General features: G+C 40.1%; 2 protein-coding genes across 2 annotated transcripts; one reads left to right on the forward strand and one right to left on the reverse strand.

The window, feature by feature from the left end:
- Positions 1-1857: 1857 nt before the first annotated feature.
- LOC130850163 (ras-related protein M-Ras-like) lies at positions 1858-3826 on the forward strand. Its single transcript, XM_057729552.1, has one exon. The coding sequence runs from the start codon at positions 2051-2053 to the stop codon at positions 2675-2677; it is 627 nt and encodes a 208-aa protein (XP_057585535.1). The 5' UTR covers positions 1858-2050; the 3' UTR covers positions 2678-3826.
- A 3889-nt stretch (positions 3827-7715) lies between these two features.
- Positions 7716-8408, reverse strand: LOC130850164 (non-histone chromosomal protein HMG-14-like). Its single transcript, XM_057729553.1, has one exon. It carries the CDS (start codon positions 8303-8305, stop codon positions 8000-8002), a length of 306 nt encoding a protein of 101 aa, XP_057585536.1. The 5' UTR covers positions 8306-8408; the 3' UTR covers positions 7716-7999.
- Positions 8409-72089: the final 63681 nt, after the last annotated feature.

Here is a 72089-nt window from a genome sequence, read left to right on the forward strand (position 1 = left end):
GGAAGATTTAGCCACAGCAATCAGAGAAGAAAAAGAAATCAAAGGAATCCAAATTGGAAAAGAAGAAGTAAAATTGTCACTCTTTGCAGATGACATGATATTATACATAGAAAACCCGAAAGACTCTACCAGAAAACTGCTAGCACTCATTGATGAGTTTAGTAAAGTAGCAGGATACAAAATTAATGCACAGAAATCTCTTGCATTCCTATACACTAACAACAGAAGAGCAGAAAGAGAAATTAAGGAAACTCTCCCATTTACCACAGCAACAAAAAGAATAAAATACCTAGGAATAAACCTGCCTAAGGAGGGAAAGTATCTGTATGCAGAAAACTATAAGATGCTGATGAAAGAAATCAAAGACGACACAAACAGATGGAGGGACATACCATGTTCCTGAATTGGAAGTATCAACATAGTGAAAATGACTGTACTACCCAAAGCAATTTACAGATTCAATGCAATCCCGATCAAATTACCAATGGCATTTTTCACAGAACTAGAGCAAGAAATCTTACGATTTGTATGGAAACGCAAAAGATCCCGAATAGCCAAAGCAATCTTGAGAAGGAAAGATGGAGTTGGTGGAATCAGGCTTCCTGACTTCAAACTATACTACAAGGCCATAGTGATCAAGAAAGTATGGTACTGGCACAAAAACAGAAAGGAAGATCAATGGAACAGAATAGAGAACTCAGAGGTAAGCCCAAAGACATATGGGCAGCTTATCTTTGACAAAGGAGGCATGAGTATACAATGGAAAAAAGCCCCTTCAATAAGTGGTGCTGGGAAAATTGGACAGCTACATGTAAAAGAATGAAATTAGAACCCTTCCTAATACCATACACACACAAAAAAAAACTCCAAATGGATTAAAGACCTACATGTAAGGCCAGACACTATAAAACTCCTAGAGGAAAACATAGGCAGAACACTCTATGACATCCATCAAAGCAAGATCCTTTTTGACCCACCTCCTAGAATAATGGAAATAAAATCAAGAATAAACAAATAGGACCTCATGAAACTTAAAAGCTTTTGCACAGCAAAAGAAACCATAAACAAGACTAGAAGGCAGCCCTCAGAATGGGAAAAAAATAGTTGCCTATGAAACAATGGACAAAGGATTAACCTCCAAAATATACAAGCAGCTCATGAAGCTTAATACCAAAAAAGCAAATAACCCAATCCACAAATGGGCAGAAGACCTAAATAGACATTTCTCCAAAGAAGACATACAGATGGCCAACACACACATGAAAAGATGCTCAACATCACTCATCAGCAGAGAAATGCAAGTCAAAGCCACAATGAGGTATCACCTCACACCTATCAGAATGGCCATCATCACAAAATCTGGAAACAACAAATGTTGGAGAGGGTGTGGAGAAAAGGGAACTCTCCTGCACTGTTGGTGGGACTGTAAGTTGGTACAGCCACTATGGAAAACAGTTGGGAGGTTCCTTCAAAAACTACAAATAGAACTACCATATGATCCAGTAATCCTACTACTGGGCATATACCCAAAGAAAACCATAATCCCAAAAGAAACATGTACCATAATGTTTATTGCAGCACTATTTACAATAGCCAGGACATGGAAGCAACCTAAATGCCCACCAACAAATGAATGGATAAAGAAGATGTGGCATATATATACAAAGGAATATTACTCAGCTATAAAAAGGAATGAGATGGAGCTATATGTAATGAGCTGGATAGTCCTAGAGTCTGTCATACAGAGTGAAGTAAGTCAGAAAGAGAAAGACAAATATTGTATGCTAACTCATATATACGGAAACTAAAAATGGTACTGATGGGGGCGTGCGCGGGCTGCGGTGTCGCTTTAAGGAGGCGCCTGGGGCGGGGACGGGCCGGAGCGGCCGGCAGGCCGCGGGCCGGGAGCCGCCAGTCCGGGAGCCGCCAGTCTGGCTGCCGCTGGGCCCGGCGGGCGCGGCGCTGCCTTTTCGCCGGCGCGGGCATGGAGGAGGCGGCCTGAGGCCAGAGCTGAGCCAGGCTGCAGCGCGCGGTCTGACCTACCAGCAACATGGCGACCAGTGCAGTCCCCAGCGACAACCTCCCCACGTACAAGCTGGTGGTGGTGGGAGATGGGGGTGTGGGCAAGAGTGCCCTCACCATCCAGTTTTTCCAGAAGATCTTTGTGCCTGACTATGACCCCACCATCGAAGATTCCTACCTGAAACATACAGAGATCGACAATCAATGGGCCATCTTGGATGTTCTGGACACGGCCGAGCAGGAGGAGTTCAGTGCCATGCGGGAGCAGTACATGCGCACGGGGGACGGCTTCCTCATCGTCTTCTCGGTCACAGACAAGGCCAGCTTCGAGCACGTGGCCCGCTTCCACCAGCTCATCCTGCGCGTCAAGGACAGGGAGTCATTCCCGATGATCCTCGTGGCCAACAAGGTCGATCTGATGCATTTGAGGAAAATCACCAGGGAGCAAGGAAAGGAAATGGCGACCAAACACAATATCCCGTACATAGAAACCAGTGCCAAGGACCCACCTCTCAACGTCGACAAAGCCTTCCACGACCTGGTTAGAGTCATTAGGCAACAGATTCCGGAAAAAAGCCAGAAGAAGAAGAAGAAAACCAAGTGGCGGGGAGACCGGGCCACTGGCACCCACAAACTGCAGTGCGTGATATTGTGATGGCCCGAGGCCTTGGGCACAGTGACCAGGAACTGGCCAGCCCTCGGGACCCCTCCACTGCCTAACCGCACTGAAGACCATTCTAACCATGACCCTTGGCCCAAGGACTTGGCACAGGAAGGGAGAGAGGGAGGGTGGGCAGGGAGGAGATAGAGTCTGGCTTTGCTGGAAGGGCATAGGCTGCCCCATGTCTCACCAAGGACGAGGAGGTGTCAGTAAACAGAGCAGCATCCAAGCCCCTGTGTTGATGCAGCCTGGTCCCTGCCCTCTCTTGGTGGCTGTGTTGTTTCTTTGAACTACATGGTGTGGGTTTGGTGTGGAAGTGTTTCTCCACGTACAAAAGCAAGCCATGATCAAGCTCCCCCCACCCCCGCCCCCCGTCCAGTGTCTGAGCTTGGGTGTCTTTTGTAGACTTTTAAATTATTTTAGGGATTATTATTTTTATTAAAGGGGTCTGTGCCCACTGCCTGGTGAAGTTTCAAGTCTTCAGCAGCCCTCTCCGATAACATGTCTAGCATATTGTTGTTTTCTAACTGAATTTCCCCAGCCGTGCCAAAACTCAGCTCAGTATGAAAATAGAGTGACTGAGAGCCCAGAAGGTCACGGGGACTGTGGTTGGAGGCCTCGGGAGAAACAGACCCTTACTCACAGCCTATATGCTGCAGAGAAGAGAAAGATGTGTACCCAGAAGGCTTTACTGTAGTTGAGGATGCAGATATTACGGAACAAAATTTTATTTTGCTGAGGGGAAATGCTGGCACATCAGTTTCAAAAGGGCTTCTCATTACCCTGGAAATGTATAAATTTTCAGTAAGCTGATTGGTGTCACAAAAGTGTTCGTATATTTTTCAGACAGTGTGGGTTAAGTTCTGTGTTCTTTGCAGCCATGTGAGAGGGCTTTCTCCCATCACCTGTGCTGTCTGGTGCCTCTGATACAAACACACTGAACAGGCGTGTGGTGGTGGTCTGATGGTCTATACGTCGAAGTCTAATGTGGACGCCATCTGGAAAACTCTAGTTTGTGCTAAATCTTAACCAAAAATAATCCAATACTGTTTTTACTAAAACAGCACCAAGACCTGAAGCCATTTTCCCTTTGAGTCAACTGACTCACTTCTTAAGCCCAATAAATGAGCAAAACCCCTTGAAGTATTTTCAAACTTAGTATTACAGGTTGCCTTTCTGGCACGAACTTTTGTTAACCTCTTGGATCTTAACTATACTGTATAATCAGAGGAGAAAGTAAGGGTGGGGTGATGACATGGCTCCCATACACCTGTTTCTACAAGGAGCCCACCCCCAGCTCCCTGATGATGCCCACCTGCTTCTCAGGTGCTGCTGGTGTGAGCCAGATGGGGGCAGGGTGGAGGGGCGGCAGGAACCACAGTGCACCCTCGAGAGAAAGTCAAAAGATGAGGCGGCCAGTTCGTGACCTTAGTTTCCATCTGTTACAAATCAGGCCACCAAGCAAACTAGAATATCTCTAGTGGGTGGCCCGGCCATCATTTGGAGAAGGAAACCCGGGGAAAGTGAGCACCCAACTGGACATCGAGACACCTGGATTCTTCTCTAGTTCTGAAAATGTGCTGAGTTCCTAACTCAGCAAGATCACCAGCAACGTGGGGGGAGGGGGGGGAGCAGCCAAAAAATGAGTCTGCTGCTGAAAGAAACAGTTAGGACTTTTGTTTGTTGGAAAACTAAACTTCTTTATTTGTCTAAGTGGCCCTTTTTTTCCTGACCCTAAAAGGAAGGATAACAAAGAGCCTTCCAGATCAGGCACTTCAGAGCTTCCCAAGACCCTGTAATGCTATGGGCCTTCTAAACACTAACAGGACAAGGCTCTTTCCGACCCATATGCTCCTCTGCACCACATCCCAGCAGCCCGGATGCAGTTGGGTGGCAGCTGCAAACTGGAGACAAGGAAGAGGCAAGAGAGCGGGAAGAAGGAAGGATGGAGATGCAGTGATGGAGGGAGTGGTGGAGTGGGACAGGAAGCCCTGCACGCAGGGCAGCGACCGCTGCCGAAAGCTCCCGGGCGTGGACCACCACCAGCAACCCTGCCCACTGCGGAGCCTGCAGCTCCCTGACAGCACTGAGCAGGGAGTCTTATTGGAAACAGATCCGTTGACCTAGAATGAAACCCTTAGCTGTGAAGGTAACTAGACAAAGGGGATTCCATCTGCTTCCAGGCCCTCCCCTCAAAGGGGCAGTGCATCTATCTGCCCCACCCTTGGCCCCATCTTCCAGGGCATCTCTCCTGCACTCCGCCCACAGCTTCAGCCCACAATGCCCAAGGGAGAAACCGAGTAAGGGATGGCCTTCTGAAGCCGCCCTGTTGAGCTAATGGTCAGCCTTCATCTCCCATGACCTCATTTTTCCCATAGGTGAGATGGGTAAATAACACTTTTAAAAGCTTTTTGCGTTTTAGAGAACTATGGACCCTTGTTGCAGTGGCAGCTTCTGCATAGACTGGAGTGGCGTATACCCAAGGGCATCCCCAGTACATGCTCACCTGACAGGGTCGGTCTGGAAAACCAGTTGGCCGTGCTACTTCCAGACCATGGAGCCCAGTGGGTCTTGTGTCTTTGGTGGCATTCTGGTGTTCCCACTGGTTTTCCATCTGAATTGTGCTACCTTCACACCTCCCTGGAGTACACCCGTCCTGAAATCCCCTCACCCCATGCCTTTGCCACTGTGTGCTATCAGATTTTCTTCTAACGTTCTGCTACCCCTCCTCAACTTAGAGGGCTCCTTTTCTCCCCAGCAAGTAATCCTAGCCATCCTCCTCACCCCCACACCTGGGGCGATGGCCACTGACTTCCCCTCACGGGGTACTTTGCCTCGCGGGGGACACTTGGATGGCTTATGTTAGGACTTTGCCCCCCCCCCCCGCTTGTGGAGAGTGCCTGTGAGCCTAGTGTGGCCTGTCTCATGTTCCCAGGAAGACGTGACCCACTAACATGTGGCAGCTCTAACCCAAAGGCCCCTTGGACGTCAGCAAATCCAGAGCCAGAGGCAGGTTCCCTCCACTTGCAGCCCATTGGATTAGGAACTCCATGTCGGGTTTACTTAGAATGAGAGATACTTGAATTACTGAGCGCCCATGAGCGCCCAGCTTCTGTTACACAGTGTTAGCCATTGTCTACACAGGTGGCCATTGTCTTGAAACGAGAGCAATGCCTGAAGATCTCCATGATGCTTGAGCCTTTTATGTAACTTTTGTTAAGTCTTTGTGTATCTCAACTCATTAATAAAGTGAAGAAGAGGGAAAAAAAAATGGTACTGATGAACTCAGTGACAAGACAAGAACAAGGATGCAGATGCAGAGAATGGACTGGAGAACTCGAGGTTTGGGGGGGCGGGGGGGATAAGGGGAAGCTGAGACGAAGTGAGAGAGTAGCATAGACATATATATACTACCAACTGTAAAATAGATAGCCAGTGGGAAGTTGCTGTATAACAAAGGGAGTTCAACTCGAGGATGGATGATGCCTTAGAGGACTGGGACGGGGAGGGTGGAGGGGAGTCGAGGGAGGGAGGGAATATGGGGATATGTGTATAAAAACAGATGATTGAACTTGGTGTACCCCCCTAAAAAATAATAAAGTAAAAAAAAAATGGTTTAAAGACTTAAATATTACACATGACACCATAAAACTCCTAGAAGAGAACATAGGCAAAACATTATCTGACATAAATCATAGCAATGTTTTCTTAGGTCAATCTGCCAAGGCAATAGAAATAAAAGCAAAAATAAACAAATGTGATCTAAATTCATAAGTTTTTGCACAGCAAGGGAAACCATAAGCAAAACAAAAAGACAACCTACAGACTAGGAAAAAATATTTGCAAACAATATGACCCACAAAGGTCACTTAATTTCCAAAATATACAAACAGTTTATACACAATAACCAAAAAACAAACAACCCAATCAAAAAATGGGCAAAAGACCTAAATAGGCATTTCTCCAAAGAAGACATACAGATAGACAGATAGACAGAAAGACAGATAGATACACACACACACAATGGAATATTTCTCAACCACAAAAAAAAGAATGAATTAATGCCATTTGTAGCAACATGGATGGACCTTGAGATTATCATACTAAGTAAAGTAAGTCAGACAGAGAATACAAATATCATATAACATCACTTAAATGTGGAATCTAAAAAAATGATACAAATGAACTTATTTTCAAAACAGAAATAGACTCACAGACATAGAAAATAAACTCCTGGCTACCAAAGGGGAAACCAGGGAGAGAGATAAATTAGGAGTTTGGGATTAGCAGATACAAACTACAATATATAAAATAGATAAACAACAAGGTGCTACTGTATAGCACAGGGAAGTATATTCAATCTCTTGTAATAAACCATAGTGGAAAAGAATATAAAAAAGAATATATATGTATATAGGTATATATACATACATATATAACTAAATAAATTTGATGTACACCAGAAACTAACACAACATTGTAAATCAACTATACTTCAATAAAAAATTTTTTTTCTTTCATAACTGAGATTTTATTGGTTGTTTTGAGGATCAGTACACAGATATTTCAACTTGTACACAATTCTTAACATACGTACCAAAAATCTAAAAAATCATGTAGTTGTGATTCTTTTCTGAAGTTATTCCAGTGACTTTCCAGCTTAAAATTTGGAGGCAAATTTTCCTTAACAGGATATCAAGTACCAATAGCTTCAAATATTGATATGCTGTTACATCTGAAGTCCCACTAATTCACAATTTAATATCATATACACTACACACTCCAATTGTCAATCGTTCACAGCACATTAACAAAGTTACTGGAAGAACTGGACTACCACAACGAAAGATGTTACAGGGTGCACAAAATTCTGACCAGGAGAGCCGAGATCAAGGAGTGAGTAATTTGCTTTAGGATACAATTCTACCAAAAACAGAGGAGCAATTTAAAGTGTTGAAGACATTAAATGCACAACTGACTCCAAACTGCCATTTAGTATGCTTTGTATTATAGGATATAAAAGCTACCCCCCATCTATGGAATGTTAAGCTGACACCCAAGACAATCAAAGCCTCCCATATTCAATATCCCACTATCTTCTGGTTGTACCAAAAAATAAACAACCAGCAAATGATTTCACCTCTTAAAAAAAAGCATTTACACTTAAAAAATGGGATGAGGTGGGATTCCCTCCTTATTTTTAAAAATGTTTCTAGAGCTACTAAAAAACTTGCATTTACAAAATAGTTGATAAAAATATTCCTCTGGATTGTACAAGAAGGGAGACAGGGACCACTGAGGACCAGGTGTGTGATATTAATCCGACTTGGCTTCTTTCTCTCCTGCTTCATCAGAGGCTGGGCTCTCCTCGTTTTTAGTTTCTCCGTTTTCTGCAGGTAAGTCTTCTTTAGCCTTTTGGTTAGCCACTTCGGCCTGTTTTCCCTTTGCTCCCCTTTTCCCTTTTGTTTGCACTTTTTTGTCTGAAGATTTATCCTTTCCCGCCGCCTGTTTTGGCTTCGTCTCCACTTTTGCGGGAGCCGGTTTAGCTGACAACCTCGCCGATCTCCTCTTGGGCTCCTCCTTCGCCGCCCCCTCGGCGGAGCTGACCTTGCTCTTGGGCATCGTGGCGGCGGGGCGGGCGCGTGCCGGGTGCCTGCGGGCCGCGGCGCGCCGAGAGCCTTCGTGGAGCTGGGCTGTCTGGCCGCTGCCGCTCCTCCCGCCGCCCGAGCTGTGACCCGCCCCATAAAAATTTTTTAATAAAAATTTTAAAAATAACATTCTGTTTAAGAATATTTTATCTCTACCCTTCTAAAGTAAAACATAATACTTGATTGTATTAGAACAGTTTTCTAAAATGCATTAAGTATACACTAAGAAGCTGGCATTCAAAGCATTACGGGATCTAGACTTTATCATCAAAGACCTTTTTCTCTACTATATCTCATAAGAGCCTTCCACTTCTCCTAGGCACTTTACTTCTGAAACGTGTTATGACTATTCATCTCCAATCCTGGATTGCAATTTACTATGTCTGTGTTCTTGGGAATATCATTTAACCAGTCTGAGATTTAGTTTCTTCCTTTTGAAAAGAGGTAACATTATAAACCTCCCAGTTTCTTGAAATAAGTAAATAATGGAAAACGGCACATGTGAAATGCCTAGACATAATAAACACTCAATGAGTGTTCACTTCTACCCTTCTTTCTCTATCTCAGGCCATAATAATTGTTCCTATCCCTGAATTCCTATCATACTTGTTTATATTACTTTTCTGTTACCTAGCATATATGATCTTCTATCATTATTTATCTTTTCATGCAATATCTTATCTCCGCATCATGATTATAAGCAGCGAGAGAGGCATGCCATATTCTTCGGGTCCCCATTCCTTTGCACAGTGCCTTATGGTGTAGCCCTCAGTAAATGTTTGCAATGATGCCAATTAAACTGAGCATGTCAGTGGAAGGGAGAAAGCAAAACAAGAGAAAAATCCATCCCAGTTATTCAATTTTAGGAAAAAAACTTGAAAAATCTGTAGAGATTAGTTAGGGGGATATTGAATGATAGCATTTAAAAATTCAATAACCCACAGGAAGCTGGAAAGCATTTGTGAACACCTCATTGAAAACCCAAGATAAATGTATGTCAGATCTTAAAATGCCAAGCTCTGTGTGTGTGTGTGTGTGTGTGTGTGTGTGTGTGTGTGTGTGTGTGTGCGCGCGCACGTACATGTGTCTGTCTCTAGACAAGGTTAAAGGATTGTGGAAGCAAATTTTTCCATTTAATAGGGCTATCTGAGAAAGAATTATTTTAAAAGAAAGACTGAAGGAAGGGAAGTAGGGAGGGAGGGAAGGATAGGGAGAGAGGAAAGAGAAAAGAAAGGAATCTTCCAAAGACAAGAAAAGTGGTTCATTATTTACAAAACAGACTCACAGATATAGAAAACAAACTTACGGTTACCAAATGGGAAAGGTAGGGGGAGGGATAAATTGGGAATTTGGGATTGACATATACACACTATATATTTAAAATAGGTAGCCAACAAAGACCTACTGCATAGCACTGGGAACTCTGCTCAATATTCTGTAATAAGCTAAATGCAAAAAGAATTTGAAAAAGAATAGATTATGTATATGTATAATTGATTCACTTTGCTGTACACCTGAAACTAACCCAACATTATAAATCAATTGTAGTCCAAATTAAATAAAAATATTTTTAAAAAGTGGTTCAGCTAAAGAGAACAGGGAAGCTCAGGAAGGATGCCAGGCCAGGTAGAAACCGGAAATGAGACAGATCAAAAGAGAATTATGTGGAAGTTTGGAAGAATGTCCAAAACCATCAGCAGAACTGAAAACAAATTGAAGACTGGCAAAACAAGGCTCTGGTTCCACAGGAACAAAGAACTGGTACTGAGTAGCTTCAGCTGCTCTAGACAGAAATACATCCTGTTTCCATTCAGTCTCTATCCTGCCCGATTTACCTGTAATATTATCTGACAGGCCCATTCAAGATGGAAGTTTGTCCCCCTGCAAGCATGTCTATTCTTCTTCCTTCTTCTTGTGTGGGATTTCTTCCTTTCTTCACTCTAGATATTTATTTCCTTCTTACATTTCCATAAACTGTAAATTTAGTAAGCGTTTAATATTACCTGAAAAAATGGAAACTGTTAGTCTTCTTTTTATTTCCTACCACCCCCATACCAAATAATATGCTTTTAAATTAGTCCTTGAGTAAGATAAAAATATCTTTTGCATATATTCGAAAATAATAAAGGCATTTCACTCTTGCTTTATCGCTGTTTCAAAGCCAGTACAAGTGACAAGCTTTGACAGTGTTCTAACAATGAAAAGAGCATAAATATTTTAATATATGTAAACTTCTCTTTGACAACCATGAACACAGAGGTGTTGTTTATTTGCTTTTTTAAATAGTAATTGTTAGCCTTTGTTTCTGTTTAGTGTTCTTATATTCACTGTGAACACTAATGTAGGCTTCCTAAATGTGTTAATGAGGAGCCTCCCAGTGATCCCTCTGGCTAGGTGTTTCATCACAGTCAGTTCCTGGTCTGCTCAGCCTCACCTGCATTGGCATCCTACCTCCCCTGCCGTTGAACCAGGGCTTCATTGCTAACAGATTCCTCATTTACATATTATTTGCATATTTTAAATTTCTTCACATAATTCTGATAATCATGCATCCTTCTAGGCATATGTAACATAACAATCCTGCCATGCTTCTGAAGATGTCAGGTGAGATTCATTGCTAGAATTTTATTAATTTAGTTAACGAATATTAGTGGAGGGCCTGCTTGGTGCCAGGTATTGCTCTAGGTGCTGAGGATGCAACATGGAATATGATATGGTCTTCCACATTTCAAGAGCTTATAGTGAAATAAAGGGGAGCAGGCATGAAAAGAGGCAATTGAAATACAGTGGACAGGATGTCTAATAAATGGCCTTTCTTTATTGCTTCTATAGCATAAGGTGGTTAAGCAAACCCTCTTGCACATAGTAATTATAAAAACTGGACAGAATATTTAAAAAACAACTATTTGCAGATGCTAAAAACAAAAAGGTTGCAGAAACCAATGGAGATGTTACCATAATGGATAAGGATTAAATTTGTGGCTTTTTTGACTTAGGTTGGTCTTCATCCCTCCAGCAAACTTCTAAAGAACCCATTGGTCATAAGAGAAATTAGAAAACATTTTTAATTGAATGATAATAAAAATTTAACACATCAAAATGTGTGGGATGGTTCTAAAGCAGTGTTTAGAGACAAATTTATAAATTTAAATACCTATATTAGAAAAAAAGAGAAAGGCAAGCTCAATGATTTAAGATTCCATTTTAAGAAGCTAGAAAAAAAGAGAAAATTAAATCCCAATTAAGCATAAGGAATAAAATAATAAAGATAAGAACAGAAATAAATGAAATATAAATTAGACAAGCAAGAGATAAACCAATAAAGCCTAAAGATCAATAAACTTCTACCCAAAATGTTCAAGGGGAAAAAAGTGGAAGACACAAATTACCAAATTTAATACCTGTTTCACAGTTATTACAGACCATAAAAACTGAAAGTATTAGTTTCCTTAGGTTGCTGAAAAAAACTGTTACAAATTTTATAGCTTAAAACAACAGAAATGTATTATCTCACTGTTCTGGAGGCAAGAAATCTGAAATCAAGGTGTCAGCAGGGCCTTATCCCCTCCAGAGGCTCTAGGAGAGAATCCCTTCCTTGTTTCTTTCAGATTCTGGTGACTGTCAGCATTCCCTGGTGTTCCTTGTCCTGTGGGTCCATTACTCCCTATTCTGCCTCCATCCTCACATCAGTGTCTCCTCTAGGTAACTCCTTAATCTGCCTCTCACGTATAAGGACACTTATATGGCATTTAGGACCTACCTGGATAATCCCAGATGATCTCCCCATCTAAAAATCCTTAATTTAATTACATCTTAATTTATTCCAAAGTAACATTTATATGTTCCAGGGTGCCAAAAAAATTAACAATGAAACAAAATAGACAAATTTCTTGAAAGATACAAATTACAAATAAGACACAAGAAAAAATAGATGACATAAATGTCGTGTATCAACAAAAGAAATTGTATTTTTAATTAAAGATCTTTCCACAAAGAACATTTAAGATCCAGATTGCCTCACTGATAAATTACAGTCAACATCTGATAAGAAATAAGGCCAATCTTACACAAATTCTTTCAGAGTATATAGACTACAAACATACATCCTGTTCAGGAAAGGGCTAATGCAGCAGGCTTGGATTTTTCAAATCCTGCACATTCTCAACAGTGTCCTTCCTCTGGTACTGCCCTTGGCCAGCTCCTGGGATGTGATCTCTAAGCCCTTGGGATATTCTGAAGCCTTGGGCCACATGATACCAGTTTGATCAAATAGTTTATGTGAATGTGATTTATGATGAACACCTGTTTTTGCTCTGAAGATCTGCAGTCTCAGTACTCAGGTAATCACCCCTAGTTGGTAACAAACATGTTGTCGCACAACATTGGGAGGAAAATAAAGGACATCATGTGACTTCACTAAGAAGGCTATGTGGAAGCTTAAGCTTGGTTTCTCCTGGGCTTCAACCCATGTACCTTTTCCTTTGCTGAATTTAATGTGTATCCTTTCACTGTAATAAACTGTAATCATGAGTATAATAGTTTTCTGAGTTCTGGGAGCCTTCTAGTGAGTCATCAAGCCTGAAGGTGGTCTTGGGGATGCCCAGTACACTTCCCAACTCATTTAATATTATGAGGTCAGTATTATCTTTATGCCAAAAGCAAAGGAATCACAAGAAAATTATAGACCTGTTTTCTCATGAATATAGAGGCAAAATTTCTTTTAAAATATTAACAAAAAGAACCAAGCAATAGAGAAAAAGGATAATACATCATGAGCATGTGGGTTTTATTTTAGAAATACAAGGTTGATTTAATATTTATAGATCCATGTAATTCTCCACATTAACATAATAAAGGAGAAAAGCCACATGAATCATCTCAATAGATGCAGAAAAAGCATTTGACAAAAATTTACCAACCATTTGTGATGAGTTCTTAACAAATTAAGAATTAAAGGAAACTTCATTAACCTGATAAAGGACATCAGTGAAAAATTTATAGCTAAAAATCTCACTTAATGGTAAAAACTGAATGCTTTCCCTCAAACTTTGAAGATAAAGATGTTCAGTATCACTTCTTTCAACATTGTACTGGATTTCCTAGCCAGTGCAATAAGATGAAAATAAATTAGAAAAGAGATAATGACTAAAAGAAACAAGTAAAACTGTGTTTACTCATAGGTGACATGGTAGTCTACATAGAAAATTCTAAGAAATCTGAAAGAAAACAGAACTAATAAGTATCTTTAGCCAGATGGAAGAATAAACAATCAACATGAAAAATTAATTTCAGTATAGTAGGAACAATCAGAAAATAAAAACAATTTAATTTACAACAGCATCCAAAAACATAAAATACTTAGATATAAATTTGAAAAATACATGCAAGACCTTAATACTGGAAACTATAAAACATTGCTGAGAGAAATTAATGAATGTCTGAAACGGATAGACACTCTGTATTTATGGATCAGAGGGCCCAATATTGTTAAGAGTTCAATTTTCTACAGACTTGTCAAAGGATTCTGTGTAGTAACAGTCAAATCATTTGAGAAGACATTTTTGGCAAACAAACTCTAAAATTTACATCAAAAGACTAAGACCTAGTATAGCCCCCAAAAAGGCTTACACTCTCTGATTTCAGGCCAGATTTTAAAGCTGTCATAAGCAAGAACTTGTACTGGTGTAAGACTAGACATACACATCATTAGAATAAGACAAAGCCCAGAAACACACATACATATGGTCAAGCAATTCTCTACAGGAATCCAAATCTAATTCAAGGGGCACGAAGTACCCCTTTGCATAAATAGTGCTGGAACAATTAAATATCCATATTCATATGGACAAAAATGTCTCATCTCTTGCCTCATACCACAAGGAAATTTTCCCAAAATAGTTCATAGCTTTAAATGTAATAGCAAAAAATATAAAACATCTAGAAGAAAACACAGGGGTAAATCATTGTGACCTTGTAGCAGGCAGAAATTTCTTAGATAGGTCCCAAAGATACAAATCAAAAAAGAAAATAATTGATAAATTAGACTTCATTGAAATTTAAAACTTTTGCTTTTTAAAAAACATTTTTAGAAAAGTAGAAAGCAAGCTACATACTGGAGAAAATATTGGCAAAACATGTATCTGATAAAAGACTCATGTCCAGAATACATATGGAACTCACATTAACTGAATAAGAGGACAACTAACAACCCAACATAAATATGTCTACTAACACATTACCAAAGAAAATACATAAATGGCAAAGAAGCACTTGAAAAGATGGTCAATATTATTAATTATCAGTAAAATGCAAATTAGAACCACAATGAGATACCACTACATCTCCATTAAAATGACTGACATTTAAAAACCTGACAACACTAAGTGCTGATAACTGCAAATGACAATGAAGTAGCTTTTGGGGGTGATGAAAATGTTGTGTGTCTTGGCTGTGGAGGTGGTGAATATATGCATTTATCAAAACACAGTGGACTGTACTTTAAATGGGCACAGTTTATTATATGCAAATTATACCACAATAAAGTCTATTTATTTGTAAAAATACAGCAAACACTAAATAAAAGTGTTCATACTACAATTAATGAAATGAACATGCCTAAGGTGCTCATTCTATTTAAATAAATGTACTTACACCATATTCTTCTAAGTTCCTTTCTAAGGCATTTAGAACTTTCTCCATAAATCCTGCACTTACATTCCAGCATCCATTGAAAAACATGTGCTTATTCTCATTTTTTTATAGACAAGGAACAAAAGATAACTAGAGGTTTCCCTCAATATCCCTAATATCCAAAAGAGCTAATGCAATAGCATGTCCAAATTTCATAGTGTGTATTTATATAATTCTGCTTTCCCAAGATGCCTATTTTAATTTTTTTTTCCCTTTGAGGGCCTTGGTTTATTTTTCCTTCCTCTGTTTTCACTCATACAGCTCATCCAGATATCTGTCTTTCCCTAAACTCAGGGATGATTTCATGCTCAAACCAGAAAAAGAAAACAATTGTGTTGTTTATCTGCTCACACATTACCTTCTTGTGGCACAGAGCTTCTCTATATGTTAATGAACTTGGGCATTTGTGCAAGTCAGGTCTCATTCTTATATTTAAATTTTTTCCTTTTTTAAAAAAATACCTATTTACTTTTTTTTCCCCTCATCTCTCCACAAACTGGGGTAAAAGATTTCCAAGCAAAGTATTGCAAAATAGACTCCACAGGAAATTGACAGTACTTTACAGGCACTCTGACATTCCTGCTTGTTTAAGTAGGTATTTTAAACAAATTTGGCACACCTTCACTTGCAATAGTCCCTATTTTTTTTAAGCTCTTTATTGGAATATAATTGCTTCACACTCTTGTACCAGCTTTTGAGGTACACTGAAGTGAATCAGCTGTATTTATACAAATATCCCCTCCCTCCCGTGACTCCCTCCCACTCTCCCTGTCCTGGCCTTCTAAGGCATCACCCATCATCCAGGTGATCTCCCTTTGTTATACAGCAACTTCCCACTAGCTATCTATTTGACAGTTGGTAGTGTATATGTCTAGCTCTCTCACTTCATCCCAGCTTTCCCTTCGCCCTCCCCCCACCCCCAACCCTGTGTCCTCCAGTCCATTCTCTGCATCTGCATCCTTATTCTTGCCCTGTCACTGGGTTCATCAGTACCATTTTTTTTTTCTTTTTTAGATTCCGTATATATGAGTTAGCATACAGTATTTGTTTTTCTCTTTCTGGCTTACTTCACTCTGTATGACAGACTCTAGGTCTATCCACCTCATTACATATAGCTCCATTTCATTCCTTTTTGTGGCAACCTAAATGCCCATCAACAGATGAATGGATAAAGAAGATATGGCACATATATACAATGGAATATTACTCAACAACAGTCCCTATTTTTGTTTAAAAAAAAAGTTTTATTTCTGTCACGTTTTTTCAGTCATAACACTTTTTAAAATTCTTACATTTTTAATACTTTGGAGGTTGTTTTTTGTCATATTCATGATTATTCTTTGAATAAGTATTTTTCATATTTTAAATCTGAGGCCCAGGCAGGATATCTTTTTTTTTTTTTTTTACTTTTTTAAAAAAGGTTTAATCCTAAGCAAAAAATACTAGGGCTAGCAGAGAGCCACAGAGATTTTAAAAGTTCACAAACAATCCAGGCAGGATATCTTTAAAGTCTATTGCTAACTGATAATTCTTCTGCTTTGGGCTCTTGGAAAGGTCTTCGATGTCTGAATTTCAATCACTAACAAAACTTGTCATGTTACCATTTTTCTTACAGTTGTAGAGTAAGATCCCTTTTAAACCCCTTTTTATCCACTACCTATTCCGATTGACACTAATTACATTGACACTAATTACCTTGGTCAACTGTAGTCAGTAAAGAAACTTCCTTTGTTTTAAGCTAGTGATACTTTATTTTCTAAAGCTTAGATAAAACATCCCCTCCTCCTGCCCAGGTTTTGACTATGCTACTTGTTCTGATTCCATGTACAGAAATTACAGTCCAGCTAAGACTCCAGTTTTTCACTTTCCTTGGTATCTGGGGAAGGAGGGCACCCAGAGAGCGTGATAAGTGTCCCAGTTACAACAGGTGAGATCACATTCTGGCTTATCTACCTACATCAGGGGAATTGATGCAACATGAGTCAGCAATGGAGCAGCTTATTATCTCTGAATATACTGAAAAATTCCTATTTCTAGAACTGTTAGGTCAAGGATTAGTCCCTGGCAGTAGTGAAATGCTGAGAAATCCTGTCTCTAACCAGCCAGCACTGCCACAAGCACCCTGCACCGTCAGTACTAAGTACGTACCAAGCACCACACGAAACTCTATGGTGCGTACAATATGCAGCTCTGCAGGGCTTTCAATCAACTTGCATCGCTTCCCTCCAGGTCTGTGCTGAAGGGGATTACAGAAGGGGACATGTTGTGACATAATTCAAGTAGAAAAGAGAGACTCCTTTAGCTGAATGACAGTAGCGCTTACAGGCACTACCAACAACCAATCACTTTTGGCAGGGTCAGACTTGATTTGTATTATATGTGTTTTCACCACAAGGCTGGAGTGATGAGGGCAATTTCCCTTCCTTCACATACATGGGTTAGAAGCACACCCAGGCAGCCTCACCCAAAAAAAGGCTGAACAGAATTATTTACTACATAAGATCCAAGTCAGGGATGAGGAAGACCCCATAATGAGAAGAGCCTCCCAAGCAACAAGGAAATTGTCAATTTGGGGAACAGACGACCACCTGGGTCTGACCGCACAGCCACTCCTATTTCTCTCCCCTCTTGGTGGGGGAGGGGGATAAAAAGTCTCTCCCCCAACTTTCCCGGTGGAGTCAGCAAACAGTGAGAGCTTCTGCCTCTCACAGGATGGGACTGGGATGTCTCACCCCACCTGTCTGATGTATGCCACATAATAAAGGGTTTTAAACAGACCAAGAAACGAAAAAAAGACCTACTCTCAGGAAGCGAACACTGTCAAGCCACCTGTGCCAAGTTGTATACTGTCATATGTATTTTTTAAATGTATTTAAGACATACTATCCGTTCAACAATGGCTTTACTAGGTGTGTGTGTGTGTTTTCAGTTGCAAGACACATCCTTAGTTCAGAAATATTCCCTGGAGAGATGGTTAAATGGAATAGTAACAGTGGAAGTGCAAATGTTATTGCTGATGTTGATGGTGCAAATTAAACCTGTCTAATTTCTACCATTTGTAAAAATGTAATAAGTGACTAAATGACAAACAATACGTACAGGACAAAAACACAAGATAAATCTTTTCTTGACCAAGCTAGTTCTTTTAAAAGAATTTCTCAGTGGGGAAAAAAAGGACTGAAAAAGAAGAATATTTGAGCTGGGGCCCAACTTTGGGGTGTGATGTAATTAGCAGCACCTTCTGGCAAATATCTGGTATTCATGATAAAATGTCAGAGCAATTTTCTGACGGATGATAATGAAATTCAAACTCCTTTTAGAAATTAGAGTAACATCACTGAGCTTACAGTCATCTTGCAATAAGCCTAATGATCTTTAAGTAGACATGCTTTTTTAAAGAAACCTAATTTAGCAATGATTACTTAACCACTTATTTCCCCCAAAAGATGTCTCTACCAAGAGTAATCTTTGGATTGCCTTTCTTAGGAACATTCTCCTAATGGCAGGTTTGATATAAAACTTTGACACATGCTTACAATCTGAGAAGTCGTCACACAGGTATTAAATCAAAAGTCATAGTGATAAATTAGATATGCCTCTGCTGTTCTCAAGGAAGACTATGGGCTCTGACAGGTAATAGTGTGAGTGAAGGAAAGCCCAGGGCAAAACAAAACAGAAAACAACAAGGAAAGAAAGAAGGAAAGAAAGAAAGAAAGAAAGAAAGAAAGAAAGAAAGAAAGAAAGAAAGAAAGAAAGAAAGAAAGAAAGAAAGAAAGAAAGACAGAAAGAGAAAGAAAGGAAGGAAGGAAGGAAGAGAAAGAGAAAGAAAGGAAGGAAGGAAGGAAGGAAGGAAGGAAGGAAGGAAGAAAGAGAGAGGAAGAAAGAAAAGAAAGAAGAAGAAGGAGGGAGAGAAGAAGGGAGGTGGAGTGAGGGAGGAAGGGAGGAAGGGAGGAAGAGAGAAAGGGAGAAAGAAAAAGTTTTGATTCAGTGAAAGCTGGAAGCCAAAGGATGGATTCTTCTTTGAGGAAGAAAGAAGCTTAGGTTGAGATGAAGAAAGTTTGAAACTCAAGAAACGTAGACTTCTTCATGCAAAAGTTCAGCTTTGCCACTTCTTAGAGAAGAATACATATTGGGGGCAGGGGGGTGGGAATCTAAACAAAGTATTCAAACAGGTAGAAAAATGAATGAAACTGTTTAAAACCACTACACGTTCCTTCCTGCTTTGTCCTCCCCATCTGAGGCAAGGTCTTCTTGGTCAAATTCCTAGAAAACTGCTCTCAGAAAGTCATATTCTGAAGCAAAGGGATGATACAGGAGATAAAGAGTGGGACTGAACCACTGACCATAATATAGCCTAATCCCACAGTGGCAGTGTCAGAGGGAGAAGATTGCTGTAAAATTTGGCTTAATTTTAGCAGATTTATTGACGAAGGTGTGTCTTATGGAAAAAAGGAAGGGTAGGGACACAGTGTCTTAGTAACCAAATAGCTGTAGGTCTGCCTGAGGTGGTAGAAAGGGTAAAGTCTGCTTTTTCCCATAGTGTGGTGACACCTCAGTTTTTCTATTTGCCAAGTAACAAATGTAGATTTAAGCAGGGATCTTCTGAAAATAGTACTATGGTAAGGGGATAGAATTTCAGATGCATGGCAAGATTTTTAAGGCCTCTCTAATCAATTAGTAGACTTCTGTCTAATCTATCAGCTTCTTCCTCTGTGACCCAACCAGGGAACAGATGATACCTGGGAAAGAAAAAAAGGACACGATTCCTATGATCTCCAACTTACTCTTCTACTTCTGCAATTCACTCAATAAATGTTTGCTGAGAGCATGCCAGATTTGAGAAATTGTCCTAGAGCCTATAAAGTATTTTTTTAATGAATAATGAATGAGATGGAGTCCCTGTATCAAAAAAATTAGTCTTTTTTTCCCAAATAAATGTATAACATCCAAAGACAAAAAATTACATAAAAGTTTAAAAGTTAGAAATTCCATGAGAGGGAGTCCAGAAACAGTTTCATGAGTATTTGTAAATTTAATTATGAAAAAGATTACATTTGAAATGCCTATAGAAGAAAGGACTACTCTACTTTTTTCAAAAAGATAGCTATTGACTATTATCTAGGAAAATATAAAGACAGACTTAATCTGAATATAAATACACATATGAACACAACAGATGAATTTAAGAACCATAAAACAAAACTACACAAGTATTAACAAAAATTCTACTAGAACATTCTTATAATCTTTGGTTCTAGAGAAGGTCTTTCTAAGCATAAAGAGAAAGATGCTGAAATTTGATATTCTAAAAATAAGATCTTCTAAATAAAAATATCACCATAACCAAAATTTTAAAATAATAATTAAAAAAATAAACAGGACTTCTCTGGTGGAACAGTGGTTAAGACTCCATGCTTCCACTACAGGGGGCATGGGTTCAATCCCTTGTTGGGGAACTAAGACCCCATATGCCATGTGGTGTGGCCAAAACAAAAACAAAACAAAAAAACAAATAAGAAACAAACAAGAAGCAAAGTTAAGAACAAGCAACAGATTAGAAAAAATATTTGCAGCATATATAACATACAATGATCATTATTGAGACTGTATAAAAGTTCTCAAAAAGCATAAGAAGGCAAATAGCCCAGAATAAAAATGGGCAAAAGAGATGAGCTGACAAACTACAAAAGAGATACAAGTGAATAATACATTTATTCTTCCTGCATTCATTGTCTTCCTCTATGACAGCCACTGCCCTAGCAGGTGGACACAGAGCAGTAAACAAAAGATGCAAAAAAGGAAATGAAGACATAATTCAATGTAATGCTTACTTGATTGGCAAAAATTTGCAGAGATTGATAATATCAAGTGCTGGTGGGGATATGGAAAAATGGGCATGCTCATTAAGTTTGGAAGTGTAAATTAGCAGAGAATTTTTGAGGTGCAAATTAGCAGGGTCAGGCAGAATTGTTCAAGTACTTTTATAAGCAATTGCATTTCAAAGAGTCACACTGGTGGTATAGTGGTGTGCATAGCTGCTTTCCACTTCATAGAGCCTGTCCTACAGAAATATTCATACCTGGCTCAACGGTCTGCAAGGATGGTCATTGTAGCATCATTTTTAATTGAGACATATAGCTAAACCAATGATCTCCTAATTGGAGAGCCTAAGTAAGTGGAATTAAATATTTACTGCTCCTATAAATTGACTTTTACATTTTGTTTTTTTTTTTTTTTTTTTACTTTGGCAGCTTAGACATATTTATAAAGTGTTCTAAAGAGTCTCTTAGTAACTAAAGCAGATACTAAACTTCCATGGAAAGAATTATCATCTAGGGAAATATATATATTTTCCAGATGATTGCTATTATTTTGAAGTTATGTATAAACTTTCACAAAATGTGTTTTAGCATCTGTTTCTTTCTAACAACAATTATTCTTTAAGGAAGTGATTGGTGTTACACAACCATGCCAAATCAGAAGGACCACCCAGGCAGTTTATTAAAAATACAGGTTCCCAGGACCCTCCTTTGGAGAGTCTGATTCAGTTGTTCTAGAATGTGGCAAAGGAATCTGCAGTTTTAAAAAGTATCCTAGGCAATTCTAATGACTACACAAGTTTGGGAAACCCTAAGCTTGATTATCTGTGTCATAATCTATGACTCAGTTTCACAGGAAGCAGCTGATCCATGAGCTGAAACGTTCCTGTGTCCTAGAGCAAGTATTGACAAATTGTGTTCCTACTCTTCTGCACAGCCAAACTTTTCAAAAGGGTTGCCTACAAATGTTATCACTATTTCTTCACTCATCGGTCTTTTTTTCTCGTTAAGAAACAAAATATATTAATACATGCACTGTAAACTTTTTTTCTTTATCCTGTACCTCAATTTATATTGGCTAATCTGAGTCCTTTACCTTTGCACAGAATTTATGGCCAGCTCACCAAAATCCGCCAAAAGAAAAAAGAAATGTACTAAATGTAAAGTTAATTTGAGGAGAATCATCTTTGCACTCAGCCATACTGAGTTCCAATGCCATGGTTGTTCATTATCTCATTGGATGCCCTTCAAGAAAGTTTCAGAATTCTCTCCATAAAAGTTATGCCTGCTTTTGTAGATATAATCCTAAGTAATTTTTGGTTTTTATTGCTAACCTGAATGGAATTTCCTGAGTGTGGGTGTGGGTATGAAACAAAGAAAGAAATATACAAACAGAAGGTGTATGGAACACTGTAAATGATGAAGACTGTAAAAACAGCAATATAAAAAACCATCCACTTCCTTCCCCACAAGAAATAGGACTTAACCAGAATCTCATGTGGAATCTTGCCTCCATGATCTTATTCCTCCCTTCCTCTTTCACAGTTATAACCTCTATCATAAATTTCCTATTAGACATTCCAATGCTTTTCTTTACAGTGCTATCACCTATGTATGTATCTATGAACAATATACTGATCAAGTTTTGATGGTTTTCAACTCTATAGATAGGATCATGCTGTGTGTATTCTCTATACTTCTTTCAGTTAAAATCACAATTTTCAACTGAGCCATATTGACGTGCGATGGTTGTTCAATCACTGTCACTGCTGTGGAGCGTTTCCAAGGGTGAACACGCTAAATTTTATCTCTTCTACTGTAGATGGCCATTCTGGTTGTTTTCAGTTTGGGGCTATGACAAAAAATGCTGGTATGAACAATGCTATATATGTATCTTCAGGCAACTGTACTAGTTTTTCTAAAGTCTATGCCTGGGAGTGGAAATGCTGAATCATAGTGTCTACTTATGCTCAAATTTAAAACTATTATCATAAGTAGTGTATCATTTTACACTCTGATATTGTCTGAGAGTTTCTTCTGCTCCATATTGATGACAATACTTGGTGTAAGGCTTTTTAATTTTCATCCATTTTTTGGGTATGGGATGTATCTGATTGTGGTTTTAATTTGCATTTCTCTAATTCTAGTGCAGTAAGCACCTTTTTATATGTCTATTGGCCATTTGGATCTCCTTTTTTGTGAAATGCCTGTTTAAATCTTTTGCCTATTTTTCGATTGGGTATCTCTCTTTTTTGTTGATTTCTAGAAGATTACTATGTATTCTGAATATTAATCCTGTTTCAATTACATCTGATATTGAAGATACTGAAAATTATCTTCCCACTGTGACTTGTCTTTACTCTCCCTTTATGTCTTTTCATAGAGAAGTTCATCATATGAAGTGAACAAATTTAGTCTTTTTTTTTATACGCTGCATTTTTTGTATCCTACTTAGGAACGCCTTCCCTACTCCAATGTTATAAAGTTAATTTCTTATATTGCCTTTGAAAACTTTCATAGTTTTGCCTTAAATATTTGTCTTTAATCTACCTGGAATTCATATTTGTGTATGACATGAGGTAGGGATTAAATGTAATTTAAAAATTACATCTTGCATGTTCTTTTTCCTTGCTGCTGATGTATAGGAACAAGAGTAAATTCATCTTGTACCCAGGAACTTTGCAGATTTTCTCATTAATTCTAATATTTATCTGACTTTCTTTGGTTTTCTTTGGGGGAAATTTCTTTTTCGACAAATTTTTTCTTTTTTTTCTGTCTAGTGCTTTACTATTGATTTCTTTGTTCTATCTATTGCATTGGTTAAGATGTCCAGCAGAATATTGAGCAGAAGCAATAATAATGAGAATTCTTGCATAGTTCCTGATCTTAAAAGAAAATGTTCCTAAAGATACTGTTCACTAGGCTAAGGAAGTTTCTATATCCATCGTTAAGAGTTTTGTTATTGTTGTTGTTCATGATTTTAAAATCATGAACTCGTTAAATTTTATCAAACTATTTTTCTAAAGTATAGCAGGTGAATAATAGCCCCCAAAGATAGCTGCATTCTAAAACCCAGATGCTGTGAATATTTTGTTTTCTATAACAAAAGGGACTTTGCAGATGTAATTAAGAATTTTGAGGTGGGGAGAAAGTCCTGGAATATCTAAGTGAGTTAGATGTAACCACATTGATCCCTATAAGAGGGAGTCAAGAGCATCAGAGTGAGAGAAAAGACTGGAAGAGGTTACACTACTGGCTTTGAAGATAGAAGATGAGACCATAAGATCATAAGAATGTGAGCAGCCCCCAGAAACCAGAAAAAGCAAGGGAATGAATTTTCCCCTAAAGCCTCCAGAAGGAATGCAGTCCTGTCAACATCTTAATTTTAGTCCACTGAGACTTATTTTGGACTTATGACCTCCAGAACTGTGAGACAGTAAATTTGTGTTGTTTTAAGCCAGTAAATTTGTGGTGATTTCTTTACAGCAGCAATACAGGATACAAGGGCTTTGTATTGGGTTTTAACCTTGCCTCGCCTGTGATTATGGTAAATTACTTTACAAAATTTCGGTTAGTAAATCATCCTTACATTCTTTTTTTTTTTTAAACTCTTTATTGGAATATATTTGCTCTACACTCTTGTACCCGTCTCTGATGTACACTAAAGTGAATCAGCTGCATCTACACACATATCCCCATGTCCCCTCCCTCCAGCAACTCCCCCCCACCCTCCCCATCCTGGCCCTCCAAGGCATCTCCCATGAAGTTGATCTCCTTTTGTTATACAGCAACTTCCCACTAGCTATCTATTTTACAGCTGGTAGTGTAAATATGTCTATGCTACTCTCTCACCTCATCCCAACTTCCCCTTTGCCCTCACCCCAGCCCGTGTCCTCAAGTCCATTCTCTACTTCTGTATCTCCACTCTTGCCTGTCACTGGTTTCATCAGCACCATTTCTTCACATTCCATATATATGTGTTAGCATATGGTATTTGTTTTTCTCTTTCTAGCTGTATGACAGACTCTAGGTCTATCCACCTCATGACATATAGTTCAATTTCATGCCTTTTAATGGCTGAGTAATATTCCATTGTGTATATGTGCCACATCTTCTTTATCCATTCATCTGTTGATGGGCATCTAGGTTGTTTCCATGTCCTGGCTATTGTAAATAGTGCTGCAATGAACACTGGGGTGCATGTGTCTTTTTGGATCATGGTATTCTCTGGGTATATGCCCAGGAGTGGGATTACTGGGTCATATGGTAGTTCCATTTTTAGTTTTTTAAGGAACCTCCAAACTGTTTTCCATAGTGGCTGTACCAGCTTACATTCCCACCAACAGTGCAGGAGAGTTCCCTTTTCTCCACACCCTCTCCAACATTTATTGTCTCTAGATTTTTTGATGATGGCCATTCTGACTGGTGTGAGGTGATACCTCATTGTGGCTTTGGCTTGCATTTCTCTAATGATTAGTGATGTTGAGCATCTTTTCATGTGTGTGTTGGCCATCTGTATGTCTTCTTTGGAGAAATGTCTGTTTAGGTCTTCTGCCCATTTGTGGGCTGGGTTATTTGCTTTTTTGGTAGTAAGCTGCATGAGCTGCTTGTATATTTGGGAAATCAATCCTTTGTCCGTTGCTTCATTGGCAAATATTTTCTCCCATTCTGAGGGCTGTCTTCTTGTCTTGTTTATGGTTTCTTTCACTGTGCAAAAGCTTTGAAGTTTCACTAGGTCCCATTTGTTTATTCTTGATTTTATTTCCATGATTCTAGGAGGTGGGTCAGAAAGGACCTTGCTTTGATGTCTGTCATAGAGTGTTCTGCCTAGGTTTTCCTCTAGGAGTTTTACAGTGTCTGGCCTTACATGTAGGTCTTTAATCCATTTTGAGTTTATTTTTGTGTATGCTGTTAGGAAGTGTTCTAATTTCATTCTTTTACATGTAGCTGTCCAATTTTCCCAGCACCACTTATTGAAGAGGCTTTTTTTCCATTGTATATTCTTGCCTCCTTTGTCAAAGATAAGCTGCCCATATGTGCTTGGGTTTATCTCTTGAGTTCTCCATTCTGTTCCATTGATCTACCTTTCTATTTTTGTGCCAGTACCATACTGTCTTGATCACTGAAAACCCTAAAGACTCTACCAGAAAACTGCTAGCACTAATTGATGAATTTAATAAAGTAGCAGGATACAAAATTAATGCACAGAAATCTCTTGCATTCCTATATGCTAACAATGAAAGATCAGAAAGAGAAATTAAGGAAACTCTTCCATTTACCATTGCAACAAAAAGAATAAAATACCTAGGAATAAATCTGCCTAAGGAGGCAAAAGACCTGTATGCAGAAAACTATAAGACACTGATGAAAGAAATCAAAGATGATACAAACAGATGGAGGGGCATACCATGTTCTTGGATTGGAAGACTCAATATTGTGAAAATGACTATCTTACCCAAAGCAATTTACAGATTGAACGCAATCCCTATCAAATTACCAGCGGCATTTTTCAGAGAACTAGAACAAGAAATCATACGATTTGTATGGAAAAGTAAAAGACCCTGAATAGCCAAAGCAATCTTGAGAAGGGAAGATGGAGTTGGTGGAATTAGGCTTCCTGACTTCAAACTATACTATAAGGCCTTCCTTACGTTCTTGAGATGATTCTTGCTTGGTTAAGACGTTTCCTCTTCTTCTTCTTTTTTTTTAATTCAGTGATAGATTTAGTTTGCAAATATTTAAGAGTATTATAACTATATTCATAAATAAGATTGGCCTTTAATTTTCTTTTCTCATACTATCTTTTTGGGGGTATCAGAGTTACCTGCACTCATGAAAGGAACTGAGGAGTACACCCTTTTTTACTATTATATAAACATGTTTTATAAGATTGGGGCTATTTTTTTCTTTAAAAGCTTCATAAATCTCAGCTATAAAAGGTTCAGAGAAGGGCGCCATTGTTGTCTGTCAGTATTTGAACAGTCCTTCAGTTTCTTAGTGTGTATAAGTCTTTTCAGGTCTTATAACTCCTTTTAAATCTATTTTCTAGAAAAGTATTTGTTTCAGCCCTCTTTCAATCATTAATATAAGTCTATTTATAACATTCTCTTCTTTTTAAGTTTTTACGTTCCATGTAGTGATGCCTGTTATTTAATGTCTAACACTGTTTATTTGTGCTTTCTCTTTATTTTTGATCTTGTTCAATCTTGGAAAGAGATACTTTATTTTGTTAGTCTTTTCCTACAATCAGCTTTTGGTTTAGTTGGTCTTATATTGTTTGATTTCTATTTCCTTAATTTATCCTCACATCATTATTATTTTCTTTCTTCTATGTTATTTGGGCTTACCCTCAGTTTCTTTTTTAAAAATTTTAGTTGAATACTTCATTTATGAATTTTTAGTCGTTTTGTTTGCAAATATGTTTAGCTGTTACATTTGAAGAAGAAACTGGAGTACAAACAAAATAATTGTACCTGCTTCTTGCCCATTGAAATTTTATTAAGCTAGTTCTTTCCTGGCCTTTGAGTAAATTCTACAACAGAACTCATGAATTTTTCCTTCATCCCTGTTAGGGAGGAAGAAATTTTCCTTTACCCTTCTAGGTTCTTCTGGCTGGTCTAAGAATTAAATTGACATGAGACAGATTAACAAGAGAAAATCAAAATTTAATAACAATGTGAACATGGGAGAGACCTAGGAAAACTGAGTAACTCATCAAAAATGGCTGAAACCCTCACCTTAAATACCATCCTCAGCTGAAAAAAAAAACAGGGCAGTGGTTTGGGACTTCAAAGGAGAAGAAGGCAATTAACATGGAGATGGAATAGCAGATATTTGGTACACAAATTTTGCTGGGCCATGCAGAGACAATGAAACCCAGGGAGAACTCTGATCTCTATGGACTACACCAAGTCCAAACTCTTTTCAGATATCTCTGATGATACCTCTATTCAGAAGACAGACCCTTTATCTAAATTCTTTAGGCTACTAGGAGGAGGTAAAAAGCAAGACTAGCTGAGTCTTCTGTTTCTTAAAAATAATCAGCCTAAATTAATCTTCATGCCAAAGAGACACATTTTGGAGTAGCACATTTTGCTTCCTTATATTGCAAATGATAAGAGTCTTCTGGTCACTTCAGTCCCAAGAATAGTTTAATTGCAATACTTAAAAGAGTTGGTCCCATGTAATGGTCAAAACTCTGAAATTCATGAAAGGTGAAAACTCATTCCCACCTCTCATTCAGGCATGTTTCAGAAGGGGAATCTGTTGTGCAAAAGAGGGTTTTGGTCTATGCTGCTTCTCTGTTCCCCATCCTCTCACCCTCTCCTCATTGAAGATTCTCCCCACAACACCCCCAGCCCACTAGCATGGCAGCCAGGAATTCTCATGGTTCGGAGCAGGAAGGCCTTTTTCTGACACCATCTAAGGGTTTGATGGATGTTCAAAGTTACTTTTCTACTCATTATAATAGTTAGGAATCTCTAAAGACCCAAATTAAGGGACATTTTACAACATAACTGGCCAATAAGTACTCTTTAAGAAAGCCATGGTAATGAAGACAAAGGAACTGTTCCACATGAAAGGAGACTGAGTAGACAAGACAAGAAAATGCAATGTGTGACCCTAGATATGGATGCTGGATGCAAAAAGGGATACAGAGAATCAAGATGGCGGAGTAGGAGGACGTGCGCTCACTCCCTCTTGCAAGAGCACCAGAATTACAACTAAATGCTGAACAATTATCCACAGAAAGACACTGGAACTCAGCAAAAAAAAAAACCACCCCACATCCAGAGACAAAGGAGAAGCCGCAATGAGACAGTAGGAGGGGCACAATCACGTTAACATCAAATCCCATAAAAGCTGGGGATTTGATGTTAACGTGCCGCAGAGCAACTAAGCTGGTGTGCCATGACTACTGAGCCTGCACTAGAGCCTGCGCACCACAACTACTGAAGTCCGTGTGCCCTAGAGCCTGTGTGTCACAATTGCTGATCCCATGGGCCACAACTACTGAGCCCATGTGCTGCAGCTACTGAAGCCTGCATGCCTAGAGCCCATGCTCTGCAACAAGAGAAGCCACTGCAATGAAAAGCTCATGCACCACAATGAAGAGTAGACCCTGCTCGCCACAACTAGAGAAAGCCTGGCACAGCAACAAAGACCCAACGTAGCCAGAAAAAGAAAAAAACCACAAAAAACAAAAAACAGAAAGAACTGCTTACTCATAAAAAAAACCTATGGTTCTCAAAACCATTATTTACAGAAAAAGAGAAAGGTGTCAAAGTGTACATTATGATTTATTTCGTTTTCATGATGTCCAGCCATTGCAAACTAATAGAAGCTCATAGACATTCAAACAGAGAGATGGAAGTAAGCCAGAAAGAGAAAAACAAATATCATATACTAACTCATATATATGGAATCTAAAAAACTGGTACTGATGAACCCAGTTACAGGGCAAGAATAAAGATGCAGATGTAGAGAACAGACTTGAGGACACGGGGTGGTGGGGGGCATGAAGGGGAAGCTGGGACAAAGTGAGAGAGTAGCATTGACGTATATACACTACCAAATGTAAAATAGATAGCTAGTGGGTAGCTGCTGCATAGCACAGGGAGATCAGCTCGATGATGGGTGATGACTTAGAGGGGTGGGATAGGGAGGGTGGGAGGGAGTCACAGGAGGGAGGGGATATGGGGATATATGTATAAATACAGCTGATTCAGTTTCTTGTACAGCAGAAACTGGCACAACAGTGTAAAGCAATTATACTCCAATAAAGAGCTTAAAAAACAGACAAACAAACACCCAGAACCTGCATGTGGTGAGAGTGTGTGTTTCAGTTGAAATGTAAGAGAGAGGTATCTTCCGTGTTAGCGGATGTGATTCGTCCATTGAGTGTTTGAATACTGTGGAGGGTCATGAATTGTAAAGATTTCAGAAGCCATAAACTTAAGATTGACACACTTCACTGTCTTTGAAGTGTATATTGATATGGACACAATAAGAAAGAGGTTAAGAAAAATTACCATTAGACAGTGATGGAGAGAATCCCACTTAATTTGCAAATCTCCCCTTCCCCCACCCCCTCCCCCAATGCTGGCCAGATGACTGACACGTCCAGGACGTCAGTTGCTGCCTGGGTTCCAGGTGGAATGTTGGGGTGGTTGCTAGGGTTTGTTGTGGCTGGTGGCCCCACAGAAACTGGGCAGAGTCCTGTGGTGGGTGAGCACCATGGAGGGGCTGCCGTCCTCTGTGGAGCTTGGCTTTGGGCTGGTCCTTGGGAAACTGATGGAGGCGGTGGTGTTGCTGCTGCCCAGTGGCCTGAGTTCATGGTTCACTTTCCAGAGCCTCCACTGGGAGACGCTGGTGTGTCTGCCTGTCACCAGCTTATTGGTGGGTCTCTTATTTACATTCAGGCTTGTTCAGTCTGTTAGAAGTCGACTTTATGTTACATATGAAAAGCAGCTCGCAGAAACACTGGCTGCACAGATTGAGGAGAAATGCCACTGCGTTGAGAAGCTTTGGGCTGCGCAAAAAGAGTATGCAGCAATGAAGACGTCTTTAGAGAATGCCCAGCTAGAGAAAGTCGTTAAACACAGCCGGCCTCGCTGACACTTACAGAGAGGTGATGAGGGTCAACCTGGTTCTGAGGAAGGAATTCAGTTCTCTGGTTCAAGAATGGAAGAAAGCGAGCTTCATGCCGTCAAAACAAGACATGGGGATGGTGGAGATGCTAAAAGTGCTCGAGTTCCTGGAAGAGTCCCTAAAGAGGTCGTGGGAGCCACTGCAGCACGAGGGGCTTTTCCAAACCAGCCAGGAGGCCATGCACCAAGTCCTGATGGTCCCTTGCGAAGGGGTGGGCGTGGGTGTTACAGTCGTGTTGTTCCCTCCCTGCACTCAGGCCTCCCAGGCTGCACTTGCCCACCTTGACGGGCCCCCACCTCAGCCACGCTGAGGCCCCTGCACGCAGGGCAGCACCAGCCTCCAGCTTTACATGCTGAGCACAGCAGGGAGCTGCTTCGTGGTCATCTTCTCCCATCTAAAATATATTTGCGTTTCTGAACACACCAAGAAGTGTGGGACTTTCTCTGTATTCCCAGAACACTTGTACTATCACTTACCGTCACTGAAACACAAGTCCATGTGTGCGACGCACAGGGAGGCCAAACACCACCAAAGCTCTGGAGTGGGGAGCAGAGAAAGGGTTAGTGCAGGGCCAGCAAGGAGACAGGTGACTGTGCCCAAAACCCCCCCAAAAGCTTTCCACAGGGCCTCTTACAGGAGAGGGAGGGGAGGGTGTGGTTAGCTGTTGCAGACTTCTCCATGTTAGATCCTTTGTTCCTGAGGTCAGGTCGTGGTCAGGGAATGATGTGGCTGTAAATCTCCACGAAACAAATGTTACTCTCTGTTCTGACAAGAAAGGGCAAGGTCCCAAGCACAAGGCTCACTCTCCAAGGTCCAGACCCGGCTAAGAGAAAGGGAGATCCCTGTGTTAACCTGCCTGAGAGCATTCGTCCAGCACCTCTCTGGGCCCTCCTGCCAGTGCCCAGGCCTGGCTGAAGAGTCAGCTCTCACTTGGTGGCTTCTTCAGGGCCAGGTCCCCAGGCCCTGCCCAGCTGTTGCCACTGAAGGAGCCAGGCACCCAGGATCCAGCTGGCCCTCAGGCTCCTCAGGCCACCCAAACAGTGGGAGACGGGTCCCCCAGACTGAGTCCTATGCAGACAGACACTGCCATTAGGTCACAGAGGCAGGGGTTGGAGAGAGGCTCACCACCACCCGAGGGTGGAGTGGGTGATCGAGGCAAGGGCTCTGGAGCCCTGCAGGACACACTCCCGAGGCCAGGTGAGTTGGAAGGCCCCCCTGGGGAGAGGGCCGGGATCTGCCCCTTACCTCGCTCTCCACCTGACCTCTGAGTGTTCACAGCACTCTTGATCCTACCATTCTTTGTGGCTGTAACAAGAAAATGGCCACCCGCCCCCCTTTGCCCCCCCATCCCCAATGGCTGCATCCCTTGGGGTCTCCATGAGAGGCTCCTGATGGCTGTGTTTGCACACCAGTGGGCTAAATGACGTTTTCCTTCTTTGGTTCCGTGGTTATTCTCCTTACACTCAATACTAAAAATGAAATAGTTACATTTATTTTTACATACCACACTGCTACCACATTACATGGGCAGGGCTATCAGTGGGCTCTGTGCTCCTAATGGTTTGGAAAATTCTTTGTCATCAGCATGAATGGCCCTGGAGCTAACCACCAGACTGTTCCCTTCTGTGAAATTCCAGGCCTGCCAACATGGCCCAGAGAGGTCAGCTCCCAGGCATCTTCTGCGGGGGATGTGACTCTAACATTCTGTGCCTGGTCTTCCAAAAGGATATTCAGAGAGAGGGAATTAACCCATCCCTAACGTGCAAAGTCCTGAGTTTTGGCTCTGGCTACAGAGGGAGAAGAGTGCCCTGACTGAGGAGCCTGCCCAGGGTACAGCCAGGAAGAGCCAACAGCAGTGACAGGCACCACAGGCTCTGTCCAAGTGCACAGTTGGGACACAACTGCGCAGTCAAGGGAATCAGCAGAGGCCTCTGAGACCACTCGAAGCCTTGGATCCTGCTCCCAGCGCCAGAAATACGATCTGTGATGTCTTGTGAAGTGAGTAGCTGGCTCCGTTTCTGTGGTTCCTCTTTCATATACTGAATTTGGTGTTTGCAGGAAAATGTCCTGGGGTGGAAGGCATATCCTCGGCTCTGCCTTCCACACAAGAGTGAGCCATGTGGGTTTAGTCCCGCAGTCCTGTGCCAGGGGAAATCAGACACTCCAAGAAAGTCCTCACACTGAACCTGATAGTGGACGCACATGGGACCAGGCTGAAGGGGCATAAGCAGGTCCTGATGAGCTTTCCAGAGCCGCGGCTCCCACACCCTTTCACGCGTCCATGGACAAGCAGCAATCCTCATGCTCTCACACGCATCCATGGACACGTGGCATTCCTCATGCTCTCTCACATGCATCCATGGACAGACAGCATGCCTCATGTTCTCACACGCATCCATGGACAGGCCGCACTCCTCATGCTCTCACCCCATTCAGGGACATGCGGCACTCCATGTGCTCTCACATGCATCCATGGACAGGCGGCAAGCCTCATGTTCTCACACGCATCCATGGACAGGCCGTACTCCTCATGCTCTCACCCCATCCAGAGACACGCGGCACTCCTGATGCTCAGAAGGGGGACATGGCGGCAGGCGTGTCCCTTCCCTGGAGCTAGCCTTCTGCAAGCTCCCATTACATGACGTTGCACCACGAGTAGCCACTTTTAAGTAGTTGTTAAGTGTTTATTAATTTTTAAGGTTTTCCTCTACTGTTTTCTATTACATTTTCCTAAGCCTAGAGTATTCCCAAGAAGATATTGAAGAAGTTTATTTTAAATGAAATAAAAGGAATCTCAATTGGAAAAGAAGAAGTAAAACTGTCACTCTTTGCAGGTGATATATTATACAGAGAAAACCCTAAAGACTACCAGAAAACTGCTAGCACTAATCGATGAATTTAGTGAAGTAGCAGGGTACAACATTAATGCACAGAAATCTCTTGCATTCCTATACACTAACAATGAAAGAGCAGAAAGAGAAATTAAGGAAACTCTTCCATTTACCATTGCAACAAAAAGAATAAAATACCTAGGAATAAATCTGCCTAAGGAGGCAAAAGACCTGTATGCAGAAAACTATAAGACACTGATGAAAGAAATCAAAGATGATACAAACAGATGGAGGGGCATACCATGTTCTTGGATTGGAAGACTCAATATTGTGAAAATGACTATCTTACCCAAAGCAATTTACAGATTGAACGCAATCCCTATCAAATTACCAGCGGCATTTTTCAGAGAACTAGAACAAGAAATCGTATGATTTGTATGGAAACGTAAAAGACCCTGAATAGCCAAAGCAATCTTGAGAAGGAAGGACGGAATTGGTGGAATTAGGCTCTCTGACTTCAAACTATACTACAAGGCCACAGTGATCAAGACAGTATGGTACTGGCACAAAAATAGAAAGGTAGATCAATGGAATAGAATAGAGAACTCAGAGATAAACCCAAGCACATATGGGCAGCTTATCTTTGACAAAGGAGACACGAGTATACGATGGAAAAAAGACAGCCTCTTCAATAAGTGGTGCTGGGAAAATTGGACAGCTACATGTAAAAGAATGAAATTAGAACACCTCCTAACACCACACACAAAAATAAACTCAAAATGGATTAAAGACCTACATGTAAGGCCAGACACTATAAAACTCCTGGAGGAAAACCTAGGCAGAACACTCTATGACAGACATCAAAGCAAGGTCCTTTCTGACCCACCTCCTAGAATCATGGAAATAAAATCAAGAATAAACAAATGGGACCTAGTGAAACTTCAAAGCTTTTGCACAGTGAAAGAAACCATAAACAAGACAAGAAGACAGCCCTCAGAATGGGAGAAAATATTTGCCAATGAAGCAACGGACAAAGGATTGATCTCCCAAATATACAAGCAGCTCATGCAGCTTACTACCAAAAAAGCAAATAACCCAGCCCACAAATGGGCAGAAGACCTAAATAGACAGTTCTCCAAAGAAGACATACAGATGGCTCACAAACCCATGAAAAGATGCTCAACATACTAATCATTAGAGAAATGCAACTCAAAGCCACAATGAGGTATCACCTCACACCAGTCAGAATGGCCATCATCAAAACATCTAGAAACAATAAATGTTGGAGAGGGTGTGGAAAAAAGGAAACTCTCCTATACTGTTGGTGGGAATGTAAGCTGGTACAGCCACTATGGAAAACAGTGTGGAGATTCGTTAAAAAACTAAAAATGGAACTACCATATGACCCAGTAACCCCACGACTGGGCATATACCCAGAGAAAACCATAATCCAAAGAGAAACATGTACCACAATGTTCACTGCAGCACTATTTACAAGAGCCAGGACATGGAAATGACCTAAATGCCCATCAACAGATGAATGGATAAAGAAGATGTGGCACATATATACAATGGAGTATTACTCAGCTATAAAAAGTAATGAAATTGAATTCTATGTAATGAGGTGGATAGACCTAGAGACTGTCATACAGAGTGAAGTAAGGCAGAAAGAGAAAAACAAATACCATATGCTAACTCATATATATGGAATCTGAAGAAATGGGAGTGATGAACCCAGTGACAGTGCAAGAGTGGAGATACAGAGGAATAGAATGGACTTGAAGACATGGAGCTGGGATGGGGATGAAGAGGAAGCTGGGAGGAAGTGAGAGAGTAGCACAGACATATTTACACTACCAACTGTCAAATAGATAGCTAGTGGGAAGTTGCTGTTTAACAAAAGGAGATCGACTTGATGATGGGAGATACCTTGGAGGGCCAGGACAGGGAGGGGAGCAGGGGGTCATTGGAGGGAGGGGATATGGGGATATATGTGTGAATACAGCTGATTCGCTTTGGTGTGCCTCAAGAGCTGGTACAAGAGTGTAAAGCAAATATATTCCAATAAAGAGCTTTAAAAAAAAAAGAAGTTAATTTTACATCAGAAGACTAAAGAGTAACTGGCATGTACTTCCACCTGCGGATTTCGAAAAAGTCACAGATACGTTAAAATAAAATGAAATAAAATTTTGACTCTCATACAGTTCAGTCATTCTTCCTTCTGCATTCATTAGTCACCAGTGGGTACTGGAAACAAAGCAGTAACAAATAGGTGAAAAAAATGTGCCCTCATGAAACTTCCAGTTCCATGAAGGACTAGGCAATTCACAGATTTCAGACCTCGGAATGTGAAATGGTAATGAGGGCAGTGAAGGAAATGGAGACAGGTGGTAGGGGGTGTCACCACTGTCCCTGCTGGGTGATCACTACGAGGGATCTGGGGAGACCTCACTGGCAAGCAGTCGTGGTGTTGTTGGGTCGGGGCCTGCTGCTCACTGCTTACAAAACCAAATTCACAAATGTCGATAGAAAGGAAAGTTGTGTTTAGTCGGAGTGCTGGCAGTCTGGGAAGATTGTGGACTCGGTGTCACCTTTTGGGTCTTGGTGCACCTGTGCCAACCTGTGCTGGTGGGTTTTGTCTAGCTTGGACCTGATAAGGCTGGAATCTTAGTGGTCCTTGACCACAAGAAAGGAGGATCTCTGCGAGTGTTGTGATCACCAGTGTCCAGGTCGGGGAGTGAAAGATGACTCTGTCCAGAATGGGGCGGGAACTGCTCATGTCTAAGTAGCTACATAACACACAGATCTACAGAAAGAACAACAAGTTAGGCAAGATATTGTGTGATGAAAAGATTTGAAAGGTGTGCTTTGGCCAGAGATGAGTAGAGCATGGGTGTGCCTGGTTAAAAGTGAGTTACTATGTAGCTTTGCCAAAGGCACAGGAAAAGGGTCTTCCAGCTGATGGTGGTTTCCTGCAAGGAGCTGCTTACCATTTGAGCAGAGAATTGAAGGGAAGGAGAAAGACCACCATGTGAGAGCTGGGGGAGGGTTGAAGGCAGAGGGAAGAGCTAATGCCAGGTCCTGGGGCAGGAGCGTCCATCAGACTCAAGGTGCAGCAGCAGCAGAGTGAGGCCAGGTTGTGGAGTTAAGTCAGAGAGGTAACGAGGTGTCAGATCATGTAGGACTCCTGCATGATGTGTGCATTTTTGCTTGAACCCTGATGGGTAGAAATCCATGGGGAGGACGAGCTGGGGCGTGACCGTCCGGATCCTCTGGTGCTGGGTGGAGCGCAGCCTGCAGAGTGAGCGCGGGAGAAGGAGGCTGGTTAGCAGCAGCCAGCGCCGTCCTGTCAAGAGGTGACAGCAGCTCTGATTGATAGAATGGGGGAGGTCAGTAAAGAAAATGTGCTGCATCTGGGGATGGAGATTATGCTGAAGGGGAGGAGATGAGATGGAGAGAGGGGAGAAACCAGAAAGACCAAAACTCTGGGGCTTGAACACCTGTCAGGATGGAGTCACTGTTATGGAAAGTGGGGGAGACTGCTGGGGAGCAGGTTCAGGGGAGAAGTCCAGCTTGGTTTTGGTGTGTCAGATGCCCACATGGAGATGCAGTGGAGGGAGCTGGGTGGGTGTAAATCTGGACCGTAGGGGAAAATTCGGAAAGCAGAATTGTATGTAGAAATCATGACAGAATAGATGTTATTTATGCCAGAAGCCTGGATGAGGTCAGCAGGGATGAGTTGCTGAGAAACAAAAGGGGTCCAAGAACCCAGGGGCACATCCTGGGTCAAAATTAACGCTAAAGGTTTTCAGATAAAAACAGAAACCATCAGTGGGGTCAGTGAAGGAAAGGCCAGTGAGTTTGGAAAACTAAAAACAACAACAAAAACAAGTATAAAAACCACAGAGTGCATTGAACTGGAATCTATGGAATGGAGGCATTTCAAAGAGAGAGAGAGAGGGTAACAGTGTCCAATGAAACCAGCAGAGAAAGGTGTGAAGATTGAGAAATCTTTTCACTGTGATAGAATTGTTCTACAATGGGATTGTGACGGAGACACAGCTCTGCACACTTACACATACACACGTATGTGAAAAAATAGTGTATTTAACTGGGTGAACTTATGACAGGTAAATTGCACCTCAAGAAATCTCTTTCAAAATATAAGAGTATTGATTTAGCTCACCTCTACCTGGCATTGCTACTCCCAGGTGTTCTTCACCCCAGGTAAATGAGCACAATTATTTAGGAAAAAGGCACGTGCATAAATATTCAAGTCATTTACTCCTCATATCCCACACTTGACCTAAATCAAACGTCCAGCATTGAGAATGGATAACTATTTCATTATGTATTCCTACAAGGACAAAGTATTCAGCCCTGAAAACAGAATCTGCCTGCCAATGCCGAGGACACAGGTTTGATCCTAGGTCCAGGAAGATCCCCGGTCTCACAAACTGGAGAACAGTTATACTGCAGAAGTCCACCCACTAAAGTTAGGGTTCTGAGCCCCACATCAGGCTTCCTAACCTGGTGGTCCAGCAACAGGAGGAGGAATCCCCAGAGAATCAGACTTTGAAAGCCAGAGGGATTTGACTGCAGGACCTCCACAGGACTGGGGGAAACGGAGACTCCACTCTTGGAAGGCACACAAAAAAGTGTGCTCACCAGGACCCAGGGGGAAGGAGCAGTGACACCATAGGAGACTGAACCAGACCTACCTGCTGCTGTTGGAGGGTTGCCTGAAGAGGTGGGGGGCAGCTGTGGCTCACCGAGGAGACAGGGGCACTGGTGGCAGGGGTTCTGGGAAGTGCTCATTGTCATGAGCCCTCCCAGAATCTGCCAATAGCCCTACCAAATAGCCTGTAAGCTCCAGTGCTAAGTAGCCTCAGGCCAAACATCCAACAAGGTGAGAACACAGCCCCTCCCATTGGCAGACAAGCAGATTAAAGTGTCACTGAGCTCCACCCAACCAAATCAGATTAAAGTTTTACTGAGCTCCACCCACCCAGCCCAACCCACCATCAGTCCCTCCCATCAAGAAGCACACATGAGCCTCCTAGATAGCTTCCTCCACAAGAGGGCAGAAAGCAGAATCAAGCAGTACCAGCAGTATTTCATCTTGTGGAACTGAAAAACACAGCCACAAAGAAAGACAGAGAAAATGAAAAGGCAAAAGACTTTGTACGAGATGAAGGGACAAGATAAAACGCCAGAAAAACAACTAAATGAAGAGGAGATAGGCATGCTTCCAGAAAACAAACTCAGAATAATGATGGTGAAGATGATCCAGGACTTTGAAAAAGACTGGAGGCAAAGATTGAAAAGTTGTAAGAAAAGTTTACCAAAGACCTAGAAGAATTAAAGAACAAACAAACAGAGACATGCAATACTATAACTGAAATGAAAAATACACTAGAAGGAAGCAATAGCAGATTAACTGAGGCAGAAGGGAAAATAAGTGACCTGGAAGACAGAATGGTGATAAACACTAATGTGGAAAGAATAAAGAAAAAAGAATGAAAAGAATTGAAGACAGCCTAACAGACCTCTGGGACAATGTTAAACGCACCAACATTCTCATTATAGGGGTCCCAGAAGGAGAAGAGAGAGAGAATGGATCTGAGAAAATATTGGAAGAGATTATAGTTGAAAACTTCCCTACCATGGGAAAGGAAATAGCTACCCAAGTCCAGGAAGCACAGAGAGTCCCAGGCAGGATAAACCCAAGGAGAAACGTGCCAAGACATATAGTAGTAAAATTGACAAAAATTAAAGACAGAGAAAAGGTATTAAAAGCAACAAGGGAAAAATGACAAATAACATACAAGGGAACTCCCATCAGGTTAACAGCTGATTTCTCAGCAGAAATTCTACAAGACAGAAGGGAGTGGCATGATGTATTTAAAGTGATGACAGAGAAGAACCTACAACCAAGAATACTCTACCCAGCAAGGATCTTATTCAGATTCGATGGAGAAATCAAAAGCTTTACAGACAAGCAACAGCTAAGAGAATTCAGCACCACCAAACCAGCCCTACAACAAATGCTAAAGGAACTTCTCTAAGCGGGAGACATAAGAGAAGAAAAGGACCTACAGAAATAAAAACAAAACAATTAAGAAAATGGTAATAGGAACATACATATTGATAATTACCTTGAATGTAAATGGACTAAATGCCCCAACCAAAAGACACAGACTGGCTGAATGAATACAAAAACAAGGCTGAATGAATACAAAAATATATGCTGTCTACAAGAGACCCACTTCAGGCCTAGGGACACATACAGACGGAAAGTGAGGGGATGGAAAAAGATATTCCATGCAAATGGAAATCAAAAGAAAGATGGAGTAGCAATAGTCACATCAGATAAAATAGACTTTAAAATAAAAAATATTACAAGAGACAAGAAAGGACATTACATAAAGATCAAGGGATCCATCCAAGAAGTGGCGATAACAATTATAAATATATATGCACCCAATATAGGAGCACCTCAATACATAAGGCAAATACTAACAACTATGAAAGAGGAAATTGACAGTAACATAATCATAGTGGGGGACTTTAACACCCCACTTACACCAATGGACAGATCATCCACACAGAAAATTAATAAGGAAACACAAGCTTTAAATGACACAATAAATCAGCTTGATTTAATAGATATCTATAGGACATTACATCCAGAAACAGCAGATTACCCATTCTTCTCAAGTGCACATGGGACATTCTCCAAGATCACATTTTGGGTCATAAATCAAGTCCTGGTAAAGTCAAGAAAGTTGAAATCGTATCAAGCATCTTTTCCAACCACAATGCTATGAGATTAGAAATCAATTACAGGAAAAAAACTGTAAAAAACACAAACACATGCAGGCTAAACAATATGCTACTAAATAACCAACAGATCACTGAAGAAATCAAAGAGGAAATCAAAAAATACCTAGAGACAAATGACAATGAAAACACAACAATCCAAAACCTATGGGATGCAGCAAAGGCAGTTCTAAGAGGGAAGTTTATAGCGATACAATCCTACCTCAAGAAACAAGAAACATCCCAAATAAACAATCTAACCTTACACCTAAAGAAACTAGCGATAGGAGAGCAAACAAAACCCAAAGTGAGTAGATGGAGAGAAATCATAAAGATCAGAGCAGAAACAAATGAAATAGAGACAAAGAAAACAATAGCAAAAATCAATAAAACTACAAGCTGTTTCTTTGAGAAGGTAAATAAAATTGATAAACCTCTAGCAAGACTCATCAAGAAAAAGAGGGAGAGGACTCAAATCAATAAAATTAGAAATGAAACAGGAGAAGTTACAACAGACACTGCAGAAATAAAAAGCACCATAAGAGACTACTACATGCAACTATATGCCAATAAAATGGACAACCTGGATGAAATGGACAGATTCTTAGAAAGGTATAACCTTCCAGGACTGAATCAGGAAGAGATAGAAAATATGAACAGACCAATCACAAGTAATGAAATTGAAACTGTGATTAAAAATTCACCATTACAACAAAAGGAATAAAATACCTAGGAATAAACCTAACCAAGGAGGTAAAAGACCTGTACTCAGAAAACTATAAGACACTAATGAAAGAAATCAAAGATGACACAAACAGACGGAGGGACATACCATGTTCTTGGATTGGAAGAATCAACATTGTGAAAATGTCTATACTACTGAAAGCAATTTACAGATTCAATGCAATCCCGATCAAATTACCAATGGCATTTTTCACAGAACAAGAGCAAGAAATTTTACGATTTGTATGGAAATGCAAAAGACCCCGAATAGCCAAAGAAATCTTGAGAAGGAAAGATGGAGTTGGTGGAATCAGGATCCCTGACTTCAGGCTATACTACAAGGCTACAGTGATCAAGACAGTATGGTACTGGCACAAAAACGGAAATAAAGATAAATGGAACAGGATAGAAAGCACAGAGATAAACTACAGTCAACTAATCTATGACAAAGGAGGCAAGGATATACAATGGAGAAAAGGCAGCCTCTTCAATAAATGGTGTTGGCAAATTTGGTCAGCTACATGTAAAAGAATGAAATTAGAACACTCTTTAACACCATACACAAAAATAAACTCAAAATGGATTAAAGACTTAAATGTAAGGCCAGACACTATAAAACTCCTAGAGGAAAACATAGGAAGAACACTCTTCGACGTAAATAACAGAAAGATCTTTTTTGATCCATCCCCTAGAGAAATGGAAATAAAAACCAAAATAAGTAAGTGGGATCTAATGGAACTTCAAAGCTTCTGCACAGCAAAGGAAACTATAACCAAGACAAAAAAGACAACCCGCAGAATGGGAGAAAATATTTGCAAACAAATCAACAGACAAAGGATTAATCTCCAAAATATATAAACAGTTCATCCAGCTCAATATCAAGAAAACAAACAACCCAATAAAAAAATGGGCAGAAGACCTAAATAGGCATTTCTCCAAAGAAGACATACGGATGGCCAAGAGGCACATGAAAAGCTGCTCAACATCACTAATTATTAGAGAAATGCAAATCAAAACTACAATGAGGTATCACCTCACAACAGTTAGAATGGGCATCGTCAGAAAATCTACAAACAGTAAATGCTGGAGAGGGTGTGGAGAAAAAGGAACGCTCTTGCACTGTTGGTGGGAATGTAAATTGATACAGCCACTATGGAGAACAGCATGGAGGTTCCTTGAAAAACTAGAAATAGAGTTACCGTATGACCCAGCAATCCCATTGCTGGGCATATACCCAGAGAAAACCATAATTCAAAAAGACACATGCACTCCAATGTTCATTGCAGCACTATTGACAATAGCCAGGACATGGAAGCAACCTAAATGTCCATCAACAGAGGAATGGATAAAGAAGATGTGGCACATATATACAATGGAATATTACTCATCTGTAAAAAGCAATGAAACTGGGACATTTGTAGAGACTTGGATGGACCTAGAGACTGTCATACAGGGTGAAGTGAATCAGAAAGAGAAAAACAAATATCGTATATTAACACATATATGTGGAATATAGAAAAATGGTACAAATCAACTGGTTTGCAAGGCAGAAATAGAGACACAGATGTAGAAAACAAACATATGGACACCAAGTGGGGAAAGCGGGGAGAGTTGGGGGGCAATGAATTGGGAGATTGGGATACCAAATAGTACACTCTAAATATATGCACTTTATTTTATGTTAACTGTATCTCAATAAAAGTTCTTAAAAAAAAAAAGAAAATCAGAGTGTAGTCAAATATTGACAGCAATATTTTATGCCATAAGACAATGATTTAATACATTTAAAATATTTGTGGGGAGGGGGGTGAACTAAGGATTTTGTATTCAGCCAAAATGACCTTCAAGTACACAGGTCACAGAAAAAAAATATTATAGACGTTCAAGAGCTCAAGAAACATAGTTCTCATGAACTTTTCTGGAGGAATCTGGCAAAGGAAAAACTGAAGTGAAACATCAGTATAAGGACTGGCAGTGACTACTGACAATATATTTACCCACAGAACTAAGGCTAAATGATGGTTATAAGGAACATAATAGAGAACTACTGTGTAAATGAAGAGAAGAGTATGCTTGGTTTTAGTCAGACCTTTACAAAGAGTTATAAAGCAGTTCAAAGCATTAGGTCACTCCTAATTAAACTTAAAAGCTTTTCTACAGCAAAGGAAACCATAAACAAGATGAAAGGAGAACCCTGGGAATGGGAGAAAATATTTGCAATGAAGCCACTGACAAAGGGTTAATCTCCAAAACATACAAGCAGCTCATGAAGCTCAATATCAAAAAACAAACAAACAACCCAATCAAAAAATGGGTGGCAGACCTAAATAGATATTTCTCCAAAGAAGACATACAGATGGCCAAGAGGCCATGAAAAGATGCTCAACATCACTAATTATTAGGGAAATGCAAATCAAAACTACAATGAGGTATCATCTCACATCAGTAAGAATGGCCATCATCAAAAAAATCTACAAACAATAAATGCTGGAAAGGGTGTGGAGAAAAGGGAACCCTCTTGCACTGTTGGTGGGAATGTAAATTGATACAGCCACTATAGAGAACAGAATGGAGGTTCCTTAAAAAACTAAAAATAGAGCTACCATATGACGCAGCAATCCCACTACTAGGCATATACCCAGAGAAAACCATAATTCAAAAAGACACATGCACCCCAATGTTCACATCAGCACTATTGACAATAGCCAGGACATGGAAGCAACCTAAATGTCCATCAACAGAGGAATGGATAAAGAAGAGGTGGTACATATATACAATGGCATATTACTCAGCCATAAAAAGGAATGAAATCAGGTCACTTGCAGAGACATGGATGGATCTAGAGATTGTCATACAGAGTGAAGAACTTTTCGGTGGCACAGTGGATAAGAATCTACCTGCCAATGCAGGGGACAGGGGTTCAAGCTGTGGTCTGGGAAGATCCCACATGCCACAGAGCAACTAAGCCCATGCACCACAGCTACTGAGCCTGCACTCTAGAGCCTGCAAGCCACAACTGCTGAGCCTGGGTGCCACAACTACCGAAGCCCATGCGCCTAGAGCCCATGCTCCGCAATGAGAGAAGCCACCACACTGAGAAGCCCACGCACTCCAATGAAGAGTAGCCCCCACTCGCCACAACTAGAGAAAGCCTGCACACAGCAATGAAAACCCAATGCAGCAAAAATAAAAAATAAATAAACTTTGAAAACAAAAACAAAAAACAAACAAAAAAAGGATACAAGTTGGACAACTGGCAAACTCTGGATAAGGTTTGTCATTAGATAGTGCTGCATGAATGGTAATTCCCTGGTTTTCATAATTGTACTATGGTTACATAAGATTTTAACATTTAGGAAACCCAGATGTATCAATATAACAGGATTTTTTGGTACTATTTTTGAACTTTTTTGTATGTCTGAAATTATTTTAAAATAAAACATGAAGAAAAAAAAGAGTATGTGCTTTTGATCTCAAGTTTAAATCTCTATGCTAGATCTCTCCTCTGAACTCCAGAGTAGTTTATCTAGTTTGTTCACTTTCCTGTTTCATACCTCCACTGGGATGTACAACAGATATTTCAAGCTTAAAATTTCTTAAATTGAACTCTAACCTTATCTTCAGAATCTCTTCCATCAAAAGTCTTTTTCCTGATCCCTAAATGCCACAACTACCTATGCAGCCAAACAAAGCAGATATCTTGACATCATTCACCATATTCAACCCATCACTAAAACCTGTTGATCCTATTTGCAAATATGTATCTAAAATCCATGTGATTCTCTCCATTTCTATTGCCATGATTCTAGTCTAAGAGTCATGATCTTGACCTCCTGTGTAGTCTATTGTAACAGTTTCCTAACTAGTCTGTCTGCTTTGACTAGGGCCACCCTGAAAGCCATTCTCCAAACAGCTTCCACATGATCCCTTTAAAATGCACATTAGACCATGACTCTCCCACTTTGAAAATACTTTAATAGTGTCTCATTGTACCTAGAATAAAATTTAAAATTCTTAACCTGGTTTAAGGAAATGGAGCCTGTACAATTTCCCTCATCCCCACCTCCAACTCTCCTCCAAACACACATACACTGTTACTACACTTTATATCACTCACCAGGCTCCAGAACACAGTATGCATGAGAGTCCTCAAGAACTGCAATCTATGTGTTGCCTCAGGATCTATGCAGTTGTTATTTCTTCTTCATTGGACACTCCTACTGCCTAGGATCCTCTTCCTAATAGTTTACCCTTGACTAGTTCCTTTCCATCCATCACATTCAGAACTCAGATTAAATGTCACCTTTTAGAAGTTTTTCTTTTATAGCACTTAGGATAATTTTTAATTATAACGTTGTCACTTATTTGGTGTCTATATCTCCCACTAGACTACAAGCTCAGTGAGAGCTGGAATTAGGTCTGTTTTGTCCACCTTTACATACTAGCACCTAGCTTATGCTCAACAAGTACATGATAACAACCACTTTCTGAGCAGCAAGCTAACTTTGTTTTGTGATGATGGTCTCTGTAGGCTAGAGATGAGGAGTTATTGCCATACCTAAACAGGTGCAGAAGAGGTATCTTCTTCCGTAATGTAGTTCAGCATCTCCAGTTGGCAGTCATTCTCTGATTTAATGGAAGTGAGTAGCTTGACCCCATACACTGGCTGGACATTCCTCTCCCTACCAATTCCCTTCAGAACTGTAGTCTGCAATGCATTGGGAAGTGCATGCTGGGCCTCTCCTCACACGTCAGAAACATGCACAAAAAGGCAGCCATTTCTGAGTCTCAGAACTATGCTGTTGAGAAGATTCAAATTATAAAGCAAAATTGGCACTTCTTGTATTTGGGTCAGAAAATTCTGGGTATGGAGTTGCAGTGTAAATGTTCTTATATAACTTTCTGAACTTTGGAAAAACAAGGTGCATGAGAGCTTTGTTTATAATAACTGGCCTTTGAAGGTTTTGTTGGGAATGTATAAGTTCCATAAGCAAAATAAGAAGAAATGAGAAGGGAGATTTCACTTTAAGGATCTTAACTACACTGTGGAAACTTGACAATAGAAATAGAAAGTATTTAGATTTCAAGCTTTTCACATTACTGCCATTGTATTAATAGGATTACTGGCATCTGTACACAATCCTCTTTAGTTAACTGAGTTGCATAATCCAAGAAGGACTGTGAAACAGGGGGTGAATTTTTTCAGAAAGTGTGACCTAAGAATTAACATAAGCAATATCATGTGGACTCATTTCAGAGTCTCTTCTGATCATTTACTGATCTTTTTTTTCTTCCCCATGAGAGGCAACCTTGACCTTAGATTTGGCTTTTAAACCCAATGGATCAACAAAAATAATGAGGACAGTAGAAGAGAACATAAGGCAAAACATTCTGTGACATAAATTGTACAAATGTTTTCTTAGGTCAATCTGCCAAGGCAATAGAAAGAAAAGCAAAAATAAACAAATGGGACCTAATGAAACTTCTAAGCTTTTGCACAGCAAAGGAAACCATAAACAAAACAAAAAGACAACCTATGGACTGGGAGAAAATATTTACTAATGATGTGACTGACAAGGACTTAATTTCCAAAATATACAAACAGCTCATACAACTCGATAACAAAAAAACAAACAACCCAACTGAAAAATGGGCAGAAGACCTAAACAGACATTTCTCCAAAAAGGACATACAGATGGCCAATAGGCACATGAAAAGATGCTCATCATTGCTAATTATTAGAGAAATGCAAATCAAAACTACAATGAGATACCACTTTACACTGGTCAGAATGGCCATTGTTAAAACGTCTACAAATAACAAATGCTTGAGAGGGTATGGAGAAAAGGGAACCCTCCTACAATATTGGTGGGAATGTAAATTAGAGCAGCCACTATGGAAAACAGTATGGAGGCTCCTCAAAATACTAAAAATAGAGTTGCCATATGATCCAGCAATCCTACTCCTGGGCAAATACCCAGAAAAAACTATAATTTGAAAAGATACATGCACCTTTATGTTCATAGCAATACTATTTACAATAATCAAGACATGGAAGCAACCTAAATGTCCATCAACAGTTGAATGTATAAAGAAGGTACAGTATACATATACAATGGAATATTATTTGGCCATAAAAAAAGAATGAAATAATGACATTTGAGCAATATGGATAGACCTAGAGATTATCATACTAAGCAAAGTAAGCCAAAAAGAGATAGACAAATACCATATGATATCACTTATATGTGGAATCTAAAACACGACACAAATGAACATATCTAAACAGACTCACAGACATAGAAAATAGACTTGTGATTGTCAAGGGGGATTGGGAGTGGGGGAAAGAAGGATTGGGAGTTTGGGATTAGCAGATGCAAACCAGTATATATAGAATGGATAAACAACAAAGTCTTACTGTATAGCACAGGGAACTATATTCAATATCCTGTGATAAACCATAATGGAAAAGAATATGAAAAAGAATACATATATGTACAACTGAGTCACTTTGCTGTACAGCAGAAATTAACACAACATTGTAAATCAACTACATTTCAAGAAATTTTTAAAAAAAGGTCAGCAATCCCCTCCCCCCTCAAAAAAAAATAATGAGATCAGAAACAAAGGCATCAGGGGAGGGAAAACAACATAGTTGTGAGAAACAAATCTCAAAACAAACTAGATTAAGCAAAAGGGAGATTTATTAGAAACAAACGTGGATAACTCACAGAATCAAAGAGGAACCAAAGCAGCTTTGAAGACCTCAAAGAATAAAATCAAGGAGTAACTTACCAGAATCATCTCTTTCTGCCCTCATCAGTCTACTTGTTTCTCCAAGAGGTGTGTTCTCCAAGGGGTGAAAGACATAGACCAGCACCTCTGAATCATATACCTTAAGCTTTCTTGCAACAAGAAAAGAAAGAGTAATGTTCCCCAGGGAGTCACTTACAAAAAAAAAATCTCAAGGCAGTATTCTGATTGGCCCAGTTTGGGTTAAATGCCCACTACTGAACCAATCACAATGTCCAGGTAGATAAGATAATCAAATTGGATAGGGGGGCCCTGAGGCAAAGAGGTAGAGGAGTACTATGATTGGAAACCCTACCAGAATATCAGGATTAGATTGGATTAAAAGAACCCTCACTTTCCCCAACAAAGGCTTGTGACAAGAGAAGAGAAGCTGAGTAGACAAAAGCACAGTATTCATCTCACTTTCTTTCCATATGTGTTCCCCAGAGAAGAAAACTGGAGGGGAGGGAAAAGGAGGGAAGAGGTAAGGAAAGGAGAGGACAGGAGAGGAGAGTTGTAACTGAAAACAGCAGGATTTCTATACAGGGGATTTACAGGGGTTACATGTATATGTTTCCCAGTGCATCTTTTTTCCCCCCTAAGACAGGGGTGTGGTTGGGACTTCCCTAGTGGCGCAGTGGTTAAGACTCCGCACTCCCAATGCAGGGGGCCAGGGTACGATCCCTGGTCTGGGAACTAGATCCCACATGCATGCCACAACTAAGAGTTTGCATGCCACAACTGGGGAGCTGGCGAGCTGTAATTAAGGAGCCCACCGGCCACAACTAAGATCCTGTGCAATCAAAGAAATAAATAAACAAAATATTTTAAAAAAGAAAAGGATGTGGTAGGCAAAATAATGGCCCCAAACATGTCCACATCTTCATCCATGGAAGCTCAGAATATGTTACCATACATGGCAAAAGGGATTTTGACAATGTGGTTATGGGTATGCCCTCTGAGAAGGGGAGATTTCCTGGATTAACTAGGTGGGCCCCATCTAATTACATGAGCACTTAAAAGCAGAGAAACTTCCAATTGTGGTTGGAGGGCGACATGATAATGGAAGAAAAGTCAGAGATATGTGAAGTGGTTGGCTTTAGAGATGGAGGAAGGAGACCAGGAGCTAGGCAGTGCAGGAAGCCTCTAGAAGCTGAAAAGGGCCAGAAAACATTCTCCTCTAGAGCCTCTAGAAAGGAACCTAGCCCTGCCAACAACCAGACTTTAGCCCAGTGAGACCCTTTGTCAGACTTTTGGCCTACAGAACTGTCAGATAATAACTATGTCATTTTACACCACTATGTTTGTAGTAATTCATGATTGTAGTAATAGAACACTTATTATAAGGTGCTAAGAAACCTAATATAAGACGCTGTGGAACTCAAGAATAGGCCATATACATAGTCTGTTATCTCATTTGCTTTCAATGACAAAGAAAAATTGTAAGGAATTATGCTTGGTTGGGGAGGGGAACAGGTAGTAGTTTCAAGCTCTACCTCGAGAATTTTCCTATGAATTCGTGGACGTGAGGGCAGAAATTATACCATGTTCACAAGTGATATTGCCCTGTGTGTCAAAAGGTCAGTGTGTGAATGCAGTTTGTTTTTTCTTTCCTGAGTTTTTCTTCTACATAGTCTAAATTACAAAAGATTTCAGAAAAAGCAGTTGAGCCTATAATAATTAGACTCCACTGGGTTTTAGATTTTAGTCATTGGGATGAGTTTCTGCTTCTATTATAGACTCAAGGGGACACAAATCATGAAGAAATGACCTGTCCTGATGGGTGGAAGTTAGGTAGGGAGTAAGGGGGCACCTTGTAAGTCTGGACCAGCGTGAGAAACAAGGACGGTACAAATAAGCCATTATATCTGTCGGGTTTCTGATGTCAGCAGTAATTCTCTGGATCTTTGTAGGCAAGAATAACTGTACCATATCTATCCTCAGGAAAATTCCCACTGTTAAAGGAGCCCAGTGGGACTGGGGCAGGAGAATGGAAATCCTGACAATCGGTGCCACTTCCTTTTTTGTTCAAATACCCAATAAATGAAAGCATTCTAAACTTAACACCGGCTGGCCTAAAGAGAACTGAAGTAAACCATGTGTAAGTTACATAAGCCATGATGCCATCAAATATAAGCTCCTTGAGGGAAGGGACTTTTGTTTTGTTCACTGCATTATACTCTGCCTGGCAGTAGATACTTAATGTATACATATTGACTACACAAAAAGCATTCCAATCCCATCGTGGCTTCAGTGGGTGCCAGGAAGGTCCTGTTTGGCTTGGTGTCATCCTAATAGAATATAACCCTGACCTTCCTTAGCTAAAGAACAGCCAATTCCAGAAGAGTTCTTCCTTCTTCCTGGTGGTGAGTGCCAGTCCCCTAAAATAAGCAACAATCCTTGGGCTGTACAAAGACACACACCGGTGTGTCAAAGGCATAAGAGAGATACTGGATGAAATTTTTAGAGCCACACAGCTTGTCTTCTTTCCAAACTGAGAGCAATCACCTCCCCGACACAGCCTTTGTACTGGCTGTTCTTTCTGCTTGGAAAACTGTTTCCCAGAATTATGAAAACCTGGCTCCTTCTTATCATCCCTGGCTTAGCATCAATGTCACCTCCTCAAAAAGGCCATCCAACCTACAGTAGAACCTCAGTCACTCTATGGCATCACCATGATTTGTCAAGCAAATTCACATTCTCTTGTTTCTTTGATGTTGTTTTTGCTTTTGTTTTTGTTTGATTTGTATCTGTCTTTCTTCTAAAATGTAGCTCTGGTTATTAGCTGGGCAACTTTGGCCAGCCTCAGACTCTCAGAGTCTCAGTTTCCTCATCTAGTTAAAAAGTATCCAATGAGATAAAGATGGACACTGTCCTGGCATAGAGTCAATTTTCAAGAAGCATTGGTTTAGAAAATAAGGACTACTCGATTTAGTAAGCTTAATCTTTTGAATGGGAAAAAAAGTGACAAACACTATTTTGAACTCTAAGAAGAAATGTAATTTATTATTCCATAAATAGGAAGACACATTTCAACTTTATAGTGAGGAATACATGGAGAGAGTGATAAAGATAAAACCTTTTCTCAAACCCACAAGAGGGAATAATAACTAAATAACACTACAACTTTCCTTTAATACAATTTGTTAGATGAATAAAGAAAAGACTAAATGTTGCCAAGATTTGCCACTAAAAGCATTTTAATTCCTCTTTAAGATTCAAAAACATGTATGAAATCTTCCTAATTTTTTGCAGAAAATTGTTGATTTCGTGATTCAGGAGTGTTTTACAAACTTCTACAGTGTAATGAGCCCATCTTGTGGCCTTTTATAATATTGCCACTTTTAAAGGGAAACATACTCTTCTAACCATAGGTTTAAATGGTGTCATTTATTCAGCAAACAACTTTTGAGCTTAAACTTACTGCGTGCCAGGTGTTACACTGACTGCTGGAGAGGTAGTGATAGGAGATGTAAGACAAACAAGGTCCTTGCTCGAATTCATACAAAGGAGAAAGAGACATTTAGGCAGAGAAAGTTACAGTAAGAAAGTTAAGTGCTATTGTACAAAAGTGTTAACTTACTATACCAGAGTTAAGGGAAGTGTCCCCAGAACTCAGAATGAAACTGGTATAACTCCATTTCCAGCAATTACTCTGATCACTAAAGAAATCATGTATCACTAGTGGTTCGGTTAATTTAGTCTTCCATTCTTCAAGGAAGTACTACAGATTTTTTTTAACCTAGTGAACCTACAGAAAGCTCAGTATATCTGGCTCTAATCTAAATCACCCATTCTCAAGTATAATATTTTAAAAATATCTTCCTATGTATGTCTCCTGTTGGTGAGCAGGTTTTCTATTTCCCTACACCCACTCACAATCACAGCTTTCAAGAAATGGAGATGCAAAGGTCTTTGGGAAGGAAAGGATAAGACACAGAATATTTTAATCAGCCAGGAAGAGAAGGGAAAAGCCCATTCTTTCCAATATGATGGTTTGGGAGAGAAAATGTGAATAGAAGTAGGGGAGACAAGCAATTAGATGTGTGCCCAACCTCCTGACTGCAGGAGGAGGAGGAGGAGGTGGTAATCTGGGAGGAGCATTCCCTATCCAGGACTCTGGGAGGAGATCTTTATGCAGAATGGCCCTTGACCAACAAATGGCCATACCCTGTGTGGGTGAGACAGTGGAGAGACATGGTCAGCCAGAGACAGGATCATCCTCTATTCCTGTGTAACAGGGCTGCTGGGATGAGAAAGCACAGGGCATAGCTGGGGGGAAAGCTAGGCAACAGCCTCTACTGCAGGGTGGACATCCTTGGCCAAGGTCAGATGAAGGATATGACCGAGACTCAACAGGCCTCAGCACTATCAAGAGCTAAAGAGAGGCCATGTCAGCAGGAAGGGGCAATCAGAATCAGTACTGGACCAAGCTAAGAAAAAGTAAAGCACAGATTTACCAGGCAGAGAAGTCAGCAGTGGACACAGGCAGAACACAAGGATTGTAACAATAAACACTATAAAGGCCTCAATCCATACCCAGGGAGGAAGACTTTCAGCCCAAAAGCCAGGATGTCATGTCGCCAACATCCACACACCCTGATGTCTGGGTCTCTTCACCCCTTCTGTTCAGAATACAGTCTTCACTTGCTTCTACATCTTACACCCACGTATCATCTCATTTAGTGAAACAAAGGTTCTTCCTAAGAGTCTGTCCTCCTTACAAAGCATAAAAGACAGAACTGGAAAACACTAATTATTTTAATATATATTCTTTCCTAAGACTTACATGGTCATAAGATTGAACATGCGGTTTCATGGCAAAATCACATTAAAAATTAATATTGAAGGCAATAGAGAATAGAAGAATTTAAGCTTGGCAGAGTTTCTCTGGAAAGATCTCCTTGATAGAAGTGTGCAAGGTAAGCTAAAATTTTCTTTCCCTTCTTTCCTCTTTGGTCATTCAGTTTCTTCAACAAATATTTTTGAGCATCCACCTTACACCAGATGCTATGCAGATAATTAGTATCAATATGCTTTAAGAGAGGAGGGATTTTTTTTCCCTTCCCCCAAAGTTTTCAGATCTGGAGATGAGATGAATTCTTCAACAATCCATCCAACAAATTTGTTTTAAGTATTTTCCAGGCATACTGTGCTGGGCACTAGACAGTAACAGTTGCATTAGAAATTAAGAATATAAGAAATGAAACAGCTTGTAAAAGGATTAGATCAAGTAAGCTGTCATAGTTTTCTCAAGATGACTGACAATCCATGGCTTCCGGAGCTATGTGGATTCCAAGGATTGAAGGTTTTAATGGACTTTTTTCAGATCACTTGGTTGTAGAGTTGCTTTCCTGAAATCAAAGTAAGATTAATTCTCCAGTTAGGTGGCTTTATGTCAAGTATCAACACGATGGTTTCCCTCAAAAAGTCCTGTTAAATAAATAAAAACTCGATTTCCTCCCTGTTTTCCCACTCTTCATTCATTCAATGTATTCAATACATATTTATTATCTGCTTCCATGTGTCAGTAAACTATACTAGATGAGTGAGATATAATCATAAACAAGACCTTCTTTCAGTTTCTATAACATATTTTTCTCCATTGACTCTCTCTACCTAAAGGGATCTGAAACTTTAAACTAGTCTAGACTTTACACAAGTCCAGACCTCCTAGACTACAGTTTGGTCCCTTTAACTAGGGACAACCCTCCATGTATTAAGCCATCCACTGAGTCACCTGCACCGGCTTTGCTATCAACCATCTGTGTGCCTTGCTGCTCCAGCACCATGCTACACTCAGGACCTCTTCTCTAAAAAGCTCTCACCTTCCCTGAGTCATGGAAAGGGAAGCAGGGCACAAGTCTTGCTCTGGATTTCTCAACCTCAACCCCATCTTGGAGCTTCTGTTGCCCCCAAAGACCAACAGTCTAGGGGAAAAGAGACAGGAACGTGAGGAGTCTTCTCACTTGGAACTTACACTCTTCTCCTTCTCATTCCAGGCTTCTCTGCCCAGCCACAAAAGAGCTTTTACCTTTTCCCTGTGTGACATATCCTATAGCCTTCCTACTCTGGAGCTTAGAGTAAAATTCTTCTTTAGTCCCCCAATCTTTGGTTCTCCATTATGAATGGATAGCTTTTGGAATTTAGGAAACCCTTTTCTCTTTGCGGTAACTTGTTTTTTTTTTGTTTGTTTGTTTTTTTAAGAACTTTTATTAAGATACAGTTAACAGACAATAAACAGCATATATTTAGAGTGTACAACTTGGTATCCCAATCTCCCAGTTCATCCCCCCCCAATCCTCCCCACTTTCCCCACTTGGTGTCCATGTGTTTGTTCTCTACATCTGTGTCTCTATTTCTGCCTTGCATTTCCTCTTTCACAGTTGTTAGCATTTGCCTTATGTATTGAGGTGCTCCTATATTGGGTGCATATATATTTATAATTGTTATTGCCACTTCTTGGATGGACCCCTTGATCTTTATGTAATGTCCTTTCTTGTCTCTTGTAACATTTTTTATTTTAAAGTCTATTTTATCTGATGTGACTATTGCTACTCCAGCTTTCTTTTGATTTCCATTTGCGTGGAATATCTTTTTCCATCCCCTCACTTTCCATCTGTATGTGTCCCTAGGTCTGAAGTGGGTCTCTTGTAGACAGCATATATATATGGGTCTTGTTTTTGTATCCATTCAGCCAGTCTGTGTCTTTTGGCTGGGGCATTTCGTCCATTTACATTCAAGGTAATTATCGATATGTATGTTCCTATTACCATTTTCTTAACTGTTTTGTTTTTGTTTTTGTAGATCCTTTTCTTCTCTTATGTTTCCCGTTTAGAGAAGTTCCTTTAGCATTTGTTGTAGGGCTGGTTTGGTGGTGCTGAATTCTCTTAGCTGTTGCTTGTCTGCAAAGCTCTTGATTTCTCCATCGAATCTGAATGAGATCCTTGCTGGGTAGAGTATTCTTGGTTGTAGGTTCTTCCCTTTCATCACTTGAAATATATCATGCCACTCCCTTCTGGCTTGCAGAGTTTCTGCTGAGAAACCAGCCATTACCCTTATGGGAGTTCCTTTGTATGTTATTTGTCGTTTTTCCCTTGTTGCTTTTAATAACATTTCTCTGTCTTTAGTTTTTGTCAATTTGACTACTATATGTCTTGGCATGTTTCTCCTTGGGCTTATCCTGCCTGGGACTCTCTGCACTTCCTGGACTTGGGTAGCTATTTCCTTTCCCATGGTAGGGAAGTTTTCAACTATAATCTCTTCCAATATTTTCTCAGGTCCTTTCTCTCTCTCTTCTCCTTCTGGGACCCCTATAATGCGAATGTTGGTGTGTTTAACATTGTCCCAGAGGTCTGTTAGGCTGTCTTCAGTTCTTTTCATTCTTTTTTCCTTATTCTTTTCTGCATTCGTGATTATCACCATTCTGTCTTCCAGCTCACTCATTCGCCCTTCTGCCTCAGTTAATCTGCTATTGCTTCCTTCTAGTGTATTTTTCATTTCAGTTATTGTGGTGCATATCTCTGTTTGTTTGTTCTTTAATTCTTCTAGGTCTTTGGTAAACTTTTCGATCTTTGCCTCCAGTCTTTCTTCAAAGTCCTGGGTCATCTTCACCATCATTATTCTGAATTCGTTTTCTGGAAGGGTGCCTATCTCCTCTTCATTTAGTTGTTTTCCTGGCATTTTATCCTGTCCCTTCATCTGGTACAAAGTCCTCTGCTTTTTCATTTTCTCTATCTTTTGGTGGCTGTGGTTTTCAGTTCCACGAGATGAATTATTGCTGATACTGCTTGATTCTGCTGTCTCTCCTCTTGTGAAGGAAGCTGTCTAGGAGGCTCATGGGTGCTTCCTGATGGGAGGGACTGATGGTGGGTAGGGCTGGGTGGGTGGAGCTCAGTAAGACTTTAATCTGATTTGGTTGGGTGGAGCTCAGTAAAGCTTTAATCTGCTTGTCTGCCAGTGGGAGGGGCTGTGTTCACATCTTGTTGGTTGTTTGGCCTGAGGCTACTTAGCACTGGAGCTTACAGGCTCTTTGGTGGGGCTAATGGCGGACTCTGGGAGGGTTCATGCCAATGAGCACTTCCCAGAACCCCTGCTGCCAGTGTCCCTGTCTCCTTGGTGAGCCACATCTGCCCCCCACCTCTGCAGGCAACGCTCCAACACCAGCAGGTAGGTCTGGTTCAGTCTCCTATGGGGCCACTGCCCCTTCCCCCTGGGTCCTGGTGAGCACACTTTTTTGTGTGCCCTCTAAGAGCGGAGTCTCTGTTTCCCCCAGTCCTGTGGAGGTCCTGAAATCAAATCCCGTTGGCTTTCAAAGTCTGATTCTCTAGAGATTCCTCCTCCCGTTGCTGGCCTCTCAGGTTGGGAAGCCTAACATGGGGCTCAGAACCCTCACTTTAGTGGGTGAACTTCTGCAGTATAACTGTTCTCCAGCTTGTGAGACACCCAGCCAGCATTTATGGGATTTGATATTAACGTGATTGCGCCCCTCCTACCATCTCACTGCAGCTTCTCCTTTCTCTCTGGATGTGGAGTGTCTTTTTTGGTGAGTTCCAGTGTCTTTCTGTGGATGATTGTTCAGCATTTAATTGTAATTCCAGTGCTCTTGCAAGAGGGAGTGAGCACATGTCCTCCTACTCCACCATCTTCTGTGGTAACTCATTTTTGCAGTTGAAAGTCTGCCCTTCAAAGCTATTTTCTCTCTATGGACTAAGAACTTCAAAACTGATCCTGACCTCATTAATCTAGCCTGACTCTCCCTTCTTCCTAAATCAATAAATGGGTGAATAACCATTAGATAACAAGAATAATTTCAGTAAAGAGGGTCAGGGAAACTCACTTTAAAATTGCAGCAGTAGTGGTAGGATACTGCTACTTATATTTCAGTAACTACCTCATAAGTATTTGTTTCTCTCATTATGCTGCAGCATCTGTACAACAGAGACTAGGTGTGTTTTCCCCCCTAGTGCCTCCCCAGTTAATAAAGACATGGTTCTTACCCTCAGTGTTATAGCACTCAGACAATTAAACAATTATAGTGCAATGTGGTCTGATCTATAACAAGAAACTATAAAGTGCCTTAGGAGAACATTTGAGGATGACTTACATCAGACTTAGGTACCACAGAAGGATCCCAGAGGAAGTGATAGATAAGCTGGGACCTGAAGGGTAAAGAGTAGTTAGTCAAATAAAGGCCATTTATGAAGGACTCAAAAATTATGCTCTTGCATTTGGATTTATTTCTAAAGGCAATTGAAGGGTAGAAGTAGGGGACTGAAGCCTTTTAAAAAGTTATTGTGTAGGATAGAGATTGAATATAAAAGCATATCTGGAGGTGGGAGAGGCTGGTAGGAAATGCTTGTCTACTCCAGGCAAGTTTGTAGAATTCCAGGTGGCCTGGCCCAGAGTGACAGTGGGAAAGAAGAAAAGGACTTAGTTGGTGATAAAGCAGAGAAGGAATGAGAGGACTGCAGGACATTCGCTAGATTTCTGCCTTGAGTAACTGGGTGGTGCCATTGGCTGATATAAAAAACAGGAATAGAAATGGTTTTGTAAGCAATCTACGAAGCCATTTGAAACATTTGTGCATAAAGGCCACCATGCTCGTTTATTCTTAATAAATATTTTAACTGCCAGAAGGTTCACTTTTACAAAATTCTCCTCACTAGCAATAATCATGTTTCCTTTCTAAGATTTAAGGAAAGTTGGAGACCTTTGTCTCTGGGCCTGCCATACATCTCACATAAGCTGAAGCAACAAACATTTTCTGTAAAGAACCAGATAACTACTTAACTATGCTATTGTAGCAAACAAGCAAACAAACAAAACTACAACAACAAAAAATATATAAATGGATGGACTTGACTGTCTCCCCATGGAACTTTATTCACAAAAATAGGCAGTGGGAAGAATTTGGTTCACAGGTTGAAGTCTGCCAAACTCTGATCTAAAGCTGTGTTTCCCAACATACTCCAGCAGTGTGTAACCTTTAACCATTTCTGGACATACTTCCATTTAGAAATTTAAAAAATCACGTCTTCATTTTTGGGTAGTGTCTTAGCTTGGGCTGCTATAACAAATTACCATAGATGGGGTGGCTCAAACAATAGACATTTATTTCTCACAGTTCTGGAGGCTGGGAAGTCCAAGATCAAAGTGCCAGCAGGTTCAGCTTTTGGTGAGGGCTCTCTGCCTGCTTTGCAGACAGCTGGCTTCTTTTACTTCATATGGCAGAGAACAGAGAAAATGGAAGCAAGCTCTCTTGTGCCTCTTCTTATAAGGGCACTAATCCCATCATGAAGGCTCCACCCTCATGATCTAATAACCTCCCAAAAGTCTCGTCTCCAAATATCATCACATTGGGGACTGGAGTTTCAACTTATGAATTTGGGGGGGACACAACCATGCACTGCATAACACGTAGTATATAACAAAGAAGTAATATTAGACCATCATATTAGTAAAGACCATTATGTTAACTTTATAACCAAAGCACCGTTATTTAAAACATTCATAATATATGAAACTAGATTTTTTACTTTCTCCTCATTAACAAGTAACATATATTTTATTTTTTATCCTTTAGGCCAAGCATTATTTTCTAAATGACAATAGAAAAAGCTCCCATTTCCTATTTGCAGATTGGATAATACTTATTGCTCCTAAATAAAATGTAGTTTGGATAGAACCATCACTATATAGTTTTCCTTTTCAAATACATAGGTATTTAAAATACTAGAGAAAAAAATTTAAAAAAAAAAAATAAAACACTAGAGATCACTTAACATATAATATGAGAATGTTAAATAATGCAAATTTTGTATCTGTTGAAAATCAAACTGAGATAAAATTGGAAAATTATTGTCATCTTCCATTAGTCAGCTCAAAATTCCCCACCCCCAACTAGATCACATTCTCCTGCTACATATTGTCATAATCATCTAAACTTTTTATTGTGAGGGATGACATAGGGGCTAAAAGCTAAACTCAGGTTTGAGCTGAGATTCTGCATAAGTTGGATCACACCAATCCTCTGTTTTCATGGAGCCTACATTCTAAAAGTCAGCAATTTATTACCTATACATAGGCCAGTGATGGCTACTTAGTACAACGTGGCAGATTATATTTTCCAAAGAAGATACAACATTTGTCATCTGTTATAGGTTGAATTGTGTCCCCAGAAAGATATGTTGAAGTCCCAATTACCAGTACCTCAGAATGTGCCTTTATTTGGCAATAGGGTTGATGCAGATGTAGTTAGTTAAAATGAGGCCATACTAGAGTAGGGTAGGCCCTTAATTCAATATGACTGGCATCCTTATAAAGAAAAGGAGAGAGAGGAAGATCAAGATGGCAGAGCTCATTGGCATGAACCCTCCCAGAGTCTGCCATTAGCCCCACCAAAGAGCCTGTAAGCTCCAGTGCTAAGTAGCCTCAGGCCAAACAACCAACAAGATGTGAACACAGCCCCTCCCACTGGCAGACAAGCAGATTAAAGCTTTACTGAGCTCCACCCAACCAAATCAGATTAAAGTCTTACTGAGCTCCACCCACCCAGCCCTACCCACCATCAGTCCCTCCCATCAGGAAGCACCCATGAGCCTCCTAGACAGCTTCCTTCACAAGAGGGCAGAAAGCAGAATCAAGCAGTATCAGCAGTATTTCATCTTGTGGAACTGAAAACCACAGCCACAGAAAGATAGAGAAAATGAAAAAGCAGAGGACTTTGTACCAGATGAAGGGACAGGATAAAATGCCAGGAAAACAACTAAATGAAGAGGAGATAGGCACCCTTCCAGAAAACGAATTCAGAATAATGATGGCGAAGATGACCCAGGACTTTGAAGAAAGACTGGAGGCAAAGATCGAAAAGTTTACCAAAGACCTAGAAGAATTAAAGAACAAACAAACAGAGATATGCACCACAATAACTGAAATGAAAAATACACTAGAAGGAAGCAATAGCAGATTAACTGAGGCAGAAGGGCGAATGAGTGAGCTGGAAGACAGAATGGTGATAATCACGAATGCAGAAAAGAATAAGGAAAAAAGAATGAAAAGAACTGAAGACAGCCTAACAGACCTCTGGGACAATGTTAAACACATCAACATTCGCATTATAGGGGTCCCAGAAGGAGAAGAGAGAGAGAAAGGACCTGAGAAAATATTGGAAGAGATTATAGTTGAAAACATCCCTACCATGGGAAAGGAAATAGCTACCCAAGTCCAGGAAGCGCAGAGAGTCCCAGGCAGGATAAGCCCAAGGAGAAACGTGCCAAGACATATAGTAGTCAAATTGACAAAAACTAAAGACAGAGAAATGTTATTAAAAGCAACAAGGGGAAAACGACAAATAACATACAAAGGAACTCCCATAAGGGTAATGGCTGGTTTCTCAGTAGAAACTCTGCAAGCCAGAAGGGAGTGGCACGATATATTTCAAGTGATGAAAGGGAAGAACCTACAACCAAGAATACTCTACCCAGCAAGGATCTCATTCAGATTCGATGGAGAAATCAAGAGCTTTGCAGACAAGCAACAGCTAAGAGAATTCAGCACCACCAAACCAGCCCTACAACAAATGCTAAAGGAACTTCTCTAAACGGGAAACATAAGAGAAGAAAAGGATCTACAAAAACAAAAACAAAACAGTTAAGAAAATGGTAATAGGAACATACATATCGATAATCACCTTGAATGTAAATGGACGAAATGCCCCAACCAAAAGACACAGACTGGCTGAATGGATACAAAAACAAGACCCATATATATATGCTGTCTACAAGAGACCCACTTCAGACCTAGGGACACATACAGACGGAAAGTGAGGGGATGGAAAAAGATATTCCACGCAAATGGAAATCAAAAGAAAGCTGGAGTAGCAATAGTCACATCAGATAAAATAGACTTTAAAATAAAAAATGTTACAAGAGACAAGAAAGGACATTACATAAAGATCGAGAGATCCATCCAAGAAGTGGCAATAACAATTATAAATATATATGCACCCAATATAGGAGCACCTCAATACATAAGGCAAATGCTAACAACTGTGAAAGAGGAAATGCAAGGCAGAAATAGAGACGCAGATGCAGAGAACAAACACATGGACACCAAGTGGGGAAAGCGGGGAGGATTGGGGGGGGATGAACTGGGAGATTGGGATACCAAGTTGTACACTCTAAATATATGCTGTTTATTGTCTGTTAACTGTATCTCAATAACAATTCTTAAAAAAAAAGAAAAGAAAAGAAAAGGAGAGAGAGAGACAGGGAGAGAATGACCACCATGTGACAACAGAGGCAGAGATTGGAGTTATGCATCTGCAAGCCAAGGAATCCCAAGGAGTAACAGCCATACCAGAAACTGAGAGAGAGACACACATGGAAGAGTTTCTCCCCCAGAGCCTCCAAGAGGGCATGACCCCGGCAGCACCTTGCTTTGGGATTTCCAGCCTCCAGACCCAAGATTTCTACAGAATTTCTATTCTTTCAAGCCACCCAGTGTATGGTACTTTATTACAGAAGCCCTGATACAACATCCCACATGCTCTTCTTAAAATGTGACCTTGGCACTCATTCCATAACTATGAGCATCGATGCCCTCTCCCCTTGAACCTGAGTGAGCTTTTATGGCTGCCTCAACCAATAGAGAGGAAATGACACCATGTGACTTCTGAAGCTAGATCATAAAAATGTGAGCACTCCTGCCTTGTTCTCTTGGGATCTCGCTCTTGAAATCCACCCACTGTGCCATGTGGAAGCCCATACAGGCCACAGAGGAGCCCTGTGGAGAGGTTCCAAAGTCCCTGCCACAGAGGCTGGCTGAGCATCTTGAAAGCGGATGCTCCAGCTCCCAACAAAGCCACCCCAGATAGAAACATGTGGAACAAAGATGAACTGTCTTCACTGAGCCCCGACAAATCACTGATTCATGAGCAATGTAAATCACTGTTTTCATTTAATTTGAAGGTAGTTTGTTACACAGCAATAGAAAATTGATACATACATGCTTATTAAATATTTATTGAGTGAATAGATAAATGAATGGATACTTCATACTGCTACTGTGGCTTAGTGCCTGGGTAAATCCTCCAAATATGGTCTAGTTTAAATCTGGAAGGTATTTACATTTTATTATCTGAGCAGTCAGATACCACACCGAAAGCATACATGAGTATAAAAAATAGACCAAGGTTCTGGAAGAGATGTGAGGGTATGGAATCCGGTGAAAAGGTAAAGCCTTACTCTGGAGAAACGGAGACAATTCATCTTCTGAGATGGAGTGATGAAGGTAAGAATTTTCCCACAGGCCAGCTTCTGGCCCCGGACATTTTAATCCTTGCTTCTCATCCACTAACCACTTACTTCTTTTCCTGGCCCCGCACAATACATTCATATCACGATAAGACTTTTAGTCCCATAGCTTCACATCATAACAATAGGTTAATTGACACAGCAAGTGGTAGTGAGGCAGAAGATAGATGGGCCCCAGGCTGAGCAGCTGGAATCTGTCTCCTGGGGACAGATACTCCAAGATAGAGAAAACAGCAGGAGAGAAGAGGAGCTGAGCCCTGTCCAGATAAAAGATAAAGAGACCACGTATTTCTCATTCTTGAGGTCAAGGAGACCTTCCGAACTACACATGCACAGAAAGGTTTCTCAGGGGCCAAAAAGGGAGGGAGTGCCACCCCATAGTAGGTGATGTCAACCTACCCATAGACCTCTTCACTAGAATCCATCTGGGCTAAGAGATGCACACGCACACAGGGGAGGACCCTGAGGAAAACCAAATATGGACTCAGAGCCAGGCAAAGTAAGGTGATTGGCCAGAGGAAACCTGGAGGAAAGGAAATGCCCCATATAAGTGATTCAAACTACCACAAGGGCGAGACACTTTCTCTGAGTCTGCCCATGTGAGTCATGTACTTCTTTTCCTCCTAATAAACACTTTACTTGTTTCACTACTTTCCATCTCTTTGTGGAAATTCATTTCTACAAAGCCGACGGGCCAGGGCCTTGTCACTGGCCACTGGTCTTTGTGGTCTAGTGGCTAGGATTCAGCATTCTCACTGCTGAGGCCTGACTTCAATTTCTGGCTGGGGAACAGAAATCGTGCTTCAAGCCACTGCAGGCCCAGGCCACCTGGCATTAGTAGGAATATCCTTAGGATCCATTCTTACACCATGATAGCTAGTAAGATAGAAATGACCACAAACCGTACAAATAATATGCACTAAAAACCAAACTAATTTCTTCTCTCCATGAACTTCATGGCATATCACGTGGAGACAAGAGGAGGCCAAAGATGGCACTTGAAGATGCCAGCACTTCCCTGCCTTGATAAGCATGTTTTAGCCCCAGTCATCCATCTCCTTCTCCTCATCCCTTTCCCCATAGAAACTGACACTCTAAGGAAGAAGGCAGGGAAGGGGAGAAGGTTGTATGAAAGGCTCCACATTTTTTTCCAAGAGGTATTAAACACTGCTTAGATAGCCAGTTTTAAATTATTGAGCCAGATAAGCTTTACATTGGATATTAAGTTGGTTTTTCTCCCTGCCAATTAGTTGACGGAGGTTATATGCAAAGGCTAAATTAGTGGTAGACTACATTCAGTAAGTATAATTTTTTGCACACCCAAGTTATAATGTACAGCAGGTTGAATTTTTTGCCTCCCTAAACTAATATTTATTGAATTGCAACAATGTGTCTAATATTGTGTCCCTCCTTCCTACAAAGAAACTTAGAAATAGAATCATGAGATTTTGGAATATTAGCATCTGAATAGAAATGCAGAAGGTATCTAGTCCTTCCTTTTAGGATAAATGACCTGTCCAAAGTTATCTATGGGTCAGTGGCAGAGCCAGGACTTAACCTTGGCTTCCTACCACTGGGCTTGTGCCCTTTTCCCTAGAACAACTAAGAAGGGGGAAATAGAATTTAAATACTCTAGTAGGCAGAATACTAAGGTGGCCCCTAAATTTCCACCCCCTGCTTTAGACGTGCAGCCTTGTATAATCCCCTCCTCTTGAGTGTGGACAGGATCTGTGGATATGATGGGATTTCACTCCCATGACTAGATAATATTAGATGACAAAAGCAAAAAAGAGAAAGGATCTTATCCAGGTGAGTTTAAGTTAATCAAGCAAAAGCCTTTGAAAGAGGGAATGAACCCTTCCTAAAGAGAGAACATTTTCCCTGCTGGCTTTGAGACAGGAGGGAAGGGGGCAGGGCACAAGCATTAAAAGAATGACCTAGCTGTTAAGGATAAAACAAAAACTGGTTAGAACCAATTAGGCCCAAAATGGTGGAAGATTTGATTTCCAGTAGACCTTGAACCCTGTAATACATTAGCATATGCTAAACGACACACCCACAGGCGCTGTGACAGTCCCAAGGCTGACCATAAAAGGCCAAAAAGTGGGCAGTGGCCCAATTCCTGGAAATCCCTGCCGCTTCCCCAAAATAGTTGGAATAATCCTTTCACTCAGTAGCATATGAAATTACCTAGCCCATAAAAACTAACCATCCCACATTTCAGGGCCACTACCCTAACTCGAGGTAGCTTTGAGGAGTCATCCTACCTTTACAAGACTCTGTAGGGACAGGGGAGGCTTCTGTTAAGACTGCATCCCAGCTTGAGTTCTCCGCCTGCTCAATCTTCCCTTCAACAAGTATTGATCCTAAGAATACTACCCAATAAACCTCTTGCACACTAATCTCCATCAAGGAGTACATTTCCTAAGAAAGTCAACTTAATGGCAGACAGGACACACCCTGAGAATGCTACTGGGCTACAAACACCAGTCATTTATTATGGACAGTATTCCATTTCCACAAACTGTGTGTACTTCAATAAATTCCGGCACGAACCACCTGGAGTTAGCACAGACCCGATGAGATAAGGGCTCGGTCCTCCACTAGATTGCCCTGACCTCAGATGCCAGCTGCAAGTTGAAGAGGTCCTAAGGACCCCACTTCTGACCAACTGGCTGCAAATCCAGTGGTTCTCATGACCTTCTAAGGTTCTATAACTCACTAGCATGACTCACAGAACTCAGGAAAGCATTATACTTAACAATTATAGTTTTATAATAAAGGATACAACTCTGACTCCCAAACATGTAAAATAGAGTCAAAACCACTCATTGCTCATCATTTTATATTCTAAAATGTCATTGTGCTACCTAATATTCTGTTATATTGTGTTTCCCTTTCAGTTCAAGAAAGTAATTTGGCACAAGCATAGACATCTTAGAAATTAATTTCAACTTTCATAATAAAATCTAAAGATCATATTTCCACTTGTTTATTTTGTTCATACACTCCTAGACTAAATAAATTGTCCTTCCCACTCTCACATTAGTCATGATCATATCTTTTTGAAACATTAAAATTTTTTAATGTTAGATTCTACATGTCTTTCAAAGTTATTGACACCAATGGAAATGAGTATAAAAACTTCTACACCTTTCCTGATTTGTGTTTTAAAATATTCTTGGTGAGATGACTTATGATACTTCCTTCAGGATGTATATTTTACATGCATTTATTCCTTTGATGACATTTTCAATTATTCATTTAACATGCACTTATTAGAGATTACATAATATACACTAGGTATTTGATGGGCATTGTGAATGAAAAGATCTTAAATTTTCTCTAGTTTGGAAAACCTACAGCTATAAAGTTCTAAGAGCCCAACGATGACTTCTTGCATTTAAAGAGATAAAGGTTTAGTATTGTAAACAACTTACAACTTATTCATTCTAACTAGTAAATTTCAAACCAATGCCTTTTTCCCTTTCAGTACCTAGGGTAATGTCCTCCTAACGTTATTTTATAATAACAATTTCCATCTAACAAGCTGAGCTTCTTGTGATATCAGTTAGGACTGTATTTACCTCTAAATAACTAAAAATTTGACTAACAGTTGTTTAAACCATGGGAATGTATTTATATCACGCAGCAAGAAGTCTTGGGGTTGGCAGTCGAGAGGCTCAATGATGTTATCAAGCAAACAGACTCCTTCCGTTTCCTGTGCCAGCATCCTGAGCAGGGAGTCCATGTGTGCAAGACGGTGCCGCACCTGCAGGCCCCTGTTAGGAACCACTTCGTCCAGAAAGAAAGGAGAAAAGAAACACTTCTATTTCATCTCTATCACGTGGCTCATCCTAGCTTCAAGAAAGTCCAAAGAACATGAATGTTTAAGATTTTCAACTATTGTAGTAGAAGAAAAGAAAGAGAGTGGATTATAAAAGAATTTGGTGCAGCCAATATATAACATCTGCCACACTCTTCTGAAGCAGCTATTTTCAATATATTCCATCCCTCCACAATCCATTCACTCCAAGTCAGAATCATATTTGAGTGTTCTATTTCTCAGGTTAGCTGAAGTAAGAAAAGTCTGAGAGACATATATTATTCTGGAGAGAGATAGAGGGAAATCTAATTTCCTTTTTTTTTTTTTTTTTGAAAAAAGGGAAATATAGTTTGAATACCGATTCTTAATATTGAAAGTTCAGAGAACTTAAACTCACCTCTGTGGGTTCTAAATTATAAAGTACTCTACAAAAAACTTGTTACCATAGAGTCCGTTTGATTCAATCTAGACAAATACCCAATTACTTTAAAATTCAGGTCTTTCTATTAACAGCTAGATTTGAGAAAGTGGATTGGATCAGACCTAAATGGGCATCCTGCTAAAAATCTAACTCTGGTCCTTAAGACTCACTCAAGCAGAGCAGCAGAATTGTAGAGCGGACTCTAAAGCCACTTGCCAGGCAGTCAGAGCTGCCGGCGACACAACTCTAGGGGGCTCAGGCCACACTATTATGTAGCACATAACACGCAAGGCATTGGCAAGGGCCTTGCAAAGAGAGTGGCAAGCTCCCTTTTACACAGAGGGAAGCACTACCCAATCTTTTTCATTCCTATCATGTAGGAATACGCGGAAAGTAAAGACAATAAGAGCTTGAGATATTTTAGCTCAGGGTGCAGCCTATTTCCCTATTCTCCCATCCACTAAGCAAGAACCATCAGATTAATCAGAATGATCAGATTACCCCAAATTAATCCAATTATCTCATATATGTACGTATAGTATACTGAATTACTTTGCTATACAGCAGAAATTAACACAACATTGTAAATCAACTATACTTCAATAAAATACATTTTTAAAAAATCAAATTATCCCCTTCCCTGCCAACATAGCCCTGTAGGCCTTTGGGTCAAATCCATTCAGACTTCTGTTTTTGTAAAGTTGTATTGGAAACAGCCAGGTCCAGTTCTTTACTTATGGTCTATGGCTGCTTTCAGGCTACAATGACAGAGTTGAATAGTTGTGACAAAGACTGTATGGATCACAAAACTGAAAATACTTTCTAGCCAGCCCTTTACAGAAAAAGTTTGCCAATCTCTGCTCTAGAGCAATGGCAAGACTTTTTGACCTTACTCACAATTAAAAATATTTTTATTATAATGCAATCCACTTCATATAATCATATATATATATATATACACATGTGTGTATAGATATACAGATATATATGATTTTATAAGACAATAATTACCCCTTATTATACATGATGTACTCTGATGTTCTCTCTTCTCTTCTCTTCCATGTCATTTTGTAAAGCTGGTCACAACCCATTAAAGTGACTTCACAACCCACTAAAGTGACTTCACTATCCACTAATGACCTGCAAACTGCATCCTCTCTGAGGCAGACATACAGGGAGAATGGTTTCTCTCTACACTTAGATACACAAAAATGTGGAAAAGATGATAGAAGTTACTGTTGTTCATTATTTACTAACTTCTATTAAAATATATCTTTGCAGTATGGGAAAAAAGCATTGATTTGCCTGTACTCAATATTCATTTATGCAACCCATATTTCAACAAATATTTATATAATAGATATGTTCTGAGTATTTTTTAGGTTCTATGGATATAAAAATGATCAAAACAAACATTGAGCTTAGACTGTAATAGGAAAAACACATTTGAGATAAATACAAAAACATATAACTACTAACTTTGATATGAAGGAAAATTAGTGAGTCGCATAAGTTTACAATGTGACAGGTAGGTAGAAATTAATCTAGTTTTGGAGGGAGGGAGGCTTTTCTACTTGGAATGGTTTCACTGGGGAAGTGACACTAGAACTGATAACTTTAAGAACAAGTTAACTGGGCAAATACAGTGGGAGGAGGGGAGAGTGGGATGCAAATCAATTTTGATAATGACATCAGCTAACATTATACAGCATCTCCTATACATCTCTTAAGCATGTTACAGATATCAACTCATAATTCAGCTACAAAGAGGCAGATATGAAACCAGGCTTCATGTCCTGAGGCACTACTATAACCAAACTGCTTAATGAGATAAAATGTTATTGGTATAGTTGGAAGGCAGCCTTAAAGAATGGAAAAAACGCATCTGAGAGCTATATCCTCATCTTCCATTGGAGGAAGTCAACTGAAGGAAAGTCTAAAATTTTGAAATTATTATCTCATCATTGTCTAATTTTCATTTTTTTATTTTAATGTGTTTTTAAGCAAATACAAATTAAAAAAAATTAAAATTAAAAATCAAGGAAGAGTAATATATAGAAATATAGTAGTATAGAAGAGTAGTATATAGTATATAGTTACATTGTGGAAATAACAGAAGAAATAAGCTTAAAAAAGGGTTGAAAGCAGCAGAGAGGAGACTGGGGTAGGGAGGGTGGAGGAGAGAATAACTGCTTTTGTTTTAAGCTTAGAGTGGTATCTGTGCATTTATATGCAGTAAATAAAAACAATTTAAAATGATACTTAAATTAAATAAGCACCTTTGGAGAGTTCCAAGAAAAGTGCTTTAAAACCATTTAAATATCCTGGGAATCTCTTAGAGTACTGGACAATGTCCTGGACCTCGCAGAGTAGCTACTAAAACTTAAGTGACTTTATAGGAATATTATATTTGGGGTCACTTGGATTATACCTATGATAACACTATGAGGTATAAGTATTTCATTTTAGAGGTGAGAAAATCAAATTAAATAATTCACTCAAGAGCACACTGCCAAAAAAAAAAAAAGAAGAGTACACTGCCAGTACAAACAAGTTGTGTATGTAGCTCCCACACAGCATCAAATACATTCAATTTCTCTTGAATATCAAAAACATAATTCTAGGAGTCAAAAAATTTTTCAAGTGTCTAACTTAAGTTTCTTTTACTGACATGTAATCATGTTCAAAGCGAAACTGGAAAAGTTGTTCACTAAACCATCTCAGTAGCATATTTCTACTTTACTATTTATTCTACTAGCCTATTTTCCTTTATTATTGTTCTATGATTTATTGTCAATAATAAAATGTATTACAATGTCACAATATGTGAAAAGTTATCAAGAGCAAAAAAATACATGAGCTGTAAAACTCTACAAAATCATGAACATTTATTTACGGGGATGGCAGACAACAAACGATAATTGCATACTGATGATCTGTGCGAATACCATATGTCTTGGAGTCAGATTCTATTTTTGATAAGCTAGTCATTTAAGTGTGAAATTATAGAGAATGCCTATAATACATTAGTGTTCACAGATTTAATTGGCAAAAATGTCCTTAACAGTGTGAACAATCTATGATGAAGAACTTGGCTGAGGGTTAAGACTTCATTCAGCATTTAAATAACACCAAGTAAGTCAAATATTATTTTTGCCTTTTGACAATCCTTAACATGAGCATTCTTAAAAGGTACTTATTTTTTGACCAAAACAATGAAACTTGCCTCAAAAACTATTCCTAGTTGGGTCACCTAACTAAACAGCAATGATTCAAATAGTCAGCATAACTATTTTTGATGAATTTTGTCACGTTCCCTATATTCCATGTTCTATAGTGGAATGGTAGAGACAAACAAAAAAGGTAATTTCAAATGAAGGGCATGGTTTCCTGCTTCAGTAGGGCCTCTGTGTTTCTCAGTTTTATCTGTCTCTAGTTGGATCCTATTTTGGTTTTCCCATCACTGCTAACCCAGAAACCCCCAAACTCTTTATTCTATGCCACACTCAAGTTCCCTCAAGAGATTTTATTAGGTAGATGTGGCAAGTGATTTACACAAAAGAGACATTATTAGAAAGAAAAAGAGGACTTATTGGAGCTCATGTAACTGAAGGAAGACTTGAACAGGAAGCATCTCTGGAAGGGATGCTTCAAAACATCATTGCCATCGAATGACTCAACTCCAACTATCTCCTATCCCTATGAATTGCAAAAAATCAATAAACAGAAACATTAATTAGATAGAGTTGGGAGACCAGAAGGGGAGATCTCATGCCCTGTGACCACAGCAGAGCCCAAGAGGAAGAAGAAAGACTACTCTTCTTTCCTGGCAAAGACTCAGCCAATGAAAAGCCATGGATTCTTTGTTTATTGTAGCCCTCCTAACTCCCCTTTCCTCTCTGCAAATGAGTTCTTCTTCCCTTGCTGTGCAGGGAGCATGCAACTGGCTCATCATGGTTACAGACCCCAAACTGCAAATCTCTGCTGATCCCAAATAAACCCATGTGTCCTGGAGAAATATCTGGCAATCTATTTGTTTCAGGCCCACAGATTCTTTACACAAGGTTTACCTTTGGAAGAGTAAGAACTGTGTTGGCCTAGCTTTAGTTGCATAGAGAGCAGAGAACAAAATCTAATGATAGTAGAAACCCACAAAATTCACATGAGTGTAGGGTAGGATGAGAATAGTTCCCCTAAAGGAAAGGTGGATGTTTTTTTAAAAAATTAATAAAACAAACAAACAAACAAAACAGGTACTATTCATAGAGACAGAGCAGAGGGATTAAGTATGAACTCCATGAACATGCTACTCACTCAAAGACCCACCTGCATTTCTGCCCAGCTATTAACCCTCTCCTTTTGTAAAATAGGTGTTCCCTGCTCCTATCTGAGCTGAAGATCTCCTAAAGTGCTTAGAGCCCATACTTGACCACCTCTTCCTTTGCCATATCTCTCCAGTACCTCCTAAAATCTCTCTTCTAAGATGCTTTATCTCATCACATAAACATCCCCAAACCTCTCCCATCCTAAAAACAATTTCTTCCGCCCTGATATCCCTTTGGCAAACCCTTTCTTCTCTCCCTTATAGACAAGCTCCCAGGAAGAGAAGCCTCCTGCACTCCTGACTTCCTAACCCCCCAACAGCATCCTGCTTCAGCTTACACTGTCCCACTGAACCGCACTCCCTGAGCCATAAACGACTTCCTAACTGCCACATCTAGTAGACACATTCTGGCCCCCGCTTCTGTGAGCCAGAATATCACAGTGGTTTAAGAACATCAACTTTGCAGTCAATTTCAGGGTTCTCAATCTCGACTCTGACATTTACCTTAGGCAGGTTATTTCAACTCTCTCCTTTCTTATCCATAAAGCATGGTTAATAAAAATACCGATAGCACAGATTTAACTTGAAGAGCTAATACATATAAAACACTTAAAGCATTGCCCGACAGCAAGTAAAAGCAATATAAGTTGTTAGCTATTTATCATCATTATTTTATTGTGCTTCTTTTTAAGGCACTTAATATTATTAATAAATTCCTTAAAATCCTTCAATTTCCTCGGCTTCTGTGATATTACTCCCTTAAAGTTCTCCTCCTCTGTCATCTTTTCAAGTTCCTCTACTATCATCTGAATCTTAAGTACTGATTTGCTCCAGAGTTATTCTGGGTTCTCTTCTCTTTTCATTTGACACCCTGCCCTTGAGAAATTTTATCCACTCCTACAGTCCCAAGTACTCTTGTAATTAACAATTCTCTGTGCACGCTCTCAATCTCTCTTCTCTCTCATTTCCTTTCTCTCTCTCCCTTTTCCTCTCCATCTGTCTGTCATTTCACCCAACAAATAATCATTGACAGTTATTCTGTGCCGGCCATCATACCAAGCACTCTGACTTAGATCCCTGCCAGAGCTCCAGAGCCACATAACCTATTTGACCTCTCTTGATGTGTCTCAAAGGCACCTCAAATTCAAGATGTCCAGAACTCCCTAATCTTCCAAACATGTTTCTCATTCTGTGTTCCCTGGACCAGAGACAAGCACTACCACTCACTAGGGTGCCAAACCCAGAGTCCGAAGAGTTATACCTGAGCTCTCCATCATTATCCTCTCTGCTTCTAATCAGTTGCTAAATTCTACCTCTGAAATATTTCTGTCTGCTGTATGGTGGTTGTGTGCCCAGGCTCTGGAGCCAAATTGCAATTATAGGGACTTCCTAGGTGGCGCAGTGGTTAAGAATCCACCTGCCAATGCAGAAGACACGGGTTCAAGCCCTGCCCCAGGAAGATACCAAGTGCTGCGGAGCAACTAAGCCCGTGTGCCACAACTTTGAGCCTGCGCTCTAGAACCCGTGAGCCACAACTATTGAGC

Source organism: Hippopotamus amphibius, chromosome 3 (genome assembly GCF_030028045.1).
Source record: "Hippopotamus amphibius kiboko isolate mHipAmp2 chromosome 3, mHipAmp2.hap2, whole genome shotgun sequence".
Lineage (NCBI taxonomy): Eukaryota > Metazoa > Chordata > Mammalia > Artiodactyla > Hippopotamidae > Hippopotamus > Hippopotamus amphibius.

Excerpts from the sequence above, each read along its gene's own strand:
- LOC130850163 (XM_057729552.1), top strand. The coding sequence starts at position 2,051 with ATGGCGACCAGTGCAGTCCCCAGCGACAACCTCCCCACGTACAAGCTG.
- LOC130850164 (XM_057729553.1), bottom strand. The coding sequence starts at position 8,305 with ATGCCCAAGAGCAAGGTCAGCTCCGCCGAGGGGGCGGCGAAGGAGGAG.